Source organism: Adiantum capillus-veneris, chromosome 18 (genome assembly GCF_014529385.1).
Source record: "Adiantum capillus-veneris isolate H3 chromosome 18, ASM1452938v2, whole genome shotgun sequence".
NCBI classification, from domain to species: domain Eukaryota; kingdom Viridiplantae; phylum Streptophyta; class Polypodiopsida; order Polypodiales; family Pteridaceae; genus Adiantum; species Adiantum capillus-veneris.
Genome location: NC_140948.1, coordinates 1,753,930 through 1,826,018, shown reverse-complemented (window position 1 = coordinate 1,826,018; position 72,089 = coordinate 1,753,930). Strand labels below are relative to the sequence as shown.

The window sequence follows — 72,089 nt, the reverse complement described above, 5'->3', positions numbered from 1 at the left end:
CTTCCTCCTATGCAGCATGGCGCTAGTGCCCAATATGAGAGAGGCACAATGAGTAGCTCTCCCTCCTATGCATCTTGGCATTAGCACCCAATATTGAGTCATATGTGATTGTCGTGCCTAAAGGCAACAACTGTAGTTCATTGAAGCTTGCAATCACTCACCCGTCTTTTGAAACGGCTTGCTATGGTGCACGCAATTTCACAACATGGCAACAATGAGAACAATGCTCTTAGAAGCTCATCCACCTCAGCTATGGTGAAGTAGAAGACATATGAAGAGTTCTTCAAGTCATTGTCAAGTTTGCTTTTGTGGGTTTTAGTTGCCATATCCTCTTGGGGTTTCTTCTCCAAGAGCTCATCCACATGATTGTGCTGTTAACTTCTCGATACAATTGGCGCCCAGCTTGTGCTCTCAACATGGTGCATCAGCTCTTTGCCTATAGATCTTTCTAATTTCGCTTCTTTCCATGCTAATTTCACTAATTTCTACTAATTTTGACTAACTTTACTAACCTGGCCACTAACATTTGAAGTGGAAAGTATGTTAAATTCCCTTGTAAGAGGTGGAATCAACACTTTTATCAAGTTAATTGTGCTAATCCATGCCGAATTTGATGAATTGAGTGTTTGATTTTTTGGCCTACAATGGTCAAATTTTTGGGCTAATTTGGAAGAGCCACACATGTGTGTGCATGATGGAATCGTCGCGTGGAGCAAGGATTAGCTTGGATGCAATCGATGTAAGTGCATTGACCTACTCCATTCAATTTTTGAGTGGTTAATTTGATTCCAATGTGTTGCTAATTTATTTCTAAAATTAAGTGTGTAATTCAATTAACATACTTTTAATGCCTAATTTGATTGTTTTGGGATGAAATTTATGGTCAATTTTGACTAAAGAATGATGGTTGTGTCAAGATAATGCTTAATTCTCAAAAAAAAAATCATGTGTGTGCATAAAAATCATTGTGTGTGTGCATGCACCAAAGAGCGAAAAAAATTGTCAAATTTTTCAAGTGTGTGTGCACTTAATCTTGAATGTGTGCATACATAAAAAGTGATGGAATTGATGATTTCTGAGTATGCAATCATGTAAATGATGTGTATGCTAGGCTAATTTAATCATTGGATAAGCCTAAATGCCAAAAAATTGGGCAAAGATTGAGTGTGTGTGCCTATTCAAGACCACTTGATTTACTATTATTGATGGTCAATCAGAGCACCTAAATGATTTTTGATTGTGAAAAGTTCATAAAAGTTTGCAATTTGAGAATTTCAATGTGTAATTGATGGATTAATTGCATAAAACTTTTGGCCTAAATTTGGGTGTGTGTGCCTACTCAATGGCATTCAGTATTCAAATTAGGATGAATAATTGGTAGCAATTACCTTTTATGATGATTAAAAGACCTAAAAAGGTGATGTGCATGTAGTTGATTGACTCGGGATGATTCAATTGGTACTTAATTGAAGATGATTTATGTGCATTACCTTTGTAATCACTATGCCAATTTGATTGAAAAACGTGAAAATTCAATGATTTTGCATGTGAAAATGCCATTTTTTATTGTGCATCGCTTCACATACCAAAATGACAAGCCGATCGGGTTTGGATCATTTGGACAATAGGATATGAGCAATTGAAGATTGCAATGATTGATGATTGTCTATGGAATTGCAATTGGGACGAATTTATGCTTTACATTTTGTGTATGCAATGCTTGATCGGTAATCACCTTTACATTTTTGAGCTTGCATTTTGATTTAATCGGGGAATGTATGTCCTAATTACTTTGCTCATATAAATCGAACTAGAGGGGCACTAAACCTTGTGTACAAATAGTGTCCATTTGCAACATTCAAATTTTAGTGCTAGTTTGCATCGTACTCAAGGGGGTATACCTAATCAATAAAGAGGATTGAAAGGAAAATTTTTGCCAAAATTCAAGAGCACTACTTTTGTCGATTGAATTTACTTGCGAAATCGATGGTATTCTCATTTGAGTTTAGTGACGGGAGATATGCTTGTAAAACGAGCTCCGCACACACAAACGGTGAAGGAACGTCCTCTAGGGAAGATTTATTTTTATTTATGTAAAAAAAAACAATGTACATCCAACCCCTTCCCTTCTTGTTGCACTTGTGGGAACGAATGCTTACACACACAGACATGAAATGCTTCCCTTTATTGTCCCTCACTAACGTGACTTTCTAGTGTGTGTATGATTTTCACTTTTGGTGGCTCCACAACCTCACCAACTCTGCACTGGTGACAAGCTACAGCTAGCGGCAAGACTCGGCTTCTTCATTACTCTCATTGGTTTCTTTGCATGCCAATTTGAAAGTTGCTCTCACATATTCTCTCCTATAAATTTAGTGCCCACCTCATTTGGCACCTGCACTGGAACGTGGCGCACCCAATGAGTTGCCTCAACACACACCCATGCATGTTCATGGCCCCACACCGCCTTCTCCAAATCGCTTCCACTTGTTGCCAAACCAGCTTAATTGGGGTTTACAGCTGTTGGCGAACTCCAGCTCACACACACATCCACCTGTGAATTTGTTGAGCCCGCAACGTCCAATTGCTTGATAATAACCCTGCTAGGCTCGTAGAATCACAGCCAGTTAAATTTATTAAAAAAAAAGATTTGTTGCTTGAGTCTTGCAGATCCGGGCCCGCACACAGTGTCGCATTCTACCTTCATTTTCTATTGGGTCCCGCCAAAGCTCTTTGGCTTCGACTTCCATGGCAATAATATCGCTACATGAAATCTACGAGTGATGGCGCAAGCAAAAGAATCATACCGCTAGTGTAGACGATTGGCGCGTCACCATGTGGGAACGTGTTCTTAGAAGTTGGGTAGTGAATCACTTAGTAATTACTAAAGTAATTACTACGGTAAACCCGAAGCATATAAATAGGGCCCATTACTTTGATATCGGGTTGGCATTTGTGATCACTTGTATTAGCGCTTTGGGCTATAATTGTACTTGAGCTCAGTGACAGTCTTGTTGGCTATACCTTTTCTCTGTAATCATATTCGTTGTAATCTCAATCATAATATACACTCAGTGATACTTATTTCTCAATAGTCTTCTTAATCTGAGTCTGAATCTGAACTTTATTCCAGTCCATAAGTCTGATTCTCAATTCAGTATCCATATTTCAGTCTAGTCTCTGATTTCTGTCTAGTCTGCTGTCTGAAATCTTTCCACATAAGAAGCTGAAATCCTTCAACACTGGAATTAGCTGTCTGAAGAGATCAGCTCCAATTCCATTTTGGCGATCACGGTGGCTAGAGCTGAAGCTCGTTGACTCAAAGACTCTTCTCCCAGTTGAAGTTTTCAGCAATGGCACCAAAATCCAATCGTGGCCGGAAATCTACCACTCGTGTGGACCCCATTCCTGAGGAGTCAGGAAGAGAGTTTGACCCCAAGCAAGAGAAAATGACTGACACTGAGGCTCAGGAGGAGCATAGTCAGGCTGATGAGGCGCAGGACTCACAGCATTCCAGTCATTCTCGATGCAGACGGGCAGAAAGGGAAGCACGAAAGGCAAAGAATTCTAAGAGTTCTCAGTCTCGCCAGAAAGATGAGCATAACAAAAGCAGAAAGGGAAGTCACCGTACTTCCAGCAGACAGAACCGAGAAGATACTGATACTGAGACAGAGACAGAGATTGACTGGGATGCTGACACTGACAACTGCAAGAAGAGTCCCAAGCGTCAGTCTGAAGCCAAGAAGAGAACTGGTGGGAGTAGCAGTAATCGAAATGATTACACTGCTTCCCTGAAGATTTCCTTTCCCATGTTCAAAGGAGGGAAAAAGGATGATCCTGATGTTCACATACAAGCTTTCGAGCAGTATGCTGAACTAAAAAACATTGATGAAGATGATTGGGGGGAATACTTTCCACAAACCTTGAAGGAAGCAGCAAGGAAATGGTATTACCATTACCCTGCGTGCCAGCTGAGATCATATAATAAATTAATTAAGGCCTTCAGGTTGGAGTATTTCGACAATCGAGGAGATGAGGATATTCTCTGTGAACTGGATCAGATCAAACAGAGGAAATTGTCAGTCCGCAGCTATGTCGAAAAGATCAAAGAACTGACCAGACAGTTGTAGGAACCACCGTCTGAAAAAGGATTAAGGGCATGGTTTCTGAATGGATTCAGAAGCAAGAAGCTGAGAGAACAAGAAGTACCAGCCCCTACAAAGAGATTCAATGACCTGGTCCAGCGAGCATTAAAACTGGAACAGCAGGCTAAGAAAGAAAAGAGCCACAATAAGCAAAGAACCAGTAGCAGTAGTCCGGCTATTGAAGTATCCAATTCCAGTGGAACATCCAGCAGCTCCGAGAGCAGTTCCGATGATCGGACAAAGGAAAAATCAAGGAAAGGATCATGGACCAAGAGAATTGAAGAAATGGCTAGGCAAATTGCAGAAATTAGCCACACAAGACAGCCGGTCCGGAAGATGGAGACTTGGTGTTCAAGATGTAAATCCAAGGACCATATCTCCACGGAATGCCCTCAATGTACTTACTGCAAGGCCTTCGGTCACTTGTGGAATAATTGTGGCATCCGAATTCACCATTTTAAGAAAGGCAAGGATCTATCAGTGGTTGCCTACACTGAACCAGTGAAGGCAGAGCCAATCAAAGTAGCCCAAGAAGAAGGACCAGGTACCAGTGGTATTGGTCAAGGATGAGGCGGATACCAGCCAGGAATAGGCAGAGGAAGAGGAAGAGGCAACTTCCAGACCAGAAGCATGAATTGCTATACCGGTGGGAAGTATGGTCATTTTGCAGCCCAATGTCCAGATGCACCGGTAACAACTGCTACTGAGGCTAAGGCACCATAGCTAGTCCCAGTCAGAGTAGTTACCAGGAGCAAAGGAGTGATCATTGAAGAAATTCCAGACATTTCAGAAGTACCAGCTAATCCTAACAGTAGCAAGTGGGCCCAGCAAAGGGAAGTTTGGAAGGCCAAAGGTAAAGAAAAGGTGGTAGATGAGTGGCAAGACCAGCGGGAACTAGCAGCTAAAATCACAGAGGATTTAGCTAAGAAGTTGCCAGAGCAGCCAGAAAGTTCCGAGGCTAGGGTCATTCAGAAGATACCAGCCCAATCGACTGATAAAGATCAGTCAGTACCGGCCATGACAGAGACCATGTTGGCTGTAGTACACGGACTAGCTAATGAAATGGGAGTAGAAGAGTGTGAAGACACTAGTTCTTCAAGCTCTGACAATCAGTCTGACCAGGAGCGAGAGGAAATTCAGGTGAAAATCTATGAAAGAATCCAGAAGCTGACTGTAGAGCTGGAGGATATAAGAAAGACCTTACCTGAGGTAGCCAATTTTATTAGACAACGCAGGAAGACTGAGGCAAGGCTTAGAATGAAGCGAGCAGAATTCAGGAAGCTGCTTATACACCATACAGCTCTGAAGCGTTCACTGACTGATAGATACATTTATAATAGCTTGTCTGAAATTCTCAACCCAGCAGGCAATGTTGTTTTTGATCTAGAGAATTTAAAGTCCTTAATGGAAAGTCTGCAAAGTGATTTGCAGGATAAGGCGGCAGAGTTCAATAATGCTCTGATGAACCAAGCCATCATGGATTATATTGAGCAGCAGATATCCCTAGAGGAGGATGAAGAAGAAGAAGAAGATGAAGCTGATAAGGAGGAGGATGATCAAGAAGCTGGGCATACACAGGATGATGATGATGCCCCACCACCATCTCCACCTCCAGGACCAGGCAAGGATGGGACATGGCCAGATGAAGGAGGCCAGTCACAGCAAGACCAACCTGACCAGACTGAGGAACAGCAGGAAAGACAGGAAACAGGACAACGGTCGGGTCATCAGCAGACTGAAGAACGGCAGCCCAGCAACATTGAAAATGAGCCACCTGATCAATCCCATCACAGAAAAGAGGCTAAAGGGAAAATGAAGGCTCAGGATGAGGGACCAGTGAAGGATCATCAGCATTCACTGCAACTCATTACCCTAAATAAGCAGCTGAGACATCAACAGGCATCCATCACCAGACAGTATCTGGAGGATGATACTCTATGGACTGATTTAGAAAGGTTCCAAAGGCTATATGTAGGAGCCAGGGAAATGATAGAACATTGGAAATTTGCTGCTTTTCATGATAAGGAAGCTTGTAGACTACCTACGTATCCCAGTACAGTTCAGCTGTTGGAACAAGTCCCAGAATGGATACTCAATGCAGATGAGAAAGTGGTAAACCCTCACTGGCAAAGACAGTCCACTGCAGATTGTCAGTCTTTGACTTTAGAACTGGAACTTCTGCTGGGTAACAAACCAACTTACCACTGTATGAAGGATGTTAGGGTCCAACTTAAAGATGTTCTGGTTCAACTGCAAATTGCCAAAGGTGTTTTGGACCAGAGAATGAAAGCCATCCTGCAGGACCAGACGGCCACTAGCAGAGGACCTCAAACCCGCATGTCAGTCGGAGCACAGGCAACTGCTCTCCGCAACCTATTCCAGCTAGTCAGAATTACTAGGAAGATGATGCAACAAGAGAACCAGGCAGTTCTGAATTTCCTGGAATTTGTACCTGATTCTCCAGTTCTCTTGTATGTTGTTCCAGCAAGAGAAACTGAGTTGCCAAGATTCTTTCCAGCACTGTATCCTCAATATCAAGAGCCAGTTGATCAACTCACATATTTCAAAATAATTGATGAGCTTCAGGATTGGTATGAGCGATCAACTGTAGAATGGAAGACTTGGCAGACATTGTTCAACGATGTTCTTCAAATCAATGATATCCAGGCAATAAAGGAAGAGCTACAGAGGATTCAGCTGTGTATGGGCCAGTGGAAGATTCAGGTCAGGGGATTGACAAGGATTACTAATCAACTACTGTAGCTTACAGTCGAATCTTCCAAACTGCCTGAGAAAGACATTGCAACAAAGCCGGGTCTAGCACCATAGTACAGGGAGATGGCTGAGATTCTGTTCGAAGCGCGCGTCAAAACAAATCAACCTCTTCCACAAGGATGGATCCATACTGCTTCGCATTGTCATAAACTGGCCAGAACCAGATTGACCAAGGGCAGGCGTACACTCTATGATCCTGACACCAAAACCTATCATTCTCTCACACCTTATGAGGTAGAGATAACCACAGAACGGCGGGATCAGCTGGATCAAGAGGCCATTTACAGACTGATTCAGAAGGAGAATGCTGATGTTGGAACTTCTCAGGCACCAACACAGTCAAAGAGCAAGGGCAAATGGAAGACGGTCCAATGGAAGGATACTGGGTAGTTCTATCTCAGAATTCATGGGCGACTTTTCTTCTCATCAAGCAGGGAGAGATGACAGCTCCACCTTGGCCTTTTCAGCTGTCTCTTGAAAAGATAGTGTTCTTTTCTAGAGCTCTGCATCCTTCACCATCTTCTGGTGGATTGTCAAAGTCTGACATTGAGAAGATGGATTGTCAACATCAGAACTAGACGATGGATTTTTCAGCTCAACATTAGAACCAGACAATGGATTTTTCAGAAATTTGGGAATCTTACCAAATTTCAAGAAAGAAGGGAAGGATGTAGACGGCTGGCGCATCACCATGTGGGAACGTGTTCTTAGAAGTTGGGCAGTGAATCACTTAGTAATTACTAAAGTAATTACTACGGTAAACCCGAAGCATATAAATAGGGCCCATTACTTTGATATCGGGTTGGCATTTGTAATCACTTGTATTAGCGCTTTGGGCTATAATTGTACTTGAGCATCAGTGACAGTCTTGTTGGCTATACCTTTTCTCTGTAATCATATTCGTTGTAATCTCAATCATAATATACACTCAGTGATACTTATTTCTCAATAGTCTTCTGAATCTGAGTCTGAATCTGAACTTTATTCCAGTCTATAAGTCTAATTCTCAATTCAGTATCCATATTTCAGTCTAGTCTCTGATTTCTGTCTAGTCTGCTGTCTGAAATCTTTCCACATAAGAAGCTGAAATCCTTCAACACTGCAATAAGCTGTCTGAAGAGATCAGCTCCAATTCCAACTAGCCACACTGCATACAAAATTGGTCGTTCTACCAGGCTTATGCAGTTGTTGCGAGCTCACACAATGACTTCGGGCCTCTCACAAGTCACCACTGCCTGTGGCCTTGATACTGTGTGCTGCCATACACACACACACACACAAACAGACACACACACCGTTCTTTGCCCTAGTCCTGCCATGGTACAACTCACCAATCTCACTTGCCTTACCTCAAGCTCCCTGGTCCCGCCTTGGCCCGTAGCACTTCATTCCCATATAGGTCCCGCAACTGGTTGCATACACCGATCACTAAGCTGTGAAGGAGCATATGACGCAGTTATTTTGAATTGAATTGAAAGAAACCTTGGCCCTGGCCTCTGTTGGTCATGCTCAAAAGAAACATCCACTCAAATGACAGTCGCCCTCGCAACTACCTGCACTCCTATTGTGTGTATGGCTTCACTTCCCTACTGCCAGTACCGCCCAGTAATTTGTTATGGAGCAAGCCATACAACTTCATTTCCTCTAGCTTCGCCCACTACAGTGAGGCTCAAACTCGCCATATATATTAGTGTGTGCTCCCTCTTCACTCTCCTGCAACTCCCTTTTTCCAAGCTCCTACAATTCTAATTGTTTCCCAATATTTGTCCATCTTGGCTCCTTCCTAGGCTTAGGGTTGTATGTATTGCAATTGACAGCAAAACATCATGCCAGGCACGAGAGCTCCTTTGGCTCTGTGTGTGTGTGAGAGAGAGAAAGAGAGAGCGAGAGTATGAGGGTTTCAAAATATTGATGGCTTGAGCTGCAAGTGCTCCAGCCTTGCTCAAATTTTATAAGCAGAGCTTGTTGCTTCGCTCTCCTGCAATGAGCTGGACACAAAGGACATCAGAGTTCCGCCAAAGGCATTACTTAGCTGTTGTATTCATTATTTCGTGCTATAAAAAATTGCCAATTTTTTGGTAAAAAAAGAAGCCCGGAGCTGAATAACTTGTCTGTTAGATAAATTTATGCATGGATTATGGATATTTTGCTTGTCCAAGACAACTCTTCTGCTCATTTTGAGTACCTGCTTTTGTACATTAATTATTGGGCTATTTTGCGACACAAACATTCATTTTGATTGCAAATGCTTTCATTTGAGCTAGTGTTTACCCAACTTTTTTGAGAGCTTTCAAGTACAAAATTTGGCTAGTGAGAGACATTCATTTCATTTCATCAAGTTGCAGTCATCTCTAGCTCAAAGATTTCCCTAAAAATGTGAAATTTCATGTGAGCTAGTTGTTAGACAACTTTTTGAAAAGCTTTAAAAATGTAAAATTCGGCTTTGAAGAGCCACTTCGTTTCACCAAAGTTGCATTATTTTTAGCTCTTGGCTTGTTTTAAATTCCATATTTCATTGAGCTAGAAACTAATCAACTTTGAACCATGCATGAGAGGTTGTAAAAATTGTAAAATTTGCTTATTTAGAAGCTCGTTCTCTCTCATTGTTGATATGTATGCATAAATTTGTTACAAAGAGCATCATGTGCATAACCAAAGGCATTTTTTCCCTTGGGTTTTTTCCCTTTAGCAAATTCGGGTATTCAAAACCCTAGCTTTAGGGTTTCATTAATGTTTTTTGTGTGCTTTTGGATTTCAATAAGTGGCCTTTGGAGCTTGTGTTTACACTTAGCTTCAAAAAGTTTCTTTTGCAAATAAAAAGGATCAAGAGACTTCTCTACACAAAGGATACTTGCTCAAGGATGCTCAAAAGAGCATGAATAGGTATAATCCTTCCATGATTTTGCTCTTTTGTTCAATCTCTTCATTCTCTTGCTTGGCTTAAGTGAAAATTTTCTTCTAAGCTATGGTTTTTTCATGTTCGAAAGCGAGGCATCCTAAAGTTTCAAAACTTTGCTTTGTGAAAATTATCTCATCAAAAAATTAGGTTTTATGTGTGCTAATCATAGGTAATTGGCCTTGACCTTATGTTAATGTAGGATCATTTCTTGCTAGTCCTAGACTTTTAGTGATAGTCTTAATACTCCATTCATTTTTAACATGACCTAGGGCTATGATTAGGCTTTAGTCCAATTGCCATAAGCATCTCATATTGGAAGCAATAAAAAAGTGCTAAAAAATGAATCTATGAAGCAAAAAAGTGTCAAGAAAAAGTAGCAAAATGCTACTAGACACATGAAAAGAAAATTTCTATGTTATGTTGTGTCTTTGTGAGGCCTAGCGCCTTATTGACACTTGGCAGGCGAGGGGAATCACCTTGGCTCACTTGGTCAAGGCCCTAAACCGATGCCCTAGGTTGATAGGGGTTAGTCGTCGCCTTGGTAGGCTAGTAGGCTTTTGGAACAACTTCTTGAGGGTTCAAGGAGCCCAGAGTCGCGCCTAGACTTGCCTTGGGATGGTAGCCTTGTGATTGCGCTTTAAGTTTTTCAATGAATGAAAAAAAAAACAAACAAACAAACAAGCAAAACAAACAAAAAAAACTTTTCAATCAGCCTTGTGATTGTGGCCTTTGATGCTCATTACTTGTTCTTCTATTTTGTAGCTTAACATTTCTTCCATGGACTTGCTTTCTACCATGTCACCGTGTCTTGCTTCACCAATACACGAGGACGTGCGCCAAATTAGGAAGGGGGGAATGTTAGCAGCGGCTAACACAGGATACATCGAATGTGCATCAAGCGGGAGATATCTATGGTTGTGCATAATATTTCCACTCACTTTGTATAAGCCTTGGGCTCACTTGGAGTTCCAAAGTTGTATATGGTAGTTGAGGGCTCAAGCTTAAACCCATAGTAGAAGGGAAAGTGGTGAAAGCCCTTAAAAGGAAGCCTTTGTGTAAGGAGGCTTCATTCTTAAGTATCCACTCTCGAGGATCCACTTTTGAGAGCTCCCTCTCTCTAGAGTGTTCACTCTTTGGCCTAGGCTTAAGCTTAATGTCTATGCTTGAGAGGCTAGTGCTAACCATTGTAATTAGTGTAAGCTCTTCTTGATTTATCTAAATATTATTTTCTCCTTAGTCTCTTCTTCTCTACATTTCATCTTGTCATGGAGTAGTATTACACTTTCATTATTCTAGATTTGAGAGATGTATGTACTTCTTGCTAGTAACCACTCTTATCTCTCTACGAGCAATTGATTTGTGATATTTAGCATCACAAATTAGGGTGATGAAGTTGGGGCTTAATCTTCTAATTTGTGTGTGTGCCCTATTCTTTGCTTGTGTGTGTAGATAGGTTTTATGAAGCTCTAGCACCATTCACCTCGTGTGTGTAAGCTATTGATGAAGTGCCTTAATTGACGTGTGGTAATTAGTGTGTGCTTATCATTAGTGTGCTTGGGGTTTCTAGTCTATGGCAAGTCAGACTTCGGTGGGCTTGATGTGTGTAGGAGATTGATTGATTAGTGATTAGAGTAGGTCTAGAGTTAGTCTTGCAATGGCTAATCTCTACTTGCATTGGAGAGTTGATCTCTTGAATCCTCTATTCCTATTCATCCGATGCTCGTGCTTCCATGCCCTAGCCGGATTGCCAATCCACGGATTTGATAATTTTATGTGGGTTGCAATTAGGTCGTGCTACAATGCCTCCCTACACCCACTTTGGCAAGTCCGAAGTTATGGTCTATGGAGTACATAGAGTGGGTGAGCAAGGAGCTCCTCGCTCGAGAGAACGGCCATATGTACCATGCCGGATGAGACCAATCAAAAGATTATCCTTGATAATAGTTGGATCTATTTGAGGATACAAAACGCTTTGTATGTGAAGATCGCACTATTAAGCAACAAAATATGCATTGCAAGGCATATGAGGAAAAGAATATGAAAAACAAAGAGTTCTCTCATGAAGAAAATGTGTCCAAGGAGGAGGCAAGTCCCTCAAGCAAATAGGGATGCACCACCTATGAGGCCGAGTTACAATTGAAAATATGCTTCTGGAATTGCAATGGATACCCATGGAATGCGGGTGTTGGCATTGATGAACTAACAAGCAAAGCCAATGTTGTACTCCTTGTTGAAACTTGGGAGCATGATACACAAAGGATTAATAACTTGGAGGATTACAATGTATATTCATTGATGTGGTCAAAGAAGGAGCAAAGATGGCAAGGAGGGGTAGAATGTATGGCTAAGAAAGGATTGAAAGATTTTGTATCAATTGTGAATGATGACAAGTACAAACGTTATGTATGGCTAAAAATTATGACACCAAAAAGAGCACCCATTTTTGTAGCCAGTTGCTACATTCCTCATCATGATTCCCCCTTTTATGCTAACATGGATAAAGATCAACCATTTTTTGTTTTAGAAGAGGACATTGCTTATTTCAAAGACGAAGGTGATGCTATTGTATTTGGGGATATGAATACTCACACAAAATCAATTCAACATGATACTCAATAATTTGATATGCCATACATTTCAAGGGAGATGGAGGAGGTTCACTTGTATGATCGTAGTGAGAAAGAGCCGGATCACTATGGAAAGTTACTTTTACACGTGTGTAATAGCACGGGTATACTCATTGCCAATGGTGTTTCTTTGTGGAGTGGAACCAATGGATTTACATGTAGAAAACATAATGTGGATAGTGCGATTGACTATATGCTACTCTCCGAAGCCATCATGTATCGCATAAAGAGTTTTATGTTTAGTCAGTGGACCCCAAAATCACACCACCAAACCTTATAGATTGACCTTGCATGTGGAGAAGGATCTAAGCTTGATAATCTCGGCTAAAAGCAAAGAGAAGTTATCACTTTGTATGGATTTCAAATAGGCACTAATGTATATTGAAATGGTTGAGCAAAAGTTATGGATGACAAAGCTTCAATATGACGCATCATTGGAAACTAATTGGGAAGCTTTCAAGAAATTTATTTGTTCTTGTGCCGAAGAATGCTTTGCCATAAAGCATATCCATGGTATCAACAAAGATAGATCATGCAAAAGGTGGTTTGATAAAGAATGTCAAGATGCTCGAAAGTCCTTGATAAATCTTGATGCAACTATAGACAAATACAACTATCAAAGTCATTTGCATACATACAAGGCATTGATTCAAAAGAAGAGAAGAAGATGGAAAGTAAAGCAACAACTTTTTCAAGTCCAAGAAAAGCCACGTGCATGTGGAAGATTTTGCAGACACTTGAGGGGCAAGCGAGTTGAGAATTTTGGTAACTTGAGTCTTGTGAATATGTACACACATTGTAGGCAACTATATGAGCAACCAAATGCTAGAAAAATATCATTTTATGGTTCACTGCCATGTATGCCCTCGTTTTTTACTATTGAGGATGTATGCGGTGGGCTTGAAAAGTTGGCCACTCACAAAGCGAGAGATCTTCAAGGTATCAATCTGGAGATGATCAAATGGACAAGAGATTTTACACATGAGTGGATGTGTGATATGTTCAACCTTGCACTTCAACATGGTGTGCCTTATGATTGGAGTACTAATTGGGTCAAGCCATAACATAAAGGAGGGGTTATAAAGAATGGAAACAACTACCAAACTATAATAATTGGGTCTCTTATGGCAAAGTAACCAAGAAAGATGATAGCTACTAATTTTTGCCATCAATTTGGAATGCTTGGGGACTCATCAGGAGTTCCAAACTATATATGTTATGGTAAGATAAACATAATTTATGGATAATGTTTAAGAGGTTGGAGTGCATGCTTTTAAAAGAAGTTTCTTCTGTAGAGTTATGCATTCTTGGAAGGATGGCCTAGCCTTAGATTTAAGCTCATTGTTGGAAGGCTAGATCTAGAGTCTTCTGTATAGAGATTGTCTTGAGGTTCTTTGGCTTTCTATGCTCTTGTGAACTCTTGAATTAAAGTAATCTTCATTGTTTTCATCAATATTGTCTCACTTAGTTTCCATTTTATTTATGGAGAAGATTAGTTTTCATCATTTTTTATTAGAGTACCAAATGCTCATTTTTGGATTCTCAACTCCTAATCATGTCATGAGTTCTTTCAAATAGTTTTTTTCACATTTAATAATATTGGTAGATGAGTATGTGTTTTGAATTGTGTGCAATGTTCCTATTTGCATGCTTACGTTTTGAGTAAGTTCTGTTGTGTCTACACATGTCTTAATCATTTTTCACAAGTGTGTGTAATGGTGTTTTGGCGATTGGATGGTTGGTAGCATCTAACATTGTTCTAATTAGTGTGCATGTCATAATCATTTCCTCTATGTATGTGTGTGTACATTTTTGTGTGTGCGTGTGCATGTGTGTGTTATTTTAACACTATGTTGTAACTTAACAATACATAAAAGAGTCCTTTCAAGGTTTTGAGAAAAACTTCCATCTCATGAGAGACCTATTATTTTTGGCAAATCATTTCTTGAGCTTAGAACTTAGAGACCACTACTAATGGGAAAAATGAGCAACCTTGCAAATGTATCACCCTTTGGTCATGGTAAGCCTCCGAAGTGTGCATGTCATAATCATTTTCCTCTATGTGTGTGTGTGTACGTGTGTGTGTGTGTGTTGTTTTAACACTAGGTTGGTAACTTAACATGACATAAAAGTGCCCTTTCAAGATTTTGAGAAGAACTTCCATCTCATGAGACACCTATTATCTAAGAAAATCATTTCTTGAGCTTAGAGCTTAGAGACCACTACTTATGGGAAAAATGAGCAACCTTGCAAATGTCTCACGCTTTGGTCATGGTAAGCCTCCCAAGTTGATGAAGTACTATATTTTGCTCAAAACAATAATTTCTTGTGATCGGTAGTATTGTAAGAAGGCTAGGGAATTTTTTGGATGATGAGACAATTTTTCACACAAGCTTTAGTGGGTTGGTGATCATACTATAGATTCCTTTTATCCTCATAATTTACTTTTTGGACATGATAAGGTAAAAAAGGTGCAATTTTTAGCAGAAGACCATTTTGCTAGTTATCATCAAAATTTATGTAGTCACACTCACTACTACGATGTAGTACATGTTTCTTAAGTCCTTGTGGGCCCTTACATTTATAAGTAGCCATGGAACATTTCAAAAGCATCAAAAAGCTCCCACCTAGGAGAATGTTGAGCACAATAAGGAAGTACTAAACTAGCATACATGAGAAAATTGGGTCATATCATGACCTTTTGAATCATTTAGAAAAGTATTAATCTATAGACACATTTAGAGGAGATACTCACCTTTCAGGAGGACGGAGCAACAATGCATCCCAACTTCTAATATCCAAGCTAATGTGTAGAAATCCTAGTGATAGAAGAAATCCGCTCATATTTAGTAGGTTCCTGCAAGTAGTGTACAAGGCAAGTAGTAGCCAATTATAGACATAGGATGACAACACTTGTACGATGCCATAAAAAATGTCAAGAATCTTATGTTCATGCCATACTCAAGTAGGAGAGAGGATGCCATGAGCAGATAGATCCATTCAAGTAAGCTTCACATTGTCACAATCATCATAGGTTCAATGTGTAGGATCATAGGTACATACACTTGTATAACTATTACAAAATACAATGTATAAGAGTGCATCAATCCATAAGCCATTCTATCATATGTATTTCAATAATGAGATAGATGAAACAACACAACACCTAGCCTTGCTATGATTGAAGAGGACACCCAATAATGTGAGACGAGTGCAACCTTCCCAAGCTTGTTAAGTCTATGTGAAGACATGTGTTCAAATGCAAGAGATAAGAGAAAGAAAGCACCCACTACTTGGGGCATACCATATTCAGGGCAAGGTTCTAAACACAAAGCACAAGGCTCTTATGATCATGGTTGCTTCAATTTTGCATGCCTTACAATAGGGATGAGAACCTGTTAGAAAACCTCAAGGGGAAGTAAATTCACAGTACAACGAAGGTCGCAGGAATAGTCTAGAGTCAGCCTTGGGAGAAAGAACATTTTCTTTGAGTAGAGTAGAGCCCTCCATGAAGTCCAAGCACGGTTCGTGCAGGAGGGGAAACAAAAGAAATTGGAACAAGGGGAGAGAGAGTCAAAATATAATGAAGGCAATCCATCTCCAAATCAGCAAATGAAGAATAATATAGGGGCACGTCCCACCAAAACATGCCAAAGGTAAACCCCATAGGAAGATCTTGAAAGATTTTTTTTACAAAGGGCTAGAATGATTAAAGAGAACCACTAACAGTATGTAATTTTTCAATAGGGGAGCATTCCACCAAATCCACTTTGAAAAAGTACAAAGATTCCCAAGGGAAAAATCCCTCACAAACGAATGATCGCTAGCAGAGTGACGAAGTGTGTGTGTGTGTGTGTGTGTGTGTGTGTGTGTGTGTGTGTGCGCGCGCATTTGTGTGCTTACACTTATGTATGTTCAAGAGGATTGGCAATATAGACTCCATTATCACACTATGTGTGTTAAAGTTTCAAGTTCTTCAATAAAGTAAACAAAGGTTCAATCATGTTGGGGTGAGTATAGACTCCGTTATCACACTGTGTGTGTTAAAGTTTCAAGTTCTTCAATAAAGTAAACAAAGGTTCAACCATGTTGGAGTGAGTAAATGATGGCATGAAGGTTTGGCATGATGTTTTGACATCAATTTGAATGGTAAAATCATCTATATCATCAGATCTAGGCATGGAAAGAGTTGACAATAATTACCAAGTAGCCGGGTAATAAAGTACCAAAAGTACATAAAAGTTTGGAAAAATAATTAGGAGGCCTAGCATGTAGATTTGTAGGGGTGATTTCAGCCACCTACATGCATGATCTCACGGAGCAGTACAAAGAAGAAATTGTTGGGGTAAACGGTGGATGTACCTTTGCCCCGGGCCGGCCATCCGGTGTCTGATCGCCCACTATCTGCACTAATTCTTCTTCTTTATATACATAGAAGAATAAGGACTGAGGGCTCTTCATGCCACTCTATTCCACCCACATCCAGTGCATGATCTTCTCCTCCCTTGCACTCTATGTGCACTACTTCCGCACATTGCACTGTCACAAGTGGTAGTAGAGCTTTGGTAGGAAGCTACAATAGGTTCACCATCTTTGCATGTACGAGGACCTCATGCTAGCACCTTGGAGCAGGAAATCAATTTCTACAATTTTGGAGCTCTTTGTATACTAGCAATAGTGAGCTTTTGAGCTTTGAGTTTTTTGGGGCACTTGGAATTAATGCATCTAATGCACATCAGGCAAAGCAACACTACTTTGGAGAATTCAAATGGTAAGGAAGCATTTTCAAATTTTTGACATTGTAGCACTGGAAATTAAAAGGGCTTCACCATAGCATAGGACATTTAAAAACACAAGGTTTTGCAGTAGCACCATATACAAATAACACAAGCACTAGCATGTTGTAGTATTGGACATGAGGCAACGCTGGCGGGAGAGTAAGGCCAAAATCATAGGGTTGGAATTTTGCTATAAAGCAGCGCTAATAGAAAATTTTGGGAATGCTATGAAGTGGGAGTTTTTTCAGTAGCACTCTCTACAACATAGCGCAAAAGGGGAAAAAATGTTGCCTATTGGCTTATGTGCACTATAGATAGGAGAGAGAAGACTCAACACACGAGAGCAAAAGACAGAAAGAGTGTGTGTGTGTGTGTGTGTGCGCGCGCGCACACGCAACATACACACACACACACACAAAGTTCTTAGACGAGAGAGGAGAGAGAGAGAGAGAGATTTCCTTACTTCTCTCTCGGCATACACAAGAGAAAGAGAGAGTTATTGTGTGCTTTGTATGACACACACACGACAATGAGCAGGTGAGTAGATAGAGCGGGAGGGAAGGAGAGAGGAAGAGAGACAAGGGAGAAAGAGGGAGATGGAGAGGGAGAACAATATGAGAGCAAGGGAGAGAGGGAACGAGAAGAGTAAGGAATAGAGTGAGAGACAATTTTCTTATATATAACATTTTCTTTTTAGCAATGTTCACTCACCATCTCTCTCTCCCTCTCTCTCTCTCTCTCTCTCTCTCTCTCTCTCTCTCTCTCTCTCTCTCTCTCTCTCTCTCTCTCTCTCTCTCTCTCTCTCTCTCTCTCTCTCTCTCATGTGTTAAGTGGGCATTTAGAGAGAGAGAGAGAGAGAGAGAGAGAAGTGAAGGAAGGGCAAGAGAGAGTGAGAGTGAGAGTGAGAGAGATCAATAGGATGAAGCAAAACAATGAATTGCTTACATGGTTTCTAAAAAAACTTCTCCCTCTCTCCCTAACTCTCTCTCTCTCTCTCTCTCTCTCTCTCTCTCTCTCTCTCTCTCTCTCTCTCTCTCTCTCCTCTCTCTCTCTCTCTCTCTCTCTCTCTCTCTGTGTGTGTGTGTGTGTGTGTGTGTGTGTGTGTGTGTGTGTGTGTGTGTATGTGTGTGTGTGTGTGTGTGTGTGTGTGTGTGTGTGCGCGCGCGCGCCCACTCAACACATGGAAGAGAAAGAGGGAGAGAGAGATTGGGAGGGAGAGACAGAAAGATAGATGATAATTTTTTATTGAAAAAATTTAAGCAATGCATCGTTTCACCTCTGTCGTCTCCACCTATTGTGGCACCTAAATCAACATAGAAAAAGGCTTCAAAAGGGAAGGCAAAAGTTCATGAGGGTACCTCCTCTAAAGTTCTCGCACATGTAGAAGATTCGGAAGAGGAAATTGATGATAGAGAAATGAAAGGATACATGTCTACTGGAGCTTATGCTGGTGGTGACCTTCCAATAAATGAAGATGTTACACTATATGTTTTCTAAACATCTAAAAAATCTTGAGGTAGGTGTGTTTGAGTTCATTGGAGTAATATTTTTGGCAAATTATAGTTTGTAAATGCTTCAAAGCATGTAGGAAAGTGCGAGACTCCATTGCGGTGGGTTCCACTTTGTCCATTAACAAAGCTAGAAAAAGCAAGGCAAGTGAGTTGAGACCCAAATGATTGAAACTCTTGGCCGACACATTTTTACTTGAAGGTTATTATGAGCCAAAGGAATCTTTCATATGTTCATTGGATGCACTAGGCACCCATCTATCGACATCAACGATGAAATCTTGTAGACATGGGATCCGTTGTGGCAAGATTTAAATGATGAGTTCAAAGCAGAGATTGAAGATACTTGTTGGGTTGAGTTGTCTGGTAAAATACTATACAGGTGGGATGGAAAAAACAGATTTGTCGAGTGGACAATGTCTTGAAAGAAAGTAGGTAATACTATGAGATATTGGGAATGAAAAAAGATATCTATGCAATTTGTTTAGTGTTGGTCTCTTTCTTTGATTTCAGGTGTCGCTTATGAGAGAGACATCAATCCGCATCCCAGAGTGGATCTGTAGGACTTTGCAAACCATTAAATGGAACACCTCACCAAAGTGGGTTCAAGAAGAGTGATTGTCACGGATTAGCTTGCATAGACCTCCCTCCCAGAAAGAAGACGGACTTTCTTCGGCGAGCTATGGCTTTGAGTGATTTTGCTGATGTGAAGAGTTTGGATATCCCTCAAATAGGTAAGTGAATCAACTCTTGTAACCAGCACATATTTGATTGGAGTTTGAAAACCCCTACACCCTAAGATGTTTGGTGAAACAAGGGAATCAATTGCCTTCCAAGAGTGGTTACAGATCAAAGTTTTGTGGTCATCCATTAAAAGGGAGGTTGAAAACATCCATAACTCTATCAGGAGCCTTCATTTGAAACCGATTATTGGTGCGAACATTGACTCATTTTTTGGAGATGCCAAACAACAACATAGGGGCAAGTCCTTTTCTTATGAGTTCAGATTGATTAAGAAAGGAGCATCGGCCAAGGTGAGAAAGGCATTGGTACAAGTAGGCAAAATATATCTATGCAAGTATGTACATTTCAATTCTATGTTGTTTTACTAATAAGTTCATTTGGATGATTATAATACTTTTGATTTTTTTCAAATGGCTACATAAGTGCAACTTCAACAGATAATTCCCTCCAAACAAAGAAAAGGCACATAATAATGTGGTGAAGGATAGGGAGTATCGTTCTTGTCAGGCAACAAAACATATGCCACCCTTGTGGAGCCCTTGCGATGTCGATAGTTACAAAGGGACAACTACTACATCTCAGGTGTGCAATTGATGACTACCATAGAAAAACTTAATTTGCAATTTGATAATGAAAATTTGGCCTGACAATGCAACAATTTTAGCTATGCAGGCAGAGAAAACTAGGGGAGCTGAAGGCTCACAATTGCATACTCGCACCAAGGAAAAAAGTAGGTTATGGAGCCTGTATTGTTGAGTAAATGTTTGTAGGAAATTTGGCGGGATAGTTCAAAATGTATGATTTCTATTTTTGAATTTTGTTTCAAGACAAAAAAATTGGATTGACTGGCAAGGACATACTTGAATTTGCTACAAGTCTTCAAACAAAAATATTGGATGTGTCAGATTTGCCCATAGTGATGTACTCATCATCTGGTAGGTCTCTCCTAAAAAGTGGTTTGTAAGCGTCCGAATTGGACAGAGTAGAAATTGAATTGCATGATGTTTTTTGATATTTTATTTTGTGAATTATCAAAATGCTAACAAAGTGTAGCCTTTGAGATTTTTTAGACAGTAATGGCGATCGTATTCAGATTGCGCATTTTAGTTCAGGTAAGACAGAGGAAGACACAAGGAATGCCTTGTTGAGCATTTTCGAGCCAAAATGCCTTAGTCCATTTTGTGACAAGATAGCAGTTGAATCTGTAGTGCATGCCTTGAATTTATTTCTTCCTAGCAATACTCTTGTGCACGGACTTTCAGAAATCGGGGTCCCATAGTGGAACAAAATGGATGTATGCCAATTCGGACGACTGGCTACAACAGTCGATGAAAAAAGCGTATTGGTGGTTATGTGTCAAGCTTATGATGGTGCCATGGTTTGCGACATCTTAGGTTCTATTGGATGGCATGAGGACCACACAAACGTAGTGGCCTACAAGACACCAATTTACAATAAGCAGCCAAGATTATGCGCTCATTTTGTTTGTTTGTGTAATGAGGAAAGAGCATCCATTGCTAACCCAACCCATCGAGTTTCCACAAGAGGACACGTGGTTTGATCCGCTAGAAGAGGGTGACTAGACGAAACAAGAAGATGGCATGCCATTGCAAGGTACAATGTGACATTTTGAAACTATAAGAGGTGTAGTTTCACAACTTTATCTACGCATATTTCATTTTGCAGGAGTTATGGAATGCGGAAATGGCTTTGTTTGGAAATTTCCTACATAGTACACAAACGAACATAACATTAATATGGTGCAATACAAAGGAGACTCTGGGCACTGGCATTACTAAGGAGCCAAATGGGTCGCATGGTTACAATTTTTTAAGATAACGAGGAGTATGCCAACAAACTTTGTCCCATCTTGGATCTATAAGCCATACATTTCAAAGATGTAAGAGTGTAGAAAGAGGCAAGTGATGGATCATCCGACAGGAAAAGGATCGTTAACGAGCCCAAAGCCAAGTAGCGTAAAGTTAGAACGGTGAACCCATGCCTTAAAGTAGGAATGTCTACTTGAGCCCACAAAGATACAATCTATGAACTTTTTGTAAGCTGATGTGGACGACCACATTTTTTTAATGATGCAATGGAAATATATTTTTGCGAGATTGTCTATGCTTATAATTAGTTGGATTTCTTGTCTTTACATGAACGATTTGCAAAGTGTGAGAAGAGAGAGAGAGAGAGAGAGAGAGAGAGAGAGAGAGAGAGAGAGAGGAAAACACAAAGGTGACAAGATGATCAATGGTGTTCCGCGTTGATTAAAACCCGCTTGTCCTTTTGCACAGTTGCCATTCTCTTCAGTCCGATCACTCAATTTTATCTCCATTATGCACCCAAACAACTTTTCCATAAGAGACCTAATCATTATATTCCAATACTTATTTACATTCTTTACAAGCCATCCTTTATGCAAAGGCTTGACCCAATTAGTACTCCAATCATAAGGCATGCCATGTTGAAGTGCAAGGTTAAACATATCACACATCCACTCATGTGTAAAATCTCCCGTCCATTTAATGATTTCTGGATTGATACCTTGAAGATCTCTCGCTTTGCGAGTGTCCAACTTTTCAAGCCCACCGCATACATCCTCAATAGTAAAAAAAGAGGGCATACATGGGAGTGAACCATAAAATGGTATTTTTTCAGCATTTGGTTGCTCAAAATGTTACCTACAACGTGTGTACATATCCACAAGACTCAAGTTACCAAAATTCCCAATTCACTTGCCCCTCAAGTTTCTTTAAAATCTTTCACATGCATGTGCCTTTTCTATGATTTAAAAAAGTTGTTGCTTTACTTCCCATCTTCTTCAGTTCTTTTGAATTAATGCCTTGTATGCATGCAAATGACTTTGATACTTGTATTTGTCCATAGTTGCGTCAAGCTTTATCAAGGAATTTCGAGCATCTTGACATTCTTTATCAAACCATCTTTTGCGTGATTTATCTTTGTTGATACTATGGAGATGCTTTATGGAAAAGCATTTTTCGGCACAAGAACAAATAACTTTCTTGAAAGCTTCCCATTTAGTTTCCAATGGTGCGTCATATTGAAGCTTTGTCATCCATAACTTTTACTCAACCATTTCAATATACATTGGTGCCCGTTTGAAATCTATATGTAGTGATAACTTTCCCTTTGACTGAGATTATCATGCTTAGTTGCTTCTCCACATGCAAGGTCAATCTATAAGGTTTGATGGTCTGATATTGGGGTCCATTGGCCAAACATAAAACTCTTTATGCGATACATAATGGCTTCGGAGAGTAGCATATAGTCAATCACACTATCCCCATTATGTTTTCTATATGTAAATCCATTGGTTCCGCTCCATAAAGAAACACCATTGGCAATGAGCATACCCGTGCTATTACACATGTGTAAAAGTAACTTTCCATAGTGATCCGGCTCTTTCTCATCCGTTGAAGTACGATCATACAAGTGAACCTCCTCCATCTCCCTTGAAATGTATGGCATATCAAATTGTTGAGTATCATGTTGCAATGTTTTTGTGCGAGCATTCATATCCCCAAAGACACTAACATCACCTTCGCTTTTAAAATAAGCAATGTCCTTCTCTAATTCAAAAAATGGTTGATCTCTATATATGTAAGCACAAAAGGGGGAATTATGATGAGGAATGTATCAATTGGCTACAAAAGTGGGTGCTCTTTTAGATGTCATAATTTTCAGCCATACATAAACATTTGTGCTTGTCATCTTTCACAATTGATACAAAATCTTCCAATCCTTTCTTAACCATACATGCTACCCCTCCTTGCCCTTCTTCGTTGCTTGAGATTCTTTGACCACATCAATGAATGTTTATTGTAATCCTCCAACCCGTTAATCCTTTGTGTATCATGCTCCCAAGTTTCAACAAGAAGTACACCATCACCTTTTCTTGTTAGTTCATCAATGCCAACCTCCACATTCCATGGGTATCCATTGCAGTTCCAAAATCATACTTTCAATTGTAACTCGGTCTCATAGGTCACACATTCCTATTTGCTCGAGGGACTTGCCTCCTCATTGGGCACATTTTCTTCACGAGAGATCTCCTTGTTTTTCTTATTCCTCTGCTCATATTCCTTGCGACACAAAATAGATCCAACTATTATCAAGGATAATCTTTAGTTTGGTCTCATCCGGCATGATGCATACAATTGACCATTCTCCCGAGCAAGGAGCTTCTTGCGTACCCTCTCTATGTGCTCTGTAAACCATAATTCCTAACATACCAAAGTAGGTTTTGAAGAAATATTTGATAACAATGGAAACTTGCAAGAGAAAGAGGCATCTCTAACTTCTCTTCAAGAAATCCATGAATAATAATGGTTTTGGAACGTCGCTTCCATTCCTTCAACTCCTCTACATCCACATTCCCAACATTCTTTGTTTGAGCCATAGCTTGCATGAGGGAAGAACTAGGAACCACATTGCTACCACATACATCAGCCCAAGACTTGTTTATGCATACATTTTTCATGTCGCATACATTTCAAAATATGGTGTCAAATTTCTCCTCTTTCAATACATGGTCATGCTCTACTTTGCTCATACACTTAGAAATGTAGGATGTCGCGCTTGTCCAAGGAAAATATTCACAGTTTGCTGGACATGCTGCACTTTCCACTATGATCACTGGACTTCACAGCACTATTGTAACATTTAATGGCCTAATAACTTATGTGTAGTGGAAATTAGCATGAACATAGTGGGCATTTCATTAGAATAGATTCCTAATGAGAATTACAAGAGTGCTTGGGTGGAGAGAGCAACAAAAAGCATAACACCTAGTTAGATAGCATCGACAATACTTTCAAAAGAGAGAGAAATTAAGCTATTGACAACAGTTGAGGACCGGATTTTCATGGAGCCGGTCCCCCCTCCAAAAGGCTTTGTATTATGGTTTCTCCCATCAAGAGAGACATTGTACAATACAATTCTTTGTGTTCCTTCAAGACTAGCTAGTGCAATGAAGATGGAAGCTTCATACACCAAGCAAAACACTTAATGAAACACAACTTGAATTATCCCCGTTCTCAGACCCAAGACCTCACACACCTTCGAAGATGGTGAGAGCTAGCAGGGTATGAGAGTAGATTGAGAGGAAGAAGGAGTATCTTACGAGAAAGATGTACATCTCCTCACATAATCACTCATATTAGCATAGCTTAGCTTAGTAATTAGCTTGGTAGAGGAGATGAGCATGCATTGAATCTTGGCTCTTGGTTGGATTTGCATCCACATGCCAAGAGAGTGTTGATGTAGGCTTCTATCTCACAAGCTTGGAGTAGGTGATGAGCTCTCCATTAAAGCTTGGGAGGAGATAGAGTATTCTTCCTTCACACATGGTCAAGTGTGAGTGTGTGTGTGTCAATGCCAAGCAAAAATCGGCCCCCTCTCTCTCTTGGGCGAGCCCTAGCTGCTAACTTGGTCTGGCTTTTGCTTCATTGGACCTCCCCAAGTCAAGCCAATAGGTATTAAGCAGCATAAGTGATAGCCTTCTGACATGTGTCCCCTTTTCCCCTTTTGTGAGAGCTTTAGGTAATTAAATAATTAAACTAAACTCTCATTGGACCCCTTTGTCTCCTGGCCAATAGAAATCAGGCAAGCCATGGGGCTTCTGAATGCTCATTGGACCCTTTGGGAGACTGCCCAATAGTCTTCTAGGAGACTTAATTCTCATTGGTTTCTTTTATTAAATGTTTTTAAATTAATTAAACTACATTTACTCTAGCTTAATTCTCATTGGTCCACTTCAAGGGTCTTCCAATAGGAATTGGGCACACCTTATGGGCATCTGGCCTAGGGAGCTGACATGTGTCCCTCATTCCCTTTGTGTAAAGGGAGCCTGTGTGTGTGTGTGTGGCTTTCTCTCTCATCCCCTACCTTTGGGGCTCGCCCCCTCCCATGTAGGGATGTGCAAAGACTTTTAGGGCACACACAAAGCATCCAATTTTCCCTAGGGTTGACCTTTGGACACAACCTTTGAATTTTGGAACCTTAGCATTTTGGAAGTCTTAATGGGCTGAACCTTAGGGTCTTTTTAGCCCATTGTTGCACATGGCTCTTTTGCAGATGGCCCCCCCTTTGGATCCCTATTTTCCCTCCTTTGGATCCCTACTGTGGCCGGTCTGCTAGCTTAACCAATATTCTAGCTTTTTCTCCCTTGGCACTTCCCCACATTAAATGATCAGTTTAATATGAGAAAATCATTTAGGAGAATTAGATATTGATTATTATGACAACTATCACTTGACGATTGCATAAGTTTGGAGAGTTCCACCCGTGGGTGGGTTGAACAACCTTGAACACCTACGTGACAACATGCACGTGACTCAACATGCAAACATGGATAGGAGAGTGGGAGGAAATGGGGTGTGAATGGTGGCTTGAAGGCTACATCCTTTGATTGGTTAGCACAAGAAAAGGAACGATGTGCATGCATGGTCTAAGGGTGTTTTACACATTGCTATTTGAAAATGGACAATCCAAAAGATGGCAATTCCTTTTGTTAGTGGTAGGTGATGAGACAATGGGATACACACTACCATTTGCAAAAAAGAAATGGTGCACCTTTTTTTTTGGTGAGAAGGATATGCGGAAGGCAAAATTATATTTAGGCAGCTTGACCCTCTCGTCGAAGATACCCTTCGACGCTTACCAAAAGAAAACAAATTTCTAAAAAAATACCCCAAGAATATCCCCCCCTCCCCTTCCCTTTCCTTGCACGTCTCTCTCTCTCTCTCTCTCTCTCTCTCAAAAAACGCAGCCGTTTTTTGACCTAGTAGACAACAGTCCACTCTTTTGATCATAACTTCTTCATCCGAACTCCGATTTGGGTGATCTATAGCCTCAATCGAAGAGCACGAACTCCTCCACGCATTGATGTAAAGATAGAAATTTTCAGAGTTATGGAAGGCGTTTCTGTAGAAGCATTTCCAAAGTGAACAGGTTCAACAAAATTGATTCTCATCTCCTATTTTACATACAATGTCTTCCGGCACTCGCAAGGGTTCTTCTTCTTCAACAAGGTCCACAACCATTGTGGAAAATGATCCAAAATCTCCTAAGTGTGGAGATAGCAACACAACCACCCAACCAACGACATCGAAAACCATGATCATGGCGTACTTGGTATCATTGCAAGAGACCGTAAACAAACAAGGCGAAGACTTACGAGCACTTGAAATGGAGAATGGCACACTAAGGGTACTTGTGGTTGAGAATGAGAATCTCAAGAGGACACTTGAGATGCAAACAACACGTTTGATGCAACTTGAAGAGGAAGTCAAGGAATGTGAACGCTCTCTTGTGGACTTGAATGCTTTGAAGGAGCGGATGAGCAAAGTAGAGCATAACCATGTATTGAAAGAGGAGAAATTTGACACTATGAGTCGGGATGTATGTGACATGAAAAATGTATGCACAAACAAGTCTTGGGCTGATGTATGTGGTAGCAATGTGGTTTCTAATTCCTCACTAATGCAAGCTATGGTTCAAACAAAGAATGTTGAGAATGTGGATGTGGAGGAGTTGAAGGAACGGGAGCGACGTTCCAAGAACATTGTTATTCGTGGAATTCCCGAAGAGAAGTTAGAGACACCTCCTTCTCTTGCCATTGTTATTGAAGATTTCTTCAAAACCCAGTTTGGCATGTCCGGAGTCATGGTCTATGGAGCACATAGAGTGGGGAAGCAAGGAGCTCCTCGCTCGGGAGAACGGCCAATTGTATGCACCATGCCGGATGAGACCAAGCGAAAGATTATCCTTGATAATAGTTGGATCTATTTGAGGGATACAAAATGTTTTGTATGTGAAGACCGCACTATTAAGCAACAAAATATGCGTCGCAAGGCATATGAGAAAAAGAATAATAAAAACAAGTGATAAAATCACAAGGCCTGCCTTTGAGAGGAGTAGTGGAAGGTAAATATCACTATTGCAATTTAAACAAGTGCTGTAATTCGCAATTTCTAAGGGTTGTGTCTCATTGGATTGGTGCAAGACATAGAGCAATACAAAAATTGAAAGACAAAGCAAAATTTGCAGTGCATACAACCAGACTAGACTTCATTCAATGCAAACCATTGCACTATATGTCATATGTTCACAAGCATCCAATGGGACTCAATTTTAAGTCCAAGTTCAAAGCCTTGCCATGATTCAATACTTAAGTGCTTGTTAAATTGTACAAATTTTCTTCCAATGCAAGATCGGAATTGAGTAGACTTGTGAATCTTACCCACTGGAGGTAGATACCCTACAAGCTGAGTTGGAGCAGCACCAGATGGCAACTACCAACAATAGACAAGGGGGAGGAGTGCATTAGCAATGATAAATCCGGTCAACACACAAAGATGCATATAGAGGATTATGGCTACATAGACATAAGAGGTGGTTGAGACGCATTGGACAAGGCAAAATAGGAAATCCTAGCCAGCACAAGGCGTCATATTCGTCGGCAATTACAATGGACAACCCTTGATTTTACGTTATGGGAGCTTCGGCCATCTGGCCATATCAATACTTGCGCTTAGACTCTCTCATGGAAGCCCTTTATCGTCTTTGCTTTATTTTCCAATCTCAACCTCAACAACCCCAAATGGTTCGGATTTCAAGATCCTTTTGCTTCGCCTCTCCAACGCCACTTCAAGCCTCTCAAGCTCACCTTCAACTCCCGAAGCTCATCTCCGAACCCCCTCTGCAATGTGTACTCCTCTTCAAAGCTCGCATTACCAAACCCCTACTCAACCACAATACCCCCCTTATGAATGATTTTGGCAAACCTTCAAGGCTAACCGTCTTCTCTCCTTTGCGCTCTCCAAGCAACCCGGCTATGATAGGTCGAGGAAAAAGGCGCTCCTGAGACGATTATTGTAGGAGATGTTGTAGCAGAGAGGGGGGCTCGAGAAGGGGCGGTGTCGAGAAATTGCCCTCATACATGTAGCAAACAAAGATATAGGGAATGAATCACAAGCTCGAATGGTTGTCGATGCATCGACATACAAGGAAAATAAAGCCGAGCCACCATCAGTATGGTTTTTAGCAGAATCAATCCTAGCAAAAAGGGAAACCCTGAGCTCTTCAATGTAGGTCTCAATGAAAGGATCTACAATGAAGATTTTGATCGTGTCAATGCAAACATCCACAATGTCGAATTAGAAGTAACTAGCATTTTTCTTTTGACCAAGGGAGAAGTAACAAAATGTGCCATACCAATTGAAGATTTTCCCCTCTATGGAGAAAGATTTTCTTCCCTCATCTGTCGGTGATCACGAACAACAACAAGGCTTCCTTGATTATCAGGGCATTCCCTTTGTCAGGCGGCTTGCAACCGTCAGGGAGGGATTGCGAGCACCTAAGGGTTGGCTGACTGCAGGCAATGAGGCTTGAGCTGTGCTTGACCCACGAGCTGGGGAGCTGTTGCAAAGTCAAATGTGGTGCTTGGTTAGACTCCTCTCCTAGTGGCAAATTTGCTTTGGGCACAAAAAACAAAACACGATCTTAATTCGGTTGCACGTTGAAGAGCGCACTGCAATAGACCACAACATAGACGCGTCAAGTTTGCCCCACAAAGAGCACGTGTATGTTGGCCATACCTGCGCTAGCAAAAGAATGGCTAGCAGGGCTTTCCTCAAACAAATATCGCCTACACCTTCTCGACTACGTCTTGCCCGGAGTTCGGACTTGGGAGCAACTCAGCAACTTAGCAACTTAGCATAACTCTCTAATTCCGGATACGCTGCACGCTTGTTTGCAGGGCGAGGAGGAGGCTCAAGGAGTTTGCGCAGTTCTACAAGATAACAAGAAGATGAAGCAGGGCTTTCCTCAAACAGGGACGCCTACACCTCCTCAACTACGTCTTGCCCGGAGTTCGGACTTGGGGGCAACTCAGCAACTCAGCAGAACTCTCTAATGTCGGATACGTTGCACGCTTGTTTGCAGGGCGAGGAGGAGGCTTAAGGAGTTTGCGCAGTTCTACAAGAGAACAAGAAGATGAAGCCACGACCCAAGCAAAACATTCACCAGTTGAGCAAGCCAAAGACAACATAGAAATGACCAGCACACAACAAACTCACTAACGCCAAGGACAACCAGGCCATGCAAGCAAAACGCTCGAAAGCATGGGGCACGGCTTTTTGCACCGCTTTGGGATGCCAGGCTGAGATTCCCAACGAGCAAAACCCGAGGGGATTGGCTGGTTGGCTGGCTGTTGTGGGATCACGACAGTGGAAGCACAACCAAAACACATCAGCAATGAGCATCGGCGAGAATCAGTGGGCCCCACGACAAATCACACGCACTTCACACCCAGGCGGCAACCAAAATATGCAAGGCAAATGACGATCAACTAGTAGAACCAGTTTGCGTCAATCATGCAACCTGGTGGTCTTTGACACACAATATTGGATGCTGCACTGGGCTCGGTGAGTTGGCACGCTTGGAGTGGAGGCATTGGATGGCGAAAACAGGATCAATTGAGCAAAAGACATTGCCCACAACTTCAAGCAAAGCATGCCCACTCAAAGGCACAGAGCCATAACGCAACAAACCAACACAGCACTTTCCCGACACGAACAGCAAACAAATAATTGCACCCATCAATCCAACAACGCAACCTGTACGTCTCAGTTGAAGAAAAAAAGCTAGGAAAAATTTATGTGCAGAAACAACATTTCAAGACTACAGTGAGAATTCAAAAAAGCAATTCAAGTCACAAACCCTATCAAATCATGCCAGCACTGGTCCCCAATGGAGAAACAACCAGTTTAGCCAGTGTACACTCTCATGTGTCACAAGTGAACTAAAAACACACGTCAACGACGACCTGCACAAACAAGCAGCAAGCAACCAGGACAGCATTCTCCAATACAACACATTCAGGGGAAAAAAAACCAGCACCAACAACAAAAAATGCACCATTGGCATGTGCCAAGCCAACACCCCGGACGAGTCCCCCGATTGGACGAATAGCAAAATCGATTTTAGCACATAGTCGAGCATGACAAGAATCTAGTAAAAAGGCAACAAAGTGAACCTCCGAAGAAGTTGATACTCTCACCATCGGTGGGTGAGCCGTTACTTGCACTACCCTCGCCAGCATCACCACCAGCACAAGATGCCATGATGACAGAGGAGCTCCAAAAAACTGCCAAGCTCTGAGATGAAACTACATCAGCTTCTTACAAGGCTTCAAGCACTAACAAGCCATGGTGGATATTTTAGCAGCATCCAACTTTATGTTGTCAAGAGGCACTTCAAATCTGACCTTTTACGGCTTGCTAACGAAAAGCATTCTCAAGAGAAATTGTAGACCACAGAAAGTACATTTGCTAACGACAAGCATTGTCAAGAACAATTGTAGACCACATGGAGACAATCTTTCACCACACGACACCTCAAATCTGATTTGGTAAAAGAAAGATGACTTGCTGGCACATATACAGAAGAAGCACACAAAATGTTTCATTCAACACCTTAGCAAGATTATAACCAATTGAGACAAGGGCTTGCACAAGACAACTTTTCGGGGAGAGCTTGAAGCTAGACAATGCATTTTACACATTACAATATACCTCATTTGTGCCTTCTAGATAAGATACAAGAACTGTGCCGGAGCTTGCAGAGAAGCCTCAAAACAAGATAGTGCATCATATTTTGGTTGCCTTCCAAAGACGTTGCTGTTAGCCACCAAAACTGAGGACGAGCTTAGCATGATCGGTCAAACCACAGCTTTCCGCTTCCAGCATGATGTGATGCACCGTAAGCCTCCAAAGGCCGCCGCAAGATTTGCAACCACAAGACGAAGACCTCCATGCATCGCTTCCTCTGCCAGAAGCACTACGCCCAAGTTTGCAAAGCACACGCCCCCATAAGAGTTAGAAGTGCATCACCTCCTCTTCCAGAAGCAGCACGCTGATGTTTGCAAAGCACATGTTGTCGTAGGACAGCTGCCACTCCAACCTCAACCACTTCCTCGGCCAAGAGCAAACAACGAAAACTGCAATGCGCCACCTCCTCTGTCGAGAGCAGGGCGAAAGGGACTCATAAAAGATTGGAAAGCAGGCTTTAGCAAACCCTTGCCATGTGGCGCTTATCCGGCCGGCCTCGGCAATCCTATGGCCTTCCCCATGCCAAAAATCTCTAGTCTCAATGTGGCTCTTGGGATTTGTGGAACCACTCATGCTAAGTATTTATCATTAACCTCTACCGCTTTCAACGCTTCATTCTTTTACATGCACCCAAAATCTTTTCCTTGGTAAATGAGCATTCATTTCATATTTTAAAACTCAAGACATGCCATCATTAGATTTACACACTCTTCATTTAAATGAGTGTCCACTATCTCATTTCAACCAATTAGCATTTTTGGCCTATCAAAAAATGCTTGAAAATACAACTCAACCTTTTTCTATTTTAGTCAGCAAAAAGAGAAGCCATCTCTATAGCCTTTGCCCTTTGGGCAGGCCAACAAGGAGATCTCTCATGAAGAAAATGTGCCCAAGGAGGAGGCAAGTCTCTCAAGCAAATAGGGATGCGTGACCTATGAGACCGAGTTACAATTGAAAATATGCTTTTGGAATTGTAATGGATACCCATGGAATGCGGGGGTTGGCATTGATGAACTAACAAGAAAAGCCGATGTTGTACTTCTTGTTGAAACTTGGGAGCATGATACACAAAGGATTAACGACTTGGAGGATTACAATGTACATTCATTGATGTGGTCAAAGAATCTCAAGCAACGAAGAGGACAAGGAGGGTTAGCATGTATGGTTAAGAAAGGATTGGAAGATTTTGTATCAATTGTGAAAGATGACAAGTACAAACGTTATGTATGGCTGAAAATTATGACACCAAAAAGAGCACCCATTTTTGTAGCTGGTTGCTACATTCCTCATCATGATTCTCCCTTTTATGCTTGCATGGATAGAGATCAACCATTTTCTGATTTGGAAGAGGACATTGCTTATTTCAAAGGTGAAGGTGATGTTATTGTATTTGGGGATATGAATGCTCGCACAAAAACATTGCAACATGATACTCAACAATTTGATATGCCATACATTTCAAGGGAGTTGGAGGAAGTTCACTTGTATGATCGTACTTCAATGGATGAGAAAGAGCCGGATCACTATGGAAAGTTACTTTTACACATGTGTAATAGCACGGCTATGCTCATTGCCAATGGTGTATCTTTGTGGAGTGAAACCAATGGATTTACATGTAGGAGACATAATGGGGATAGTGTGATTGACTATATGCTACTCTCTGAAGCCATCATGTATCGCATAAAGAGTTTTATGTTTGGTCAATGGACCTCGGAATCCGACCATCGCACCTTATGTATTGACCTTTCATGTGGAGAAGCAACTAAGCATGATAATCTCAGCCAAAGGAAAGAGAAGTTATCACTATGTATGGATTTCAAACGGGCACCAATGTACATTGAAATGGTTGAGCAAAAATTATGGATGAGAAAGCTTCAATGTGATGCACCATTGGAAACTAAATGGGAAGCTTTCAAGAAAGCTATTTGTTCTTGTGCGGAAGAATGCTTTGCCATAAAGCATCTCCATGGTATCAACAAAGATAGATCACGCAAAAGGTGGTTTGATAAAAAATCTCAAGATGCTCGAAAGTCCTTGATAAAGCTTGATGCAACTATGGACAAAGACAACTATCAAAGTCATTTGCATACATACAAGGCATTGATTCAAAAGAAGAGAAGAAGATGGGAAGTAAAGCAACAAGAATTTCAAGTCCAAGAAAAGACACATGCATGTGGAAGATTTTGGAGAAACTTGAGAGGCAAGCGGGTTGAGAATTTTGGTAACTTGAGTCTAGTGGATATGTACACACATTGTAGGCAATTATATGAGCAAGCAAATACTGAAAAAATGCCATTTTATGGTTCACTCCCATGTATGCCGTCTTTTTTTACTATTGAGGATGTATGCGGTGGGCTTGAAAAGTTGGCCACTCGCAAAGCGGGAGATCTTCAAGGTATCAAGCCGGAGATGATCAAATGGATGGGAGATTTTATCCATGAGTGGATGTGTGATATGTTCAACCTTGCACTTCAACATGGTATGCCTTATGATTGGAGTACTAATTGGGTTAAGCCTTTGCATAAAGGAGGGGATGTAAAGAATGTAAGCAACTACCGGACTATAATGATTGGGTCTCTAAAGATGCGTCAAAACCCCTCACATCGACTTCCTACAATTGCATGGGAAGCAAGCAAAAAAGTTCAAAAGATGCATAAAAGCAAGATCTTGAGCACGGGATGGATGCAAGACATAAAGAAGTGGTTTGGGAGATGGGATGCATTACACTTGCTACATGATGCTTCAATTGACTCTCAAGTGAATGAAGCTTTTCTACAACGCCAATGTATTACGGCTTGGGAGAAATCCGGTGGGTCACGCTTCATACATTACACCACCTATATTGCCCCCAACTACAAAACCATGTTCTTCGCTGAGAGAGGAAACCGTACTCACACTTACATGCTTGAGCCTATTCCCTTGTCCGCGATACGCACTATCGCAGCAATTCGGCTTAGCTCCCATTTCCTTCGATGCGAGATAGGGCGTTGGGGCAATGGAGAAGAGTCAAATCGATTGTGCACATTATGCTCACTGCAAGTTTGAGAGTCTGAGTACCACACTCTACTAGAGTGCTCAGCTTTTGATCACATCCGAACTTGCTTCTCTCACATTTTCAGCCATAACTTAGACCTACACACTTTCCTCTCCCAGCCAAAGTGTGGGCTCTCCATTGCGACTCTCATCACTACAATTTTGGAGCATCGAGAGTCACTCATCAGCCATACACATACTACATCACATGTAACTTTGGTCACATAGGTCATATTTGACCTCTGAGGACGATAATAAAATCTATCTATCTATCTCTCTCTCTCTCTCTCTCGTGAGAGCAGTCCACGTGCACCTTCCTGTCTTCCTCCCCCCAACCCTGGCTGCACGAGACTCCAACAATGACGTGATATTCTCTATCCCTCCCTTTCCTTATCCAAGATGTGTCTGCTCTCCCATGCGCTCGAGTGTGCCGCCCCTTCCTTTGCTCCACTCTCCATCATGAGAGAGAGAGAGAGAGAGAGAGAGAGAGAGAGAGACTATCGCGGAGCTGGAAGGACTTGGAAAGACATAGAGAGATCGAGAAAGAGAGAGCCCACGTGGGCGACCAGGAAACCACACAATCACTATAGACTCCACCAGCCGCCCCTCGCCATTTGGACCGCCTTTCACGCGTCCCCCATGGCCTGCACTGCGAGTTGTTGGCAGCCTACACACCGACCTCTCTTTGCCTTTTCTTCGAAACCCGCATCTTCAACAGATTCTCCCTTTCCCAGATTTTTTTTGAAAATAGAACAACGAGCCACCTCCACTGAAAGCTAGCGTCCGGACGAGTTTGAACTGAGGAGTCAGGACGAGAGAGACAGAGAGGCAGAGAGAGAGATGGCAATGGCTGGACGATCTAAGGCCTACTGCTACATGCAACGTGCAGTAAAATGCTCACCATCGTTCCCCACTTCACGCCACAATGCATGTCCCGGGCACCCAACATTTACTGAGGCTATAATCCTGCCTCTGCAAAATGATTCTAGAATTCAAGGCCCCCAATTACCCAAGGTACTCTTTTTCTCTGCCTAGTTGACTGTCTTTTTTTCTCTGTCACAGGCTTTTGGCCTTGAGTTTTGATCGGATGAAATAAGGATGCATTCTGCCTGAATGTACCACGATGAAGTGATGGGTTCATCGCCTTGAGGATGACTAGTGTCCACCCATTTGTCTTTTACTGGACTCATTTGCCTTTGATACATACATAGCTACTATACATAGTGTCTCATATTGCAATGGCCTTGCTTTGATCATTGTTGGTGTAGCCAAAAGATATCCCTAAAAAACCCAAACAAGAATCTAGAGAAAGAGATCAAAACACTGTAAGATACTATGAATTCGATGTGGTCTCATTGATCTCAGTGGGTGCAGCATTCTTGTAACTGCTGCTCTTTCAACTTGCTGTTTGCATTGGCTTGGGCCAAGATTGGAGTGGGAGTTTGTATAACACCGTCCTTATCTTGAGCTCAATGAAGGCATGTGTAGTTGTGGGACGATTTCTCAAGAGCCTTACACTGAATCTTGATCCACAATGTGTTGGTTTTTTGAATACACGTAGTGGGCGTTGGTAAAGGATTACAGGCTTTTAAAAACAGTGCACAGTTCACCACCTTTTGAGCGCAAGGAATGCCTTGAAAAAATGATTTCTAAATTATTGTGGCCATGTACACAATTTCTTTTTCCTTTACTAAAGAAGAGGTCAAAGCTGAAACCTATACCTATATGGCTTATGCTGGATGACTGGTTTCACTTTGTTCTAAAGGTGGATTTGGTCACGTTCCTGGGATCAATGAAGTATATGTATTTTGTGGAGGTTTGGATACATGCAGGAGACGCAAAGGGATTTTAGCAGTGTTTGCGTGTTGCTACTTTCTATGTACCAATTTCTCGTGCATAAATAGCAAGATTGTGGGTATGGTGTTTCGATTTCATATGTCTTATACTGTGGATTTGCACTAGTTTACATGTGAGCAAGGTTTACATTTATTGGTTGGGTTTCTGGTTTGTTCTTCAGGTGGATGGCAGCATTGATGTTACTTGCACTACCTCTTCCAGCTTGGGGTTTACGGTTGCACGTGGATCCCTCTCTCAGTTTGCTGGTGCACAAGTATTAAGCTCTCTACTGCTATTTTTGTTGCCATCCTAATTTGCAATCATGTGCATTGTTAATGCTAGTGAGCTTGCTAACAAAGCAAGCTTGCATAGAGTGGTGAGCGCACGCGCGTGCGCGCACACACACACACACACACACACATGCATGCACGCACGAACGCATGCAGGCACACGTGCTGCACGGCACACATACTCACACACATAAATAAGCACATATGCATCCATTATTTTAGTATATATATATCTTAATTTTCTTCAAGAATAGACAAGGGTTCATTTTCCTAGTAACTTATGTTGGTGGGACAAGGCAAGCTAGATACGAGAATGGTAGGATCAATAACCGAAGAATATACAACTATCTTGGAAATTGCACATACAGACTAGGGTTCTACTCCGAGGATCTACTGTGGGAAGGTGAGATCTGCGAGATTTGGGGGCTGCGGTTCGGAGGCTAACTGCTGAAAACTGAAAACGCTGATGCAAATGGTGGTTTTGTCGCCAAGAAACTGCAAACGCTAGGGCTGATCTGCTGATCCAAAAACGCTAGGGCTCATGAGGTATCTGCTGCAAAAACGCTAGGGAATCTGCTAACGCAAAGCTGATTTGCAATCTGCAAAACGTTGGGGAATGTGCAATTGCTGAAAATGCTAGGCTGTTCTTGATGGCTGAAAACGCTAGGTTGTCCCGCAAGTGGTCTTGCTAAGAAGGTGCATTGCCAGACATAGGGTCTCTGCTGCCTCTTCTGCCAGAAAGTGCTAGCGCTAGCTTTCTTATATATTTCCTTAGCCAAATTGCCGTACCCAGTTTCCCAACAAAGTCACTTATTAATAATAAGTGAAAAATGGCTAAAATAGGGAAAATGGGTTCTGTGCCCTGTAAAATGCTTTTGATGGCTACTGAGTGTAATGCTGATGATCATGCTGTGTCCAACTAGAGGAAATGCAACTACTCTTAAGTGCATGGACATGCACGGCCTGCGAACAGACTCACAAAGGTGCTAGAACACTTCCTAAGTTAACCGAACCCTTGTCGTGAAGTAGCTTGTCCACATGCACATAGGGTTAGACGTGCACGTGACAGTTTTCAGTGCTGGCTATGCGCTGAATTTGGACCGTTTTTCAGCCATACGCATGCCAGAACCATGGGGAACAGTGCCCCATTGTTAGAGGACAGTTCATGGACTGTTTAGGGCTGAAAACAGGGCAAAAACCAGTAAATACAGCGTGCTGAATTTTCTGTTTTTGGGCAGAAAACAGAGGGTTTATGTCAGTGGAAGTGAGCTGCAGCAGGGGAATTGGTTTTAGGCAAGTTTTGGGGTTGTTATGCTATCGAAATTTTGCCAGAACAGGTGGTATCTAGCTGGATACATGTAAAGAATTCCTAGGACTCTTCTTTGTAATTTACCCTCTTAAAGATTAAAGTGTCACAAAATGGTGGCTGCCCAGTGGACACACAAACCCACCCCCAGCTGGTATACCCGTTGGAATGATGACGTGGCTACATCGTATGGACAAGCCCGCTTTTTGTGGCACATATCACGGAAGTTCGTAGAGCTGGCGGGCAGCTTTTGCGGCAGATTTGTGCTTTTTGGTTTACGCAACAGCCAGAGAGAGAGAGAGAGAGAGAGAGAGAGAGAGAGAGAGAGAGAGAGAGAGAGAGAGAGCTTTTAATTTTTTAAAAGCTTTTGCTTTATTTTGGCTCAAGAGAGCTTGAGAGAGAGAGAACATGCTTTTGATTTTGAAGCTTTTGGGCTCTGCTTTTAGCATCCCTTGTAAATCTATAAAATAGTGGTTTGGGCTCACTTCTTAGAGCATCTGGACGTAAAGTCTGAGAGTGAGTCCCGACCACTCGTTTGTACTTTGAGTTGCAGATAAATACAAAAAGAGATACCAAAAGGGGTGCTGGTCTTTGGGGCCAATATCTCTAGGCACGGAACTCCGGGCCAGTGTCGAATCAATTGTAAACTGTGAACTATTTGAAGTGAAGTCTTGTGATGTCGTGGTAGAATCTCGACTTGGAGTTTCCAAGTCTGTTACAGTGTTATCAGAGCACGGCCAATTTCTCTTCTACGGGAAATCCGATCCTTTTTACGCGGCACTTATGGCTTCAGACAGAGATCTGTCGACTTCCTCTGTATCCGGAGATGCGTGAAGACATCACAACGAGGATTCACGCGAGGAGTACGGCCCGCCTCGGCCTACTCAGGCGGAGCTCGAAGAGATGGAGCGTCGACGATTGATCGGCGATGCAACAAAGATGATTCTAAATTTTGCGAAGGACCCGAAATTTGCGAAATTTATGAGCTAGACCTCCTTCGACGAGGTGCATTCACAGTGGCGGCAGACCACAGAACCACCCCTCAAACTGGCACTGAAGAAACCTCCTACTCCAAGGATGTATACAGAGCAAGAATTAGAAGAGGTTGTTGATGCACGAATTGCTCAGCTTTTTGATGTGCAAAACAAAGCAGAAAAGCATAACAAAAAGCAGAAGAAAAGAACTGACTTCCCGGGTTATTTGGGTCGTCAGTCTATATTTGCATCGGCAAGAAAGTAGAAGAAGCGTGTTCGATTTGAAGGAGTACCCAGTTTTTCTTCTTCTTCTTGTTCTTCGAGTTCATCTAGCTCCTCGGACTCGAGCGAAGAAGACAGAAAAAGCAAAAAGCGAAGCAAAAAGCAAAGCTCGGAAGGGCAAGAAAAAGGCAAAGAAGCCTAAATCTCGCCCAGTGATTGACAGTTCTACAGAGGACTCGTCTTCGGATAGTTCGGACTCTGACGACAACAGCTTTTATGCTAAGAAGAATAATAGAGAGTCAGGAGAGAGGGCTTGTGTGAGTGTGCTCTATGCGAGGAAGAGTGCACGCAAGATTCCTCTCGTCACCAAGAGGTTCTTCAAGCTTGTAGGAGAAAGAGAGAGTGTTTAAGGGAGTGAGTTGAGTTTGTGGAATCATTGAGAGAGCCTATAGAAAAGAGGTCGCTTGCACGTAGAGGGGAGTGATAGAACCTAGTGCACTAAGGTGGATCAACGTTAGTGCCGTTTATTAGGCATTAAGCTAATGATGATCACTCGTTTAGTTAATAATAAAGACCAATACACAAACAAACATGCAAAGTGAAATTGGACCGATGAATAACTTGAATACAAAAAGAGGCTTATATAGCCGTAGCAAGTGGTAAGAGGGTGATGCAATGCATGATGTATGTAGCCCAAGTGAGCCTTCTTTAATGCTAGAGGTGCATGAATGGAGAAAAGGAGGAGGGTGAATGTGAGGCTCATTCAATGAGCCCCATGCCCTATGGATCATGTACCATGTGTCATGCTCATGGGCCATGTCATGGAGAGAGTAGAGGTGATACCCATGGCTAGGGTTATCGCTACAAACTCCCCTGTAAACCTAGTCATGGTAATGTTCTAGCATAAGCGATACATCCAGGATATTGTGAGACACTGATACATCATAGTGGATCAACATGATTCATCACTATGGTTCACAAGGTGCTCGTTTATCACATCTAGGGTCAAAAGACTAGAGTACATCAGTATATCCACTGTTGGGGAAGGAGCAGGTGCTCAAGGTGTTGCAAGAGGGGGCGATGGAAGTAAGAGAGAGAGAGGAGGAAGGAGCGCAGGAACGAGAGAGAGAGAGAGAGAGAGAGAGAGAGAGAGAGAGAGAGAGAGAGAGAGAGAGAGAGAGGTCGTTAGTTCAGCCCACGATTGTGTATTGGGCTTATTCTTTCTTATTCATTGAAAGAATAAGTGAGCAGAGGGTGTTCACACCCGTCCGGCCGGCCATAAGGCACTTAGCCTTTATTTCTCACAAACTCCCACCTAAAGGCAATGTGCCTTTGGGAGATAAAAAATCAGCTAACTATGGTACAAGAGGTGATTTTGTGACTTACTCACACCATGCCCATCAACTGACGGCAATATGCAAACCGTTCTGAGCACTCTGACTATCACAATGCAACACGAGAACCTTTGCGTTAATGCCAAGATCATCCACCAAACGCATAAGCCATAAAGCTTCCTTACAGGCCTCAGTAGCAGCTACATACTCAGCCTCAGTGGTGGATAAAGCAAAACACTTTTGCAATCGAGATATCCAAGACACTGCACCACGTGTGAAAGTAAACACATATCTTGAAGTAGACTTTCTGCAATCTGGAGGTCCAACAAAGTCTGCATCTGTAAAGCCATCCACACTCAAACGCGACTTCCCAAAGCAAATGCACAAGTCCTTTCTGCCCTTCGAATATCTCAAGATGCCTTTGATTGCTTCCCAATTCTTTTTGCCAGGGTTGCTCATGTATCTACTCACCACTCCCACCGCAAATGCAATGTCTGGACGTGTGGCGACCATAGCATACATTAAGTTGCCTACTGCTGATGCATAAGGAATCTTGGCCATTTCAGCCCGCATGTCATCCGATTTTGGGCAATCATCTGCACTAAGTAGTGGTGTACTAAGTGCCTTTCCCCCCTCCATATTGAAACGCTGCAATACTTTGGTAATGTAATCTTTCTGAGATAAATAAAGAAGACCCTTCTCCTTATCTTGGAAAATACGCATGCCCAAAATATGACTTGCATCACCAGGATCCTTCATGTCAAAATGCTCACATAAGCTGTTTTGTAATGCATCAAGCTCTTTGACGTTTTTACTCGCAAGAAGCATGTCATCTACATACAAGGTAAGCAATAGGAGGCTTCCATCACTTGCCTTTTTTGTATATAAACAGTGATGTGCATTACTTCTTTTGTACCCTTGAGATCTCATAAAAGTATCAAACTTGTGATACCATGCACGCGGAGATTGTTTCAATCCATACAAGATTTTATTGAGTCTACATACTTTCTTCTCCTTGCCCTTGACCACAAAACCTTCAGGTTGCATCATATATATGATCTCACGCAAAATACCATGTAAAAAAGCTGTTTTTACATCCATTTGCCTTAATTCCATATCTAGAGCAGCAACCAAGGCTAAAACGATCCGCAACGTAGTAAGCTTTACTACAGGAGAGAAAATCTCATCAAAATCAACACCATGCTTCTGCTTATACCCTTTTGCAACCAAACGTGCCTTGTATTTTGAAGAAGCATTTGCAGTGACTTTCTTTTTGTAGACCCATTACTTGGCAATGCTTTTGCCCCTTTTGGCAAATCTACCAAGTCCCATGTATGGTTTTTCTCTAAGGAATCCATCTCAGAGAGCATTGCTTTGTACCATTTCTTACTATCCGTTCTACCAATAGCCTCTTTATAACAAGACGGCTCCCCACAACCAGTAAGCATTACATAGTCCATGGAAGGAACATATCTATCAGGAGGCCTAGTCTCCCGAGTAGATCTACACACCCAATGATCCATGGCAGGTGGATTTTCAGCCTGCATATCCTCAAAATCAGCGGGCTGTTCAGCCGGTTGCATTGCATTGAACGGCTGATTTTTTGCATCCTCCTGCTCCTCAACTTGTAGTGCATCAGTGGAAACTTCATTGGGCTGATTTTCAGCACCTTCTTGCTGATTTTCAGCACCATTTTCAGCTTCAAAACGCTGCTGTACATTGGGTATTCTTGGCTGTCCATAAGGTACATCTTCCCGAAAAACAACCCTCCTCTAACTTCCTCGGTCCTAATGGGCTGGTTATGCATGCATTTCTCAATGAAGATGACATCATTGCTGCGTATGACCTTTCTCATTGCAGGATCCCATAACCTATACCCCATTTCACCATCCTCACCGTATCTTAGGAAAATACATTTACAAGACTTGGGGTCAAGCTTGGTGCGTAGTTCATTGTGGATGTGAACATAAGCCTTGCAACCAAACACTCTCAAATGTGCATATGAGGGTGGCTTGCCGGACCACACCTCCTCAGGCACTCTCCCACCCAAAATCTTACTCAGTGACCTGTTAATCAAGTGAACAGTTGTATTAACAGCCTCTGCCCAAAAACTATGGGGTAACGCAGCTTGTGACAACATACAACGGACTTTCCCTTGAGTAGTCCTATTCAGTCTTTCTGCAACTCCATTTTGGGAAGGGTTAAAAGGAGCTGTGAGCTCTCTTTTAATGCCCTTAACGTCACAAAAGTCTTTGAAGGCTTTTGACACATTTTCTCCCCCATTATCCGAGCACAAAGACCCGAGTTTCTTGCCAGTTTGGTTCTCAACATATGCAAGAAACTTCTTAATACATCACTCTCTAAGCGAATTGGATACATCCACACCTTGCGGGTCGCATCATCAATGAAAGAAACAAAATATTTCTTTATCCCTAATGATAACTGTGGCATCTCACATACATCGGAATGTACTAAGTCTAACTGTAAAGACTTGGAAGAAAGAACCCTTTTATGTGGTGTTTGAGCGTGCCTGCCAAAAATACAATGTTCACAATGTGAAAAATCAGCAAACTTCAAACACGGCAAATAACCACAACGAGAAAGAGTTTCCATTCCCTTTTTACTCATGCGTCCCAACCGGCCATGCCACAAAGAAACACTCGGCTACTCGGTTATGGCGACAACATGGTCACAAGCACTAGAAACATACAAAGGATACAAAGTGTCACTCTTGGAACCTTTAGCAACAATCCTGGCACCCTTGCATATTTTCCATTTGCTATCACCAAAGGTGGTGTGATAGCCAGCATCATCCAATGCACCAGTGCTAATGAGACTCTTTTTTAACTGTGGCACATGTCGCACATTTTGCAACACAAAAGTCATACCATCTGCAAAAGACAAATGCACACTACCAATGCTTGCTATATCGCATGCAAAGTCATCACCCAAAAGCACTTTACCATGATTGCCGCCCATGTAATCAGAGAACTGTCACAAAGTGATGACGTGGTTGTCCGAAACCCTAATTTTGTTGAAACCCTAACCCTAACCCTGATTTGCTGACTGGCTGGCTGCAGCGTAAAATGCGGAAAGCTGCCACATGGCAGGCTGTACGGACCTCCGTGATTTGCGGTAGCTGCTAGACTTGCTTTTCTACGCAAGAGAGAGAGAGAGAGAGAGAGAGAGAGAGAGAGAGAGAGAGAGAGAGAGAGAGAGAGAGAGAGAGAGAGAGAGCTTTTTTTGCTTTATTTTTAAAAGAAAAACATGGACAGCTTTTTGGCACTTGCTTTATTTTTATAAGCAAGAGAGAGAAAGAGCCTTTGCTTTATTGGAAAGCTTTTGATTTTCAGCTTTTGGGGCTCTGCTTTTAGCATCCCTTGTAACTTTAAATATGTGAGCAAGCCTCTCACAACTCAGAGCATCTGGACGCAGAGTCTGAGTGTGAGCGCCTGCCTGCACTCTTGTACTTTGAACTCAGATTAATACAAAAAGAAATACCGAAAGGGGCGCCAGTCTTTGGGGCCAATATCTCTAGGCACGGAACTCCGCCGGGCCAGTGTCGAATTAAATTGTGAATTGTGAACTGTTTTTGAAGTGGTTTTGGTGCTGTCGTGGTAGATTCTTGACTTGGGAGTGTCCAAGTCCGTTACAGTGGTATCAGAGCATGGCTGATTTCTCTTCTACGGGAAATCTGATCCCAATTTTTTTTTCCGTGGCACCTATGGCTTCAGGCAAGGATCAGTCGACTCCCTCTGCATCCGGAGATGCGGGAAGGGATCACAACGAAGATTCACGTGATGAGTATGGCCCGCCTTGGCCTACTCAAGCGGAGCGTCAAGAGATGGAGCGCCGACAATTGATCGGCGATGCAACAAAGATGATGCTTAATTTTGCCAAGGATCCGAAACTGGCAAAATATATGAGCAAGATCTCTTTGGAGGAGGTGCATATGGAGTGGTAGAAAACCACACCACCACCCCAAAACCCGCTCTCAAGAAACCTCCTACTCCCAAGAAGTATACAGAGAAGGAATTAGAAGAGGTGGATGATGCACGAATTGCTCAGCTTTTTGATCCGCAGAACAAAGCTCAAAAGCACGGCAAAAAGCAGAAGAAAGGCACTGACTTCCCGGGTTATTTGGGTCGTCAGTCGACATTTGAAAAGGCAAAGAAACAGAAGAAGCGTGTTCGATTTGAAGGAGTACCCAGTTCTTCTTCTTCTTCTTCTTCTTCTTCTTCTGACAGTTCTTCTAGTTCATCTGACTCGAGCGAAGAAGACTGAAAAGGTAAAAAGCGAAGCACGAAGCAACGCTTCGGGAAGGGCAAGAAAAAGACAAAGAGGTAAATCTCGCCCAGTGAGTGACAGTTCTAGAGAGGACTTGTCTACAGACAATCAGACTCTGACGAGAACTACTTTTATGCAAAGAAGAAGAATTGTTACAAAGCCAACCAGTATGACTTTCTGGCAGACAAAAGCAAGAAAGTCTGAGAGTTTAAGGAAGGTGGACAGTCAATTAAATTTGACACGTTTTCGGGATATAGAGATGATTCGAAGGCTTTGTCGTTTGTAGAGCAGTTTGACATCGCTTTCGTGGGCGGACGCTACTCAGAGCACTCTAAGATGCAGAAAGCTGCCTCTTACTTTAAGGGGAATGATCGAACTTGGTGGTCCACGCTTCTTTTAAACAAGACTGCACCAGTTAATGGCTGAAATTTAAGAAGTTTTTTATTTCTTCTTGGATGACTCGAGAGTATGAACGCGATATACAAGCTGCTTGGAACCATCTTCGGATGACCAAGAAAGATATAGCGGACGCTTATTGCGAGAGATTCTGGAACTCTTTTCTACCTGCCTCTTCATTCTAGAAGATCTCCTTCAGAGAACAGATTGAGCGGTTTACCTTAGGTCTACCTACAGAGATCCGAGATCACTGCTTGGAACAGAAGTCAGCTTCTATTCAGGAGTTGATGAGTCATGGGAAACGGGGTTTTACCATTCACTCTGGCAGTCTGACCTACCCCACCGATGAGATCATGACACAAAGAGCCGAACAAACTTCGACGAATGAAAGTAGAAAGAGAAAGAGCAACGCAGAATAGAAAGATGCACGACCCAAGCTTACTCCTTGGGAGAGAGCTTGCTTCATCAGGGAGGGAAAGTGCTTTGGATGCGGGGAACATGGACATATCTCTGCGAAGTGCCCTAAAAATACACAGAAAGAACAGAATGACAAGGACGACGAAAGGCCTGAGAGTTCGAGAGCAGCTGAGGAACGTGGAAGAAAAGGCAAGATGAAAACAGGACTGGTTCCAGATTGTGTGGGTACCGATCCCAACACGATGGACGAAAGTACAGAACTTTGCCGAGCTTAGGGCAAAGTGAAAGACCAAGAAGCCCTGATCTTCTTTGATGGAGGAGCCAAGGCCAACTTCATTTCACTGGAATTGGCGGCGCGGCTCGAGATCACTCCCGATCGGATGGGACCACTTACGGAGGCTGTTCTAGCGGCACCCGGCAGGGACGTAGCCATTACACCTGTCATTGGCAAACTTCGGTTGCATTGTCAGGGGTATTTGGGGCATGAAGACTTTTACATAATGCCTTTGGAAGGTTGTGATGTTCTCTTGGGAATTTCCGGGTACCACAAGAACAACGCCGTGGTCGACTATCGGGCGAGGAAAGCGACATTGACTACAGAGAAGGGCAGAACCATTGTACTTGACATTAAACTGAAGGACGAGTCTGTCCCTATTGTGTCGGCTTCGGCCATTTCTAAATTAATGAAATCCAGTCTGTTTGTTTACTCGATCTTTATGAAAGAGTTAAGTAATGAGGATAGGACAAATATGTCTCAACTTGATAAAGAACACCAAGATTTTCTCCACTCACGCCGATTGCTTCTCAGAGGGCCTACCAGGCGAGTTATCACCTGCTCGTCCTGAAGATCATACCATTGATCTGATACCTGGAAGCACATCACCGAACCGGCCACCTTATCGTGTGAGCCGAGCACAGAATGAAGAGATTATGAACCAAGTGAAAGACCTCTTGGAAAAGGGTTTTGTCCAGCCTACTACTTCATAATATTGCTCTCCAGTGTTGGTTTTGAAGAAAGACGGATCTTGGAGAATGTGCATCGATTATAGAGCTCTCAACAAAATCACCATCAAGAACAGATTTCCGATTCCTAGGATCCATGATATACTCGACAGATTACAAGGATTCTCTGATACCTGGAAGCACACCACCGAACCGGCCACCTTATCGTGTGAGCCGAGCATAGAATGAAGAGATTATGAACCAAGTGAAAGACCTCTTGGAAAAGGATTTTGTCCAGCCTAGTACTTCACCGTATTGCTCTCCAGTGTTGTTGGTTTTGAAGAAAGACATCATTGTTTTCTCCAAGAATGAGGCAGAACATAGAGATCGCCTGCTTCAGGTCTTTCAGGCATTACGAGATCACAAGTTAGTGATTAATGCTTTTTCCTACCAGAGATACACTTTCTGGGACACATTGTGTCAGTAGAGCAGGAGTGCAAATGGATCCGGCCAAGATAGAGACTATCCGTGATTGGCCCGATTTGAAGAATGTCCATGAAGTTAGAAGCTTCTTGGGATTGTGTTCGTACTACAGGCGGTTCATTCGAAAGTTTGCAGAGGTTGCTTCCCCTTTGGATATCTTGACACAGATAGGAGTCCCTTTCTCGTGGGGGACCCACAGAGGTGACTCCCTTTAAGACTTTGAAATAGAAATTGACTACAAGACCAGTTTTGACTTTGCCTGACTGCAAAAGTCATTTGAAGTATACTGTGATGCTTGTGGTCGTAGTCTTGGTGCGGTCTTAATTCAAGAAGGCCATGTCATTTCTTACGAGAGCCGATTGTTCTCAAGGCCGGAAGTGACAACACAGATTTATGAGAAAGAGCTTTTGACGGTTATCCATGCTCTTACTCAGTGGCGGCACTACCTACTCGGAGCGGATTTTACTGTCTTTACAGACCATCAGAGTTTACGCTACTTCTTGTCACAGAAGTTGCTATCGGAAAAGCAGATGCGGTGGGCGAACATCTTGTCACAGTTTCACTTCCAGATTGTTCTTGTTCAGGGACAAAAGAATGTGCTGGCAGATGCTTTGTCTCGGAAGCCGTTAGTTCTGGCCATTTCTGCGATACATCATAGGAGCTTCGAGGATATGGTCGACCAATATGCCACAGATACAGATTTTGCAGACGTTTTCACACGCATACGGGATGGGAGACAATAGTGGGATATTCCATTCGGGATGGCTACTTGATGAGAAAAACCATGTTGTGCGTTACACAGCCGTTGAGGGAAAAGGTTATGACCGAATGCCACTGTCCACCTTTTACGGGTCATCGCGGTATTGCTACCACCATGAAAGGGGTAGAGAGATACTTCTTTTGACCGAGACTAACTTTACCTTGAAGCTTTTGGTTGAGCATAGTCTATTCCAAATGGAACCCAGAATTCAGCTTGGCCGAAGATCTGGTGCAATGGGATGCACAAGAGGGGAGTTACTCCGCTCCTTTGTCAACTGATGTCTCTTTGAGCTTCAGGGATACTGAGAGCTGACAATATTCTGCTGTATTACTTTATGAAATGGAATTTCTGAATCTGAAACTGATTTGTTCTTGACTTGTTTTTAAGTGCAGGAACTGATAGACGAAATGATTGCAGCATTTTGGTCTAATTGATCTCGAATAGACATGGTTGCAATAGGGGTTAGTCAATCGGGCATCGATGAGGTCCCGATTGGATCTAGATGCGATTGCTAGCTACATTGCCGATAAATCATGGTCTAAGATCCGAATGAATGTTGAATGTCATGTGATGTCCTATGAGGTCGTGTGATGTGACTGTCGATTGGTACATGTGCTAGATGTGTGTTCCTAGTACGTAGGTACTAACACTGAGTGTCTGCTAAGACAGTTTATGGCCTCTGTCTGTTTTGCAGGCGTAATCGAGGGCGATTACAATGCTTTCAAGAGGGGGGTATGTCACAGAGTGATGACGCGGCTGCCCGAAACCCTAATTCTGCTGAAACCTAACCCTAAAATCAGAAACACTAATTTTGCTGAAACCCTAACCCTGATTTGCTGACTGGCTAGCTGCAGCGTAAAATGCGAAAAAGCTGCCGGACTTGCTTTTCTACGCAAGTTGGGAGAAAGAGAGAGAGAGAGAGAGCTTTTTCTGCTTTATTTTTAAAAGCTAAACATGGACAGCTTTTTGGCACTTGCTTTATTTTTATAAGCAAGAGAGAGAAAGAGCCTTTGCTTTATTGGAAAGCTTTTGATTTTCAGCTTTTGGGGCTCTGCTTTTAGCATCCCTTGTAACTTTAAATATGTGAGCAAGCCTCTCACAACTCAGAGCATCTGGATGTAGAGTCTGAGTGTGAGCGCCTGTCCGCACTCTTGTATTTTGAACTCAGATTAATACAAAAAGAAATACCGAAAGGGACGCCAGTCTTTGGGGCCAATATCTCTAGGCACGGAACTCCGCCGGGCATGTGTCGAATTAAATTGTGAACTCTGAACTGTTTTTGAAGTGGTTTTTGGTGCTGTCGTGGTAGATTCTTGACTTGGAGTGTCCAAGTCCGTTACAAGAACCATTCTCTGTGTGGAGCTACATGAAAAGAAGCACTTGAGTCAAGTATCCACATGTGCATATGCTCATCAAAGCCCAAGACAAGAGTTTTTGCATCATCAGAGCCCAAGACAAGAGTCTACTAAGCTTGGTGGCGGATCCTTCTCCATGGAGGACGATCACCGGTGATGATTTTGTCGTAAGTGTCTTCGGGCACAACTTTGAGTAAAATGGAAAGCTTGTCTTCATCGACAGGGAATTTGATGTAAGTAAGTTGAGTACAAATGGATTTCATCCTATTGACTAAGGATGCTACATCTTTGCCCGCTTTCATAGTAAGCCCATAGAATTGTATTTTTAAGGCTATTTTAGACCTTTTGGCCTTGACATGAAAGTGCCTCTAACAGGTCTTGAGTTCAACTCCTCGTCAGCTAGATCTTTAAGGTCTGTTGGGATAGTTTCCTACGACGTTAAAACTGCCTTCTTCTTCTTCTAGAGTAAGTGTCACAAAGTGATGACGTGGCTACGGACAGCAAAAACCCTAATTTCTGCCAGAAACCTTAAAATTCCTGCAAACCCTAATTTTTGCCAAAAACCCTAATTTCCAGAAATCGCGGAGTTTTTTTTTTTTTTGGGTGAAATTTTGAGTGACGCAAATCTCAGCTTTTTGCTATGATTTTGGAAAAAGAGAACTTGCTTTTTCATTGAGAGAGAGAGAATCTGCTTTTGCTTTCAAGCTTTTGGGGCTCTACTTTTGGGCATCCCTTGTAACCTTTAAATAAGTGGTGAGGGTCTCACTTCTCAGAGCATCTAGACGCAGAGTCTGAGAGTGAAACCCTAACGGCTCTCTTGTACTTTGAAGATTGATTAATACAAAAAGAAATACCGAAAGGGGCGCCAGTCTTTGGGGCCAATATCTCCAGGCACGGAACTCCGCCGGGCCAGTGCAAATCTATTGTGATCTGTGAATTGTTTGAAGTGGTTATTTGGTGCTGTCGCGATTGATTCTTGACTTGGAGTGTCCAAGTCTCTTACAGTGGTATCAGAGCGCGGCCGATTTCTCTTCTACGGGAAATCCGATCCCCAATTTTTTTTTCAGCGGCTCCTATGTCTTCACGCAAGGATCAGTCGACTCCCTCTGCATCTAGAGATGCGGGCTAAGATCACAACGAAGATTTAGGCAGAGAGTATGGCCCGCCTTGGCCTACTCAGGCGGAGAGACAAGAGATGGAGCGTCGTCAATTGATCGGCGATGCAACAAAGATGATGCTCAATTTTGCGAAGGACCCAAAATTTGCAAAAATATATGAGCGAGACCTCTTTTCAGGAAGTGCATGAGCAGTGGCAGAAAACCACTACACCACCCCCGAAATCTGCTTTCAAGAAACCTTCTGATCCCAAACAATATTCAGAGAAGGAATTAGAAGAGGTGGTTAATGCACGGACTGCTTAGCTTTTTGGCGCACAGAAGAAAGCCAAAAAGCATGGCAAAAAGCAAAAGAAAATCACTGACTTTCTAGGTTATTTGGGTCGTCAGTCAACATTTGACAAGGCAAAGAAACAGAAGAAGCGTGTTCGATTTGAAGGAGTACCGAGTTTTTCTTTTTCTTCTTCTTCTGACAGTTCTTCTAGCTCCTCGGATTCGAGCGAAGAAGACAGAAAAGGTAAAAAGCGAAGAAAGAAGCAACGCTTCGGAAAGGGCAAGAGAAAGGCAAAGAAGTCTAAATCTCGCCCAGAGACTGACAGTACAAACTTTGCCGCTTTTGGGGCAAAGTGAAGGATTAGGAAGCTCTTTTTAAGGAGCCAAGGCAAACTTCTTTTCACTTGGAATTGGTGGCTCGAATTGGAATTACGCCCGACAAACTGACGCCACAAGCGGAGGTAGTTCGACTGGCACCCGGATGGGATGTTGCCATTACACCGAGCATTGGCAAACTTCGTTTGCAATGACAGGGGTGTTCAGGACATCAGAGTGACGTTCTACTCTGAATCCCTTGGTACCACCAGATCTACGCCGTGGTTGACTACCGGGCCGAGAAAGCGACTTTGATGAATGAAGGGCTCAGAGATTGTACTTGATGAACTTCAGTTTCTTTCTTTTGGGAGAGAACTGAACGATGGAAAAAGGTTGAATATGTTTTGACTTGAACAAAAGAATGCCAAGATTTTTCTCCACACTAATGCCGATTGCTTAATACAGGGCCTGAAGATCAGACCATTGACCTGATACCTGGAAGCACGTCACCGAACCGGCCACCTTATCGTGTGAGCCGAGTACAGATTGAAAAGATTATGAACCAATTGAAAGACCTCTTGGAAAAGGGTCTTGTCCAGCCTAGTACTTCACCGTACTACTCTCCACTGTTGTTGGATTTGAAGAAAGACGGATCTCGGAGAATGTGCATCGATTATAGAGCTCTCAACAAAATCACCATCAAGAACAGATTTCCGATTCCTAGTATCGATGATATACTCGACAGGTTACAGGGATCCTCATGCTATACCAGGATTGACCTAAAGAGTGGATATCACCAGATCCGAATCGCGGCGGAAGACGTCTACAAGATAGCTTTTCGGACGACTTTTGGGTTATTTGAGTTTTGGTGATGCCTTTTGGTTTAACCAATGCTCCTGCGACATTTAATTGGATGATGGACAGGATTTTTTCAAGAGCACAGGCTATTTGTTGTCACTTTCTTTGATGATATCATTGTTTTCTCCAAGAATGAGACAGAACACAGAGATCATCTGCTTTAGAGATACACTTTATGGGACACTTTGTCTCAGCAGCAGGAGTGCAAGTGGATTCGGCCAAGATAGAGACTATACATGATTGGCCTGATTTGAAGAATGTCCATGAAGTTGAAAGCTTCTTGGGACTGTGTTCGTACTACAGGCGGTTCATACAAAAGTTTGTAGAGGTTGCTTCCCCTTTGCATATCTTGATACAGAAAGGAGTCCCTTTCTCGTGGGGATCCACAGAGGTGACTGCCTTTCAGACACTGAACAAGAAATTGACTACGAGACCAGTTTTGACTTTGCCGGACTTGCAAAAGTCATTTGAAGTAAATTGTGATGCTTGTGGTCGTAGTCTGGGTGCGTTCTTGATGCAAGAAGACCATGTCATTGCTTACGAGAGCCGATTGTTCTCTAGGCCGGAGATGACAGCACAAATATATAAGAAAGAGCTTTTGACAGTGATCCATGCTTTTACTCAGTGGCGACATTACCTACTCGGAGCGGATTTTACGGTCTTTACAGACCATCAGAGTTTGGGCTACTTCTTGTCACAGAAGCAACTTTCGGAAAAGCAGATGCGGTGGGCGAACATCTTGTCACAGTTTCACTTCCAGATTGTCCTGGAGGAGGGACAGGAGAATGTGGTGGCAGATGCTTTGTCTCGGAAGCCGTTGATTCAGGCTATTTCCGCGATACATCATAGGAGCTTCGAGGATATGGTCGATCAGTATGCCACAGATACTGATTTTGCAGATATTTTCACATGGATACGGGATGGGGAGACAGTAGCTGGATACTCCCTTCGGGAAGGCTACTTGATGAAAAAGACTATGTTGTGCGTTACACAACCGTTGAGGGAAAAGGTTATGATTGAATGCCACTATCCACCGTTTACGAGTCACCGCGGCATTGCTACCACCATGAAGGGGATAGAGAGATACTTCTTTGGGCCGAGACTCAAAAAGGATGTGGAAGAGTTTGTGCGCAGTTGCTTAGTATGCCAGAAGGTCAATTTTGTCAGGCATAAGACACAGGGATTGTTAAAGCCTTTACCCATACCCACCCGCCCTTGGGAAAATATTGAAATGGATTTCATTTTTTATCTCCCGAGAACACAGAATGATCACGATGATTTTCCGATTACATGGCATGTCTGAGACGATTGTCTCCGACAGAGACCCCAGATTTATGAGTTTGTTTTGGAAGGCAATTTGGGAGAACATTGGCACACGGTTGCAGTTCTCGTCATCGTTCCACTTGCAGACTGACAGGCAATCTGAGATTGCCAATTCAGTGATTTTCGATTTATTGAAGTCTTGTATCTCGGATCAGAAGATTCAATGGGAAAAGAACTTACCTTTGGTGGAATTTGCCTACAATAACACGATACACTCTTCGACGGGGAAGACGCCATGTGAGATTGTTGAAAGTGCTGCGAAGGTTCCATCCTTCCTGAGCACGAAAGATTAGATATTTGAAGCGGATGAATATTCGCGAGATTTGGATATGGCTTTTGCCAAGGTTCGCGAAACTTTGCAGGAGTCTGAAGAACGACAGAAAAAGGCAGCGGATTGCGATCGTCGCGATTTGAAATTGAAGGAGGATGATTGGGTGCTCTTACGTTTTGAGAAGGCACGCCTATGAAAGAAAAAAAGGAAAGGAGAGGCTTTTTTTTCAAAGCTTAGTATGCGATACTATGGACCTTTCCAGATCACTGACAAGATAAATGATGTCTCCTTTCGATTGAAACTGCCGGATACTTGGAGGATTCACCATGCATTGCATGTGAGTCTCTTGAAACTTGTTAAGGGTGATGTGCTTGATGAGCAACCCGAAGTGGAAGAAAACAAGGAGATTCTTGTTCCTGAACAGATTTTGGCACATAAGGATACGAAGAAAGTTAAAGTCCGAAGGCGGTTCTTGGTTAACTTCAAGAACTTTCCTGCATTTGATGCGAAGTGGATGGAGGAGGAGGACCTAGCAGATACTCCTCAGATTGTGAAACTTTACCTCGATGTCTACTCCAAACGGAACCCAGAATTTAGCTGGGCCGGAGATCTGGTGCAATGGGATGCACAAGAGCGGAGTCACTCCGCTCCTTTGTCAACAGATGCCTCGATTTTGATACTAAAGTCACTGATGTCTCTTTGAGCTTCAGGGATACTGATAGCTGACAGTATTCTGCTGGATGACTTTATGAAATGGAATTCGTGATAATGATACTGATTTGTTTCTTCACTTCTTTTGAGTGCAGGAACTGATAGACGAAATGATTGCAGCATTTTGGTCTACTTGATCTCGAACAGACATGGTTGCAATAGGGGTTAGTCAATCGGACATCGATGAGGTCCCGATTGGACCTAGATGTGATTGCTAGCTACATTGCCGATAAATCATGGTCTAAGATCCGAATGAATGTTGAATGTCATGTGATGTCCTGTGATGTTTGGTGATGTCCTGTGATGTCGTGAGATGTGATTGTCGATTTTGTACATGTGCTAGATGTGTTTTCCTAGTACGTAGGTACTAACAATCAATGTCTACTAAGACGTTTTATGGCTTTTGTCAGTTTTGCATGCGTAATCGCGGTCGATTACAATGCTTTCAAGAGGGGGGTATGTCACAAAGTGATGACGTGGCTACGGACAGCAGAAACCTTAATTTCTGCCAGAAACCTGAAAATTCCTGCAAACCCTAATTTTTGCCAAAAACCCTAATTTCCGGAAATCACGGAGGTTATTTAATTTTTTTAATTTTTGTTAAATTTTGAGCGACACAAATCTCAGCTTTTTGCTATGATTTGGAAAAAAGAGAACTTGCTTTTTATTGGCTCTCATTGAGAGAGAGAGAGAATCTGCTTTTGCTTTCAAGCTTTTGGGGCTCTGCTTTTGGGCATCCCTTGTAACCTTTAAATAAGTGGTGAGGGTCTGCTCATCTCTCTCCTCTGTTCAAGGACCCTCCACGAAAATCTTGATCAGTGACTGATGCCTTTATGCAATTGGACGAGTGCAATCTTGTGCATCGGTTCATAGAGTCAGTGTCTACTAATCTATTTTTTGTCCCATGTCTGTTTTGCAAGCGTAATTGAGGGCAAGTACAATTTTTTCAAGAGGGGGGTGTGTCACAAGTTTGCAGCCTAAGGATACGATGGGGGTTAGGGTTTCTAAACCGAACCCCTACCTAACTTGGAAGAACCGCCTAAAACCTAAAAACTAATGATGGCCAGCCAAAAGAAACATGGACAACTGCTGACATGTACAGTGTACACGTACGGAAATCCGTACACTGTACGGATATCTCCGCAAATTGCGGAAACAACTACTGATGTGGTAGTCCAATACAGACACCCGCGCAAATCATGGAACTTATTGTTAGCGCTAGTTTTTGGGTATGAAAGCTTTTGGGGCTAGTAGCTTTTGAATTTGATGCTTTTGGGGCATCACTTTTGGGCATCCCTTGTGATAGTTTATAAGAACTCTTGGTGCCACTCTCTGAGGGCTTTTGGATGCGGAGTTGCGGAGAGTTGGACCCTCGGGAGTTGTACCTTTGTGATGCACAATCAATAAAGAAATACCGGAAGGGGCGCCAGTCCTTGGGGCGAGTGCATTTGGGAATGAAACTCCACCGTTCTGTGTTGACTCTCTCTCTCTCTCTTTGTGCAAGTTTAATTCAGTTGTTTGCAATTTCCATTTGTGTGTTGCTATTGATTTCTTGCTTGGAGTGTCCAAACCTGTAACAATGGGTGCCACGCCAGGTAAACCCATACTGCTGGCCACGAAAAGCAAAAGGAGGCAAAAACTACTTAAATAAAACTTTGTTTTATATCTTTTTTTCCATTTTTCAGAACAACTAAGGATCAAAAAGCACCGAGTTTAATAAATCATACAAGGAAAGGTAAAATAGAGACATGATATTAAAAAAATGGTCAAATGTGTGCTTAAGGCCTCTATCAGTTATATACAAATAAAAAACAAGTCTAGATAGGGCAAAAGTTTAGCTAATGAAAAAATGCATTTGTCGATGCCTTTGGCCATGTTCGTCCTTCCGTTGAGTGTAAATCCGCTACGCCTCCTTTTTTCCCCAGTTCTCGTTATTCGTTTCGCAACGATTCGTCTGCGATCTCTCTCTCTCTTTCACGGTCTGGGCTGGTGGGTTATGTGCGACGTCATAACTTTTGTGACATATGGGATGTGATAGTTGCTAAGGATGGCACTTGGTTGAGTACAAGAGATTGGCAAGCTGTGAAGAAAGTTACCTCAAGGCTTTCAAGATTATAGGGGAGGGTCTTCAAGATGTGTTTATGCCTCATATTGGCAATTTTCTTATAAGTTACAACTCAGGAAGCATGGGAATCCCTAGAGAGAATTTTTGGTATGACTAGTAAGGTATCCAGAATCACTTTGTTATTGAATTATTTGGCTTGAAAAAACCATGAGATATCTCTATGTCAGCACATCTTCATATAATAATAATATAGGAGAAAATATTACAGTAGCTGCTCTAATTAAGAGTATTTTCCTCTTCCTAGCTTGATCGCAACTCTCATGAGGCTACCCCTCTCTGACATTGACCGAAGCTGAGGCTCCATTTCTGGAATAAACAAGACTTAACAAGAAAGTGTAAGGCTTCATTATGGCTGAGTCTGCCCTTGATCTCCGGAGTCATGACAGAAACTCAGTGTGCTGAACTTTGTGTTGATGTATGCTCATGTGTGTGTGTGTGTGTGGTGTGTGTTGTGTTTGGGAGCATATGTTAGTACCTAGTTCTACACCCACTATTGGGCACTGACGACGCTAGTGGGGATGTTGTGGTATTTAGTCAATACTATGCATGATGGAGTTGATGGTTATATTGTCTTGTGGGTGACTACCATGGGTCTATACCTTGCACTTTCCTTTTAAGGGTGAATCTGGGCTTATCCTGTATTCATCTAGGTATATATATAAGACTTAACAAGAAAGTGTACATCTTGTAATACCAAAGGAGCTTACGTTGTCAAAAGCAAGTAAGGACGAGGAGTGGGCTTTCTAAGTGCTAAGAAGTTCAGCATACAATTCACCTCACATCATCCACTTTGTATACGTCTAGGAGAGATGATGCATTCTCCATCCTTTAAACTCTACCTGGCTTGTTGTGACAATGGTATGGCTTGCCCTGTAAAGTCTAAAGAAGTTCCTAGCAGGAATGAATCATTCCTAGGTTTGCGCTAAGGTTAAGGTTTTCCCCTTGTGTTATTACAATTAACTCATGCGCTAGCAACATCCCTACGCTACCTCCCTTGCGTTTACAAATTACTCCACCTCTTGTCCATGTGCACAAGTTCAGATGCCGTATATGTACTCACCCACCTGAAAATACGTTTATCGTATTTTTTTCTGCTCATCTACCTCATTTTTTCATACATATATACAGCACCATCTTTTCACTCATTTTAGGAATCATACATGTTTTTTTTGGTGTACTCTTATTAGCCTTGATTAAGCCTTGGAATCAGGTGATCAGTCCATGTTTAGTTGTTACTCAAATTGTGGTGAATTTTTGTCATTAAGACAGGCGTGTGTTTAAGCTTTCATTGAAATTTGTATCTGTGTATCATCTGTCACTTATAAAGTTTGCTTGTTTTCTTAATAAAAAGCCCTAATTCAATTATTCCCTTGTGTATATTTTTGTCACTTATGGTGCCTCTAATTTTGCAGAGCCTGGAGATCACGTGAATGCGGGTGATGTTCTTATGCAGATTGAGACGGATAAGGTTCATAACCAGGCTTGAAAGTTCCTCGGAGAATATTTATCTTTTTTTGTTTTGAAGTAAATTTTTACTGGTCTTAAGATTCCTTTGTTATTTAGGTGACTCTTGACGTGCGGACTGATGTATCCGGTGCTGTGGAGAAGGTGAGATCCAAATTTTAGTTTTTGCTGATAGTGAGCTTCTTTGCTCATGTGTTCGATTGTCAATGTCCTGCTGTATTTTAAGTCCTCATGTCCATTTTGAAATTGAGTCCCTCTTCTTTTACGTCCAGTAAAAAGTGACCTACATTTTAAGTTTAGTTTGAAAGGTCTAAGTTCTGAATGTTGCATTTGGATTGTTGTTAGGGTGGATTTTGTGAGGTCTGATGTCAAGCTGATCTCTGAAGGCACACAAAGGTGCCTGACCTTGTGACTGTTTGTTTTGGCAGGCATTTAGTTGATGACAATACTATTTGATAAGTGCGGTTGCAATCTTGGACTAAACCTCAGAATTGCTAGCGTGATGATGAGCTCTATAACTGTTGCCACAAAGAGCCCGAGGAGGGGCTCTTAGCAGATTTGATGGAGCCTTTGAGGAGTTGTAGGATTGCTATGTGAGCAATATGCCTAGTAATAGAGAGGCAAATGATATATCATATAATGGGAACGGGCACCACGTCACACTTGCCAACGGAAAAGAATAGATCGAACAACGTTAAGCACTTAAAATAACAACTGACGTGAAAGAGATGCACGACACACAAGACGGGGAGTGGCGGAGTTCCATTCCAAGACAGCACTGGCCCCAAACCCTTGCACCCCTTTCGATATTTCTTTATGTTGCTTCAACAAGGTACAACTCCCATGGCTCTGCTGTGCATCTCCCGCGGGTAGACTGTCAGAGTGAGAGCCCATGGGTCATATTTAAAGGCCTCTGGCCTCTAAAAGCAATTTACATAAAAAGCATTCATGTTCTAAAAGCATCTGGCCTCCCAAAAGCAGCCATTGCAAACTGCCATGTCAGCACTGTCAGCGCGTTTTACGGGACCTGTTTATTTTGCCACGTTAGCAAGTCAACGCAAAATTTGGGATTGCCGTATACTCATGCCACGTCATCAGTTCTCCACGCAATTTGGTTTGAGTGTGTGTGTGTGTCTGTGTGGGTCTTGCTTTATTTTAATCCTAGCCACTTGGGCCCCATCGGACTGGGTTCCATAATTTGGTGGAAACTTCTTCAAATTTAGGCGCACTTGGCAAGAGCCTGTAAGTTGGTGAAAACGTCTTCTGCTACTTTTTTGGTTTTAGGGTTTAGGCCCCTCGGTCGAGATCTACAAGTCGGCTCTAGGTTTTAGTGGCTTGACACGTCAGCAATTTGTGACAGATGATATGGGAACCACATGCTTCGTAGCCTAATCTTTCAAAGAGGAATACCTAACACGTAGTGAGGATAGGTGAGTTTGACACCAATATCTTGAGAGATTGTATCTTGTACCAGAGCAGCCTCCTGTACCACAATTGAGTTGTGCCCCATGCTCCACTTTCTTTTATTTTGCTATGAAATCTGAGATGCAATCACTGTTTGCAAATAATACATGTTTATTCTTATTCTTTTTGTCCTTATGTGCCAAAATCTGTTCAGGAACAAGGATCTCCTCGTTTTCTTCCACTTCGGGTTGCTCATCAGGCTCCCCATCTTCGGGCACATCACCTTTAAAAGGTTTCAAGAGACTCACATGAAATGCATTGTGAATCCTCCAAGTGTCAGGGAGTTTCAGTGTGAAGGAGACATCATTGATCTTTTCAGAGATCTGGAAAGGTCCGTAGTATCTCATACTAAGCTTTGGAAAAAAGCCTCTCCTTTCCCTTCTTCTTTCTCAGGCATGCCTTCTCAAAACGTAAGAGCACCCAATCATTCTCCTTCAATTTCAAATCGCGACGATGGCGATCCGCTGCCTTTTTCTGTCTTTCCTGAGATTTTTGCAAAGCCTTGCGGACCTTGGCAAAAGCCGTGTCCAAGTCACGCGTGTACTCATCAGCTTCAAAAATCTTATCTTTCGTGCTTAGGAAGGGTGGAACCTTCAACGCACCTTAAATCATCTCAAATGGCGCCTTCCCCGTCGAAGATTGTAATGTTATTGTAGGCAAATTCCACCAAAGGTAGATGCTTTTCCCATTGAGTCTTCTGATCTGAGATATAAGACTTCAATAAATCTAAAACCACTGAATTGGCAATCTTAGATTGTCCGTCAGTTTGCGGGTGGAAAGATGACGAGAACTGCAACCGCGTGTCAATGTTCTCCCAACTTGCCTTCCAAAACAAACTCGTAAATCTGGGGTCCCTGTCGGATACAATCGTCTCGGACATGCCATGTAATCTAAAGATCTGGGCCACAAACAGTCTCGCTAAGTGATCCGGCTTGACTGTTTTCTTCACTAGAATGAAATGAGCTTGCTTGCTAAATTTGTCAATAACAGTCCAGATACCATTGTGACCACTCCGTGTTCTCGGGAGATCAAAAATGAAAAAAAAATCCATTGCAATACTTTCCCAGGGGCGGGTGGGTATGGGCAAAGGCTGTAACAATCCTTGTGCTTTATGCGTGTCAAACTTGGCCTTCTGGCATACCAAGCAACTGCGCACAAACTCGTCCGCATCCTTCTTGAGTCTCGGCCAAAAGAAGTATCTCTCTACCCCTTTCAAGGTGGTAGCAATGCCGCGGTGACCCGTAGAAGGTGGATAGTGGCATTCAGTCATAACCTTTTCCCTCAACGACTGTGTTACGCACAACATGGTTTTCCTCATCAAGTAGCCATCCCGAATGGAATATCTCGCTATTGTCTCCCCATCCCGTATCCGTGTGAAATGTCTGCAAAATTTGTATCTGCTGTGGCATACTGATCGACCATATCGCCGAAGCTCCGATGATGTATCGCGGAAATAGCCAGAACCAACGGCTTTTGAGACAAAGCATCTGTCTCCAAATTCTTCTGTCCCTACAGATGGACAATCTGGAAGTGAAACTATGACAAGATATTCGCCCACCGCATCTGCTTTTCCTATAGTTGCTTCTGTGACAAGAAGTAGCGTAAACTCTGATGGTCTGTAAAGACAGTAAAATCTGCTCCGAGTAGGTATTGCCGCCACTGAGTAAGAGCATGGATAACCGCCAAAAGCTCTTTCTCATAAATCCGTGCTGTCAATTCTGGCCTTGAGAACAATCGGCTCTCGTAAGCAATGACATGGCCTTCTTGCATTAAGACCGCACCCAGACTACGACCACAAGCATCACAATATACCTCGAATGACTTCTACAAGTCCGGCAAAGTCAAAACTGGTCCCGTAGTCAATTTCTCTTTCAAAGATTGAAATGCAGTCACCTTTGTGGGTCCCCACGAGAAAGGGACTCCTTTGTGTCAAGATATGCAAAGGGGAAGCAACCTTTGCAAACTTTCTAATGAACCGCCTGTAGTACGAGCACAATCCCAAGAAGCTTCTGACTTCATGGACATTCTTCAAATCTGGCCAACCACGGATAGTCTCTATCTTGGCCGGATCCATCTGCACTCCTACTGCTGACACAATGTGTCCCAAAAAGGTATCTCTGGTAGGAAAAATTCACTTTTCTTCGCATTAATCACCAACTTGTGATCTCGTAATGCGTGAAAGGCTGAAAGACTTGAAGCAGATGTTCTCTGTGTTTTGCCTCATCCTTGGAGAAAACAATGATATCGTTAAAGAAAGTGCCAACAAATAGTCTATACTCTCAAAAAATCCTGTCCATCATCTGGTTAAATGTCGCAGGAGCATTGGTTAGGCCAAAGGCATCATCAAAGACTCAAATAACCCAAAAGTCGTCCGAAAGGCTGTCTTGTAGACATCTCCCGGCGTGATTCGGATTTGATGATATCCTCTTTTCAAGTCGATCCTGCTAAAGCACGAGGATCCTTGAAGTCGGTCAAGTATATCATGGATTCTAGGAATCGGAAATCTGTTCTTGATGGTGATTTTGTTGAGAGCTCTATAATCGATGCACATTCTCCAAGATCCGTCTTTCTTCAAAACCAACAACACTGGAGAGCAGTACGGTGAGGTACTAGGCTGGACAAGACCCTTTTCCAAGAGGTCTTTCACCTGATTCATAATCTCTTCGTTCTGGGCTCCACTCGCACGCTAAGGTGGCCGGTTCAGTGGTGTGCTTCCAGGTATCAGATCAATGGTATGATCTTCATGACGAGCGGGTGGTAACTCGCGTGGCAGGCCCTTTGAGAAGCAATCGGCATGAGAGTGGAGAAAATCTTGACGTTCTTTATCAAGTTCAGACATATTTGTCCTATCCTCATCACTCAACTCTTTCAAAAAGATTGAGCAAACAAATAGATTGGATTTCATTAATTTTGAAATGGCCGAAGCCGATACAATAGGGATAGACTCGCCCTTAAGTTTTACATCGAGTACAATGGTTCTGCCCTTCTCTGTGGTCAAAGTCGCTTTCCTCGCACGGTAGTCGACCATGGCGTTGTTCTTGTGGTACCAGGGAATTCCCTAGAGAACATCACAACCTTCCAAAGGCATTATGTAGAAGTCCTCATGAATACCCCTAACAATGCAACCGAAGTTTGCCAATGACCTGTGTAATGGCTACGTCCTTGCCGGGTGCCGCTAGAACTGCCTCCCGCGCCGTCAGTTCCGGTGAAATGAAGTTGGCCTTGGCTTCTTGGTCTTTCACTTTGCCCCAAGCTCGCCCCAAGCTCGGCAAAGTTCTGTACTCTTGTCCAACGTGTTGGGATCAGTACCCACGCAATCTGGAACCAGTCCTGTTTTCATCTTACCTTTTTTGCCACAGTCCTCCGCTGCACTCGAACTCTCAGGCCTCTCATCGTCCTTGTCGTTCTGTTCTTTCTGTGCCTTTTTAGGGCACTTCACGGAGATATGCCCAGTTTCCCCGCATCCAAAGCACTTCCCCTCCTTGATGTAGAGAGCTCTCTCTTGAGGAGTGAGTTTGGGTCGTGCATTTTTCTTTCTTTCCTGGGTTGCTCTTTGTCTTTCTACTTTCATTTGTCGAAGTCTGTTCAGCCCTTTGCGTCATGATTTCATATGTGGGATAGGTCAAACTGCCCCCAAGTGAATGGCGAAACCCCGTTTCGCATGACTCATCAACTCCTGAATGGAAGCTGACTTTTGTTTCAAGCAGTGATCTTGGATCTCTGTAGGAAGACCCAAGGTAAACCGCTCAATCTGTTCCTTGAACGAGATCTTCTTAAATGAAGAGGCGGGTAGAAAAGAGCTCCAAAATCTCTCGCAATAAGCGTCCACTGTAGCCTTCGCAAAATTAAGCATCATCTTTGTTGCATCGCCGATCAATCGTCGACGCTCCATCTCTTCGAGCTCCGCCTGAGAAGGCCGAGGCGGGCCGTACTCCTCGTGTGAATCTTCGTTGTGATGTTTTTCTGCATCCCCGGATGCAGAGGAAGTCGACTGATCTCTGTCTGAAGCCACAAGTGCCGCGTAAAAAGGATCGGATTTCCTGTAGGAGAGAAATCGGCCGTGCTCTGATACCATTGTAACAAACTTGGACTCTCCAAGTCAAGAATCTACTACGACACCACAATAAATCACTTCAAAACAGTTCACAATTGATTCGACACTGGCCCGCCTGCGGAGTTCCGTGTCTAGAGATACTGTCCCCAAAGACCTTTCGGTATTTCTTTTTGTATTAATCTGTGTTCAAAGTACAAGAGAGTAGGCAGACGCTCACTCTCAGACTCTACGTCCAGATTGTGAGGCCCTGACTACTTATTTAAATGTTTACAAGGGATGCCAAAAGCAGAGCCCAAAAGCTGAAAAATCAAAAGCCCTCTATCTCTCACAATCTCCCTCTCTCTCTCTCTCTCTCTCTCTCTCTCTCTACTACGAGATACGAGGCCACTTCCATTGCTTGTTCAGAGAGGGCTTTGGACCATTCTCTAGAGTCATGCAGTACGAGGATCGGAGATGCTTGGGTTTGTTTTTGCTCAAGCTACGCAGACACAGAGAGAGCCTGATGAGAGGACAGGCTAGCCAGTCTCAGAGACAGATCACAGATTTCTTTAGAGCTGCCACTGGACGCTCGGAGGAGTCACTACCACAGCACAGCTCGTCGTCTCACACCAGAGGCACACTGATCGACCGAGCGACTGAGCTGGGGAGATCCAGACGCCCACGACTGCAGAGGACTACACAGCATCGGCGGAGGCTGCATCAGAGGATTCGGATTACTTTGGCTCGACATGCACGACGCTCGGTCAAACTACTGACCATGGAGGAGATTGATGAGATCCGCCAGCGACCGATGCTGGATCTCTTGTGATCTAGCTATCCAAGCTAGCTGCGTAGTTTGCACCTAGTAGTTTAGGATTCCATAGTATTTTATTGTGACATTTGTCATTTCATTTTTGTCATCTTGTTACTCTGACTCTGACTTTGTATCAGATCCACCACATTGTAACTTTCTGGTCTCATAGGTCACTTTGGCCTTTTGAAGACGTTAATATAACATTTCATTTCATTTCTCTCTCTCGGAAATAAAGCAAAACAAAAGAGCCCTTTATCTCTCTCTCCAATTGCGTAGCAAAAGCAAAAGCTGCTGCAATTCCTTGCTTTTTTCCTGCTACCGTAAATCCCGCCGCGATTTCCGGGCGTCCGTACAGGCAGCCACGTGTTAGCCCTGCCGGCAGCCAACCACGTCAGCATTTCTGTTTCTAGCCAGAGGGTGTGTGTGTGTATACTGGGCAGCCACGTCACCAAGTTGTGACAGGCATTGAGTAAGAAACTGGCCATAAGAGAGATTTTTAGATGCACCCGAGGTGTCTACAGCTATCTCCTTTATGTGTGCACGGCCGTCATGACTCAAGAATGCACGATTGAATGGTTGTGAGATTTTCAGTTGCATGAATTGTGAGATTTTAAGTTTCCGAGGGGCTAACTTAGTAGAAGACACCCACACACTTAAAAATTGCGTAGAGCATGTTGACTTGGCAGTCGTACAGATTTTTGCAAATTGCGCTGGCCAAATTGGCTAAAAGTGGCAGATTGGCGCGCTAGCTTTAGGTGCAGATGTTTTTAGGATCAAGTGCTTTTAAGGCTTAAGCTTTTGGGCATCCCTTCTACATTTATAAGTGCCTAGAGGGCCACTTTCCCGGAGAGCATCAGGAGGTAGAGTCTTGGAGAGAGTTTGACCCTTAGGAGTTGTACTTTGCGAAGTGTAATAATAAAGAAATACCGAAAGGGGCGTCGCCAGTGCGTCTTGGCTCGGAACTCCGCCAAGTCGTGTCGTCTACTCTCTCTTTCTTTCACAGTTATTCAAGTGTTTTGAAGTGCTAAAGTGTGTAGATTGCAATCATCTCTGTGTTTCCATCCGATCCCTTGCGGAAAGTGATTACACTATGTATTCACACTTAGATGTCTAATAGAGCATGTTAAGGTCAGAGTTATCTTTTCGCACAACGTTTGATGTAGTACCTAGTGAATGTCTTTTTCAGAGGCTTATGACCGGGATGCTATCAAAGGTGATATGGGGATCTAGGACCGAAAGGATGGTAGAGTTTTATGCCCTGGTGGATTATCAGACAAGATTGCTAGCACAATGTGTGAAGACCTCCTGATGGGGAGATATGGACTATAGGAGCGGAAAGAAGGTAGAGCTCGATGCCCTGGTGCATTATCCGACAAGATTGCAACCACGATTGGCGTTAAGTATCACCTGCCCAATGCCCCCAATCCTCTCTGGGTCCATATATAGATGAGGTGACAGCTTACATACAGCGGGGTGAGGTCATAGAGTCAGAGATCTGGGTTAATGCCTGCTCATGTATCTAGCTTCGTACTGTCCTTGGCCCATTTTCTGGTCTTTGGGGAATTGCAGTAATAGAAATCCGATTCCACTCTCCTTAAGGGTGATCAACCAGTCTATGGTTATGGACCCTCTTTGCTACATTGCCCTCCTGGCCATACATGGCGAGCAATCACTAGGAGGGTTTCTTCATTGCATTACCAGATCGTTGCTTGTTTGTGGGAGAAATCTGCAACTTGGTACACCTGATGGAGGTGATTGAAGAGAAGAACAAGCAGTAGTGGAGTAGGAGCGCATGAGACTCTCGAGGAGTCTACAGGTGGGTTTAAGAGTAAGAGTAAATGCAGAGGAGAGAAGAAGAGAGGCTGTAACTGGCAAGTCATCCGACAAGACAGTAAGATAGAAGAACAACACCGTGAACTGGACTGAAAGGGAGAGACTAAATAGTTGAGACAAGACAAAGTGAGGTGGAGTTCCCCACTTGGACGCACTGGCCCCTAATGTAAGCGCCCCTTATTAAGCTCTCTAGCTGTGTGTACAATGGCCGGGGAGAGCCCACTCTGCAAACTGATGAGTAAAAAGGCTCCCCCATGGCACATGTTTCAAGGCCCTTTGCCTCTTGGTTTTGGAGATGCCCAAATGCATCTACTATCAAAAACTGGTGCCCAAAAAGCTCTGAAAGTTGATGCTTTCAAGATCTGACACCGAAAACCTCAGAGCGCCCAACGCCCATCGGCCACGTTAGCAATACTGTATGGTGTGGTGTGGCTGCTCTTGGGTTGGCTCTCCCTCTCCCTTCCCATACAGCTAGCTTGTGCCACATCACCAAGTTGTGACATATACCCCCCCCCCCGCGGCGTTGATGCTTACCTGCTGCTTTCTTATGTCATCATTGAGACTTCTGCAAAGCCTCTTTAACCTTGGTAAATGATGTGGCTAGATCCTTTGCAAAATGATATATGCCTGAAAGGTCTCGTCCTTGGTGCGCAAGATAGGCGGAACCTTATTGGCAGTTTTCCCACAAGGTGGTTGATCTTTAGCTCTCAAGGAATTTACCTTAGAATTTTATGCATTTCTCTTAACAATATTCAATGAATGCTGGGCATGGGGTCAGTACATTGCATTGCGGAATTTTTAATTTTCTTATCGGCCATGACATTGAGCACTGGGTTCAAATTTTATACAGCTTGTCTTCTTGAAGCATTCAATTTCAAGGAAGAGTCAAATGTCATATTTCCACGAGGGGGATTGGTCTTTAGCATCAAGGAAATTTCCTAGAATTTTATGCAATTCTCTTAACAATATTCAATGACTGCATGGCTTGATCATTCAGTGTTTTAAGAAGCTCAATTAAAATTATGCAGATACTGGTGAAGCCAGGGGATACTGTCAAGGTTAAAGATGTTGTTGCAGTTGTCGTGGAAGGGGATGCAGATGTCGCAACTGACGCTCAGGGTAAACCTTCTGAAACGAAGGCATCACCTGCACTGAGTAAAGAAGTAAAATCTGAAAGGCCATCAAAATCAGATGGGGCAGCAGCCGCTCCTGCAGCCTCATCAAGCCCTGCACCCCCGCGTCCGTCTCGTACTTCGGAGCTGGCTCCATCTCAAGTTGCAAAAGCAACAGAACCACAACTCCCACCAAAGGAAAGAGAAAGACGGGTATGAGTCTATATGAGAACCTTTTGTTGCCTACAGGGTTACTTCTTGTTTAGTTGTACAACCACATATTTGGGGGCAAATTGCTGTAGGTCCCTATGACAATGCTGCGAAAACGTGTAGCCACAAGGCTCAAGGACTCACAGAACACTTTTGCCCTTTTGACAACTTTCAATGAGATTGACATGTATGTTACTCTTTTTAGTCTTAAGTTCACAGGAAGATCAATGCTACGAATTCAACCCTAATGCATGTCAATGGGCAGGACCAACTTGATGGAGCTCCGTTCCCAATACAATCAAAAGTTTCTTGAGAAGCATGGTCTAAAGATGGGGTTCATGTTTTGTTTTGTGAAGGTAAGTGTTCTGAACTCCAGTGAATTTTTCTTCCTTTTGGTTCTAGTCAAGCAGCAGTTTTTACATTTGCTTGCTTACATTGATTTCAGGCAGCTGTGAGCGCTCTTCAACAACAACCTGTAGTTAATGCAGTTATTGATGGGGACAATATTATTTATAGGGATTACGTTGATATAAGCATAGCTGTTGGTACCAAAAAGGTGCTTGATTTGTTTGTTGCTATTAGTGCCGTACTGTGTGCAAAGTGCAGCAACACTTTACCTTGTTTGACTATCTGCAACGTTTATATGGCATGTATACAGGGTCTTGTGGTGCCAGTCGTTCGGAATGTAGAGAAGATGAATTTTGCAGAAATAGAGAAGACTATTAATGAGTTAGCAACAAAGGCTAATAATGGAACCATCTCCATTGATGAGATGGCAGGTGGAACTTTCACCATATCCAACGGTGGTGTCTATGGTAGTCTTCTAAGTACTCCTATCATCAACCCGCCTCAAGTGAGTTCTCATGACTTTATGTCCTTGTGTTGCTTTCTTGGGATGAGACCCTCTGGGTTTCTATGTATGTCGGACTGAATATTTTGTATGTTGTCAGTCTGCAATTTTAGGTATGCACGCAATACAAAAAAGACCGATGGTGGTGAAGGACAGCATTGTGGCCAGGCCTATGATGTACATCGCGTTGACTTATGATCATCGACTCATTGATGGAAGAGAAGCTGTCTACTTTTTAGGCCGTATCAAAGAAGTTGTTGAAGATCCTCGACGGCTTCTATTGGATGTGTAAATCTGAAGCATAGATTAGAAGGTCATAATTTTGTATATGCAAGCACCAATTTTGTTTGCCCTGGGGGGTTTTGCCTTTGGGGTCGCTTGCTTGACAACATTTGGGCAATAATTCCAGAAATCGGCCTTCATGAAACAGAATAAACAGTTTATAAGCTGTTCAAATGGGCTTCTCTAGTATTCTCATACTTGCTTAGTGTATGGTAAAATGGTGAAAATTACACTTTGCTCAAGTTTAATGAGCAAAGTCGTTTTACTATAGCAAAAAAATTCACTATGGTGTTGTAAGAACTTTCATGTAAAAAGAGATTTTATCATTCATGTATTCAAAAGGAGGCTCAGCGTCAGCATGCACTCATTGGTAAAGACATTATCGTAGTGTATCCTAAAGATATCCCATTTCTTTAGCGAGAACTTGTGTTCTGTTGTTTCGATTGGCTTCAGGCGATTATGATATGGAACCCATGTTATGTTTTTGAATGCGAAATAGTGAGTGGAGCTGACATGAAATTGACTGTACAAAGGTGTTTCAAGCTAGCAAGATTAGGAAAGATACAGAATTTGGCTAAATGCCATCTATAATGTGGTGCTTAATTCTTGTGGTGTATAAATGCAAGCTGTGGTCAACTCTACTATGGATTGGTTTGGCTCATGGATTGTGATTAATTTGCCACGGATTTCATCTTGTTTACTCCAGATGCACTTCATTGATACTCTTTAAAATTCTTTATGATTCACAGCATGTGGTCAGATGCATATGAAGTCATTGCATTCTAATCTGTTCCATATTCATGTACTAGCTGTTCTGCTATTCAATGATTAACTGCCTGAAGGCTACAAAGATTCACATGTGCAATATTGTCATACAGCGTACTTAGCATGTAAGAGGTGGCATACATGTTGCCCTCCTTTTACAAGCGTGCAGCAAAAGATGGAATTATATGAAACTACGCGAGTGGTATTTCAAATGTGAATTTTAAAGCCCTGTGTGTGTAGGCAGGCCTTTTCACAAGGAGAAGTACAGTACTTTGAAGAGGGAAAATAGTGGTGGTCTAAAATTGGCCAACCTGGAGGGCGAAAGGTTGCCCTCCATTGGGCCATTGCCCGTGACTCAAATCAGATGGCCAGCAGCCTCACGTAGTCGTTTATATAATACTATCATTGCAGAAAAGAAAAAACATCGCGCTGTTGCATCTGTGTTAAAATAAATCATTGCTGTAAATGTTGCCCTGTTGAATTCATGTTAAAATAAGGCATCACATGCTGTCGTAGAAGCAAATGCCAAAGACATGCAAACGTCGACCTGTTGCATTAATGTTAAAACATGTGCTGTTGTAAAAGCATATGCCAAGACAGCAAAGCCACCACAGAAATCCATGGCAAACTTGCTGCAGTTGGATAACCCTCTTGGCTATACCAATTTTTTGCTGCATCCTCACGAGTAGCTGCAGAGGAGTAAAAGCCGGCGAAGAGGTCAAAACATTAGACTCATCGTCCACTTCTGAAGAACATAACCAACATGGTTGTCGCAAGGAAGCTATGGGCAGTTGTTGTAATCAGATGCAAAGAGTTCTTCCTCCAAAATGCAATCGCATGTGGCCTTATGCAAGACCTTCACGTGCGTAACGGAATTCACAATGAGATTGTTAATCAGGGGTTGTTGGAGAAACATGTTGTGCTTGACAATGCTTTGGTCGATATGTATGTCAAATGTTTTGCCCTTATGAAGCCCTGTGCACAAGACCTTCAGATGGGTGAGAAAATTCACGAGAAACACATTGTGCTTGACTGTTGTCATGGCTAAAAAACTGTGATGACAGCTCAATCCCGTTGGTAAAAGGAGAGACATGAAGAGAGAGAGCCTGCTGAAAATCTGCAAACAAGAGGCCACAATGGGTAGGTGGCAGGCAAGAAGAGCAAGATGGTGTCTACCCCTTCATTAGAACGCTGGTTATCTGCGATTAAAAGATGATGATGCAGCAGAGAGGAGGTAGCGCTAATGTTTGCAGGAGGAAAATCCAGAGGGCTTGCAAATCCGCAAAGAGTGTTTTCACGGTGAAGTAAGTAGTCTTGCTTGGCAAGAGCGAGGCAGAGAGTGATAAAAGAGGGTGCGTAAGGCAACAAAAACATCCCAAGGGGTTGGCTTTTACGCTTTCAAAAACATGGGCATACATATGAGAGACTTGGGTAAGATGTTCTTGGATGACATCCATCTCAATTAACATAGATTCTGCAGCATCTATGACACTCTAGGACAGGCTTGAGGAATGCACCCACGTGCTACCTTCACATTTCTTTTCTTCTAAAACCACATATCTTTCGAGATGGCATAAGCACACAAGGATCTAGTTGCACATATGACTTTTAGCTTCAGAGGTCTGCAAAATAGCGTTAACAATCCAATCATTGCCAATTGGTTGTGAGTGGGAAAAAATAATATTACATCTTTTAATCCAAATATGCCACATATATTCTGCTCGAATGGTGTTCTAGATGATTGAAAGAAAGCCTATGAAATCTTAGTAAATTTTGTTGCCAAGACAAGTTAGAGCATTTAATGTCACACAGTCATGTTAAAATAAAGAAATCTTTTGTGTTTTCTCTGTAGCCAATAAACAAGTGAAAGAGGAGGTGAAAAATATCCTCTAGCACCAAGTTGCATCTCGGACAGATGCTTTGCTTGGTAGGATGTTTACCTATACTGGATTGTAGTGTAGAGGGTTGGGTGGTTTAACAAAAACTGAGGTACGATTGGAGACAAAGAAGCGCAACGCGCATGGGCGTGCGCGCGTACACACACACATATTGGGATATATATATATATATATATATATATATATATATATATATATATATATATATATATATATATATATATATATATATATATATATATAGGTGGTGGTCATGCAAGGATTAGTTATCAATTATCTGGGCGGATAATTGAGCTTCATTTATTGTGACATACTAATAACTGAGCCAACTTACTTGTACTAGGCACACCCTTTTACAACTATGCCAAAATAGACACAGCTGCAAAAGGATGCCGGTTACAGTAACGAGTGCAACAAAACTGTCCTAATGCGTGGCGCCACATAGCCAAATACCGCCATGTTAGTGCTGCAAATGGACGACCTCGTTGACTCTCCAACCTATGGCATGTTACTGGCCGCCAATGATATTGTCTCCCTCTCGCTGTTTCTAACTTGTGCTGCATGCCATGCAATTCCTAAAAACTCAAAGGCTCTAATATGCTGCAATATCTAAGGTATGGGCTTTGTCCTAGAGTCACTAGAGTGTGAGTGAATGAGAGAAGAGGTGGAAGTATCCCACATGTAATGGTGCAAGGATGTAGAGGTACTTAAAGATCCTTTCATGAATGAAAAAATCCATTTCAAGTTTGCATTACATGTCTCTTGTCTATGGTGAGCTTGTGATGGGTTAGCAAACTACTCAAGATCGTGTTTATGAGTCCAAGTTAATCTATCTTGGAACTTGAGTAACAATCTAGCCTACACACACTCACTTGTGTGCACAATGTTTGTCTATCGCCCACCTTAGCTAGCACGATCCCATTCCCATCACAATCGACTCCGAAATCTCCAGGTGGCAACGATTTTACAGTACCGAACGACACATGACCACCTTGTAGGCTTCTACCATCATTTTTTGCAAAAGAGCTTAGTAGACACAACTAATCTTTCTTGCTGGGTCTTACTATAGAACATAATAGGATATACACAGATTGGCATCAAGCATCTAGCACTAAAGTAAACACGTAGTGCATTGGCAAATTTATAAAAAAGAAGTGCATGTATAATTTATTAAACATATATGATGACAATTTATCTTTGTAGCGGTCTATAAAATGGTCCAATTTCATGTACATGTTCGATAGATTTTGAAGTGCATTTGGTTACTTCGTTAGTTGGTGATTGTTGTCGCCTCGACTTTTGTTGTGGAGCACGAGCGGATGAGTAGAACCAATTGATAGGCAACAACAATAGCTTAGTTTGGGACTTGATGAGCACTTGTTTGGAAGAAGAAAGTTGTGTCCCAAAGCACTCACTATGCAATAGAGGTCTACTAAAGGGAGTAATTGAGTTGAGCAAAGGGTTTCACCTTGGTCATTTTGCTTAAATCCTACTCCTTAACCTACTTTGGTAGTTCTTTGTAGATTTCCATTCAACCGGGTAATATCGGCCATTTAGTTTGTAGATCGGGGACCCATCTTTGAGGCACCCATCTTACTCTAAATCAAGCCCTTGCACATGACACAT

At 42.6% G+C, this 72,089-nt stretch overlaps 1 protein-coding gene across 3 annotated transcripts; it reads left to right on the top strand.

Annotated features, from left to right (window-relative positions):
• Positions 1-34,953: 34,953 nt before the first annotated feature.
• On the top strand, positions 34,954-68,175 carry LOC147435143 (dihydrolipoyllysine-residue succinyltransferase component of 2-oxoglutarate dehydrogenase complex 2, mitochondrial-like). 3 transcript variants are annotated; one of them, XM_086488251.1, is made up of 10 exons: positions 34,954-35,159; positions 36,163-36,247; positions 57,151-57,206; positions 57,302-57,346; positions 66,375-66,671; positions 66,761-66,855; positions 66,934-67,024; positions 67,114-67,224; positions 67,327-67,521; positions 67,619-68,175. In XM_086488251.1, exons 1-10 carry the CDS (start codon positions 34,986-34,988, stop codon positions 67,808-67,810), a joined length of 1,341 nt encoding a protein of 446 aa, XP_086344377.1. In that variant the 5' UTR covers positions 34,954-34,985; the 3' UTR covers positions 67,811-68,175. The 3 variants fall into 3 exon arrangements, with proteins under 3 accessions (XP_086344377.1, XP_086344378.1, XP_086344379.1); XM_086488252.1 differs by having other exon boundaries at positions 35,129-35,159; positions 36,163-36,255; XM_086488253.1 differs by lacking the exon at positions 34,954-35,159 and adding an exon at positions 36,001-36,060 and having other exon boundaries at positions 36,163-36,255.
• The last annotated feature ends 3,914 nt before the right edge of the window (positions 68,176-72,089 follow it).

Excerpts from the sequence above, each read along its gene's own strand:
- LOC147435143 (XM_086488251.1), top strand. The coding sequence starts at position 34,986 with ATGGCAATGGCTGGACGATCTAAGGCCTACTGCTACATGCAACGTGCA. Across the intron at positions 35,160-36,162 it reads AAGGCCCCCAATTACCCAAG|GTGGATGGCAGCATTGATGT; the intron begins GTACTCTTTTTC and ends TTTGTTCTTCAG. Across the intron at positions 66,856-66,933 it reads ACTTTCAATGAGATTGACAT|GACCAACTTGATGGAGCTCC; the intron begins GTATGTTACTCT and ends GTCAATGGGCAG.